At 42.0% G+C, this 72089-nt stretch overlaps 1 protein-coding gene across 2 annotated transcripts; it reads left to right on the forward strand.

The window, feature by feature from the left end:
• The first annotated feature begins 11927 nt into the window (after positions 1–11927).
• LOC308294550 (ATP-dependent clpX-like chaperone, mitochondrial) lies at positions 11928–58408 on the forward strand. 2 transcript variants are annotated; one of them, XM_080737282.1, is made up of 16 exons: positions 11928–12102; positions 16756–16843; positions 20200–20354; positions 24667–24784; positions 25924–26078; positions 27212–27371; positions 28927–28968; positions 34301–34480; positions 38285–38449; positions 41249–41337; positions 43715–43879; positions 44558–44839; positions 45428–45448; positions 47514–47606; positions 54418–54524; positions 56843–58408. In XM_080737282.1, the coding sequence occupies exons 2-16, from the start codon at positions 16786–16788 to the stop codon at positions 56931–56933; spliced, it is 1881 nt and encodes a 626-aa protein (XP_080593408.1). In that variant the 5' UTR covers positions 11928–12102; positions 16756–16785; the 3' UTR covers positions 56934–58408. The 2 variants fall into 2 exon arrangements, with proteins under 2 accessions (XP_080593408.1, XP_080593407.1); XM_080737281.1 differs by lacking the exon at positions 45428–45448 and having other exon boundaries at positions 44558–44860.
• Positions 58409–72089: the final 13681 nt, after the last annotated feature.

Here is a 72089-nt window from a genome sequence, read left to right on the forward strand (position 1 = left end):
ATGGTATTATTAAAGGGGAGATATAATGGTATTATTAAAGGGGAGATATAATGGTATTATTAAAGGGGAGATATAATGGTATTATTAAAGGGGAGATATAATGGTATTATTAAAGGGGAGATATAATGGTATTATTAAAGGGGAGATATAATGGTATTATTAAAGGGGAGATATAATGGTATTATTAAAGGGGAGATATAATGGTATTATTAAAGGGGAGATATAATGTATTATTAAAGGGGAGATATAATGGTATTATTAAAGGGGAGATATAATGGTATTATTAAAGGGGAGATATAATGGTATTATTAAAGGGGAGATATAATGGTATTATTAAAGGGGAGATATAATGGTATTATTAAAGGGGAGATATAATGGTATTATTAAAGGGGAGATATAATGGTATTATTAAAGGGGAGATATAATGTATTATTAAAGGGGAGATATAATGGTATTATTAAAGGGGAGATATAATGGTATTATTAAAGGGGAGATATAATGGTATTATTAAAGGGGAGATATAATGGTATTATTAAAGGGGAGATATAATGGTATTATTAAAGGGGAGATATAATGGTATTATTAAAGGGGAGATATAATGGTATTATTAAAGGGGAGATATAATGGTATTATTAAAGGGGAGATATAATGGTATTATTAAAGGGGAGATATAATGGTATTATTAAAGGGGAGATATAATGGTATTATTAAAGGGGAGATATAATGGTATTATTAAAGGGGAGATATAATGGTATTATTAAAGGGGAGATATAATGGTATTATTAAAGGGGAGATATAATGGTATTATTAAAGAGGAGATATAATGGTATTATTAAAGGGGAGATATAATGGTATTATTAAAGGGGAGATATAATGGTATTATTAAAGGGGAGATATAATGGTATTATTAAAGGGGAGATATAATGGTATTATTAAAGGGGAGATATAATGGTATTATTAAAGGGGAGATATAATGGTATTATTAAAGGGGAGATATAATGGTATTATTAAAGGGGAGATATAATGGTATTATTAAAGGGGAGATATAATGGTATTATTAAAGGGGAGATATAATGGTATTATTAAAGGGGAGATATAATGGTATTATTAAAGGGGAGATATAATGGTATTATTAAAGGGGAGATATAATGGTATTATTAAAGGGGAGATATAATGGTATTATTAAAGGGGAGATATAATGGTATTATTAAAGGGGAGATATAATGGTATTATTAAAGGGGAGATATAATGGTATTATTAAAGGGGAGATATAATGGTATTATTAAAGGGGAGATTATAATGGAGAGAAGTTAAGTATCCTAACTTTGTGTGTGGACTAGGGCATTCACCAAATATTCGAATATTCGAATATCAAAGTCACTATTCGACGTTGTTCACCAAAGTCTTCTTTTTTTTTCTTAAAAAAAAGATATCGTTTATAAAGCTTGGCTAGATAGGAAGTCATAAGAATGAGTTGTCAATGCCCCTGGTGGATGAATTTGTTAATGCTCTATACCAGGGGTTCTCAAACCTTTTTAGGCCGTGACCCCCAAAATGAACATATTTGAACTGGGGTCCCCCATCCTGACAAGCACTTGGAATTGTAGGTATTACATTTGATGTGACTCTGTTCCGCAGATACATATTGTGAAAATAGCAGATCTACATGCTCACAACGCCTCGTTGTGAGCATGTAGATCTGCTATTTTCACAATGTTTGCCTCTTGCTTATTTAATATTTGACAGTTTGGCCAGTCCTGTAGAATATTCGACTATTCGAATACTTTGAGGTTGAATAATTAGAATACTAAAAATCACTATTCGTGAATGCCCTAGTGTGTACTGTAGTTGTAAGTCATTGATGTCAGTGGTTCTTGTGGTAGTTTCAGATCAGAGCTGGAACCCTCTGTGTGAACCTCCACGCTCTGAGCAGAGAGACCTCAGCCTGTCTGGAGGGGGAGGTCACCAAGGTCACCAAGGTCACCAAGGTCACCAGGGTCACCAGGGTCACCAAGGTCACCACCACCTGGCTGAACTCCACTGTCTTCCATCTCAGCTCCTGCAGCTCTACCACTACAGCCCCCCGGACCCCCCCACGCCCCCCCCACCGGGAGGCTCACAGGTTAGGACCCCCTTTTTGGTTTCCATCCGTCCTCCATAATGGCGTCTCCCAGGGACGTGCTGGCCATTGGGGAAAAAAAATTAAATAAATGTCGGCCTTCGTTCCATTTTGGGGGCTTACAAAGTAAATCGTCACTGTCGGGCAGAAACCTTGTATCTCCAAGTTTCGAATTTGTAAATTTTTTCGCAAAGCAAATCCCTGCTTCATCATACAAGGCCGTCACACAGACCGGGGGTGATTATATGATTATTTTGGGGGTCGCGGCCTGAAAAGGTTGAGAACCACTGGTCTACTAGTACACTATACTCACCATCACCTGCATGCTGCTTAATAAACCACATTATCTATCATTTAGCAGCTGTATATTAATTTACTGTATGTAACTGTACTGTCAATTAACGTTCTGCTGGTTCATCGATGACTAAACAAAATATCCAGGTCTCATTCCCACGATGCACAGGAAATACCCACATTACCCACAAGTCAACACAACGTTTGGTTTGGACTGTTGAGGGTATGTTCTAAGAAATGCCCGGTCATGGTCACTGTGAAAGTCCTCTGTGAACTGTGGGTGTGTACGGGTCGACGTCAGTAGGCTGTGAACTGTGGGTGTGTACGGGTCGACGTCAGTAGGCTGTGCACTGTGGGTGTGTACGGGTCGGCGTCAGTAGGCTGTGCACTGTGGGTGTGTACGGGTCGACGTCAGTAGGCTGTGGGTGTGTACGGGTCGGCGTCAGTAGGCTGTGAACTGTGGGTGTGTACGGGTCGGCGTCAGTAGGCTGTGCACTGTGGGTGTGTACGGGTTGGCGTCAGTAGGCTGTGCACTGTGGGTGTGTACGGGTCGGCGTCAGTAGGCTGTGGGTGTGTATGGGTCGGCGTCAGTAGGCTGTGAACTGTGGGTGTGTACGGGTCGGCGTCAGTAGGCTGTGAACTGTGGGTGTGTACGGGTTGGCGTCAGTAGGCTGTGAACTGTGGGTGTGTACGGGTTGGCGTCAGTACAAGAGGCCCGCTCACAGTCAGCAAAAGCTAGGGTATGGCAAAGATGGGAGTCCTCATGGAAATGAGGCATTACATTTTGGATAACATGGTTCTATTTTGAAAATAGCAGATCACAACGCCCACAACGCCTCGCGCTGTGTGTATTTCACAATGTCAGGTTTCTACAGTTTCTAGGGCTAGATATGGCAGCCTGGAATGGTTTTTCTTTTTCAAGTGCAGCTAAACTTAGCATGTTAGTAAACATACAACAATAATGCATTGCTGTGCAACTGACCTGCAGAACCTGGGAATATACCATTCTGTCAAGATGGGGAGAATACAAGTGTGGAGAATATAATTATAATACATTGTTAAAGTGACCATTATGTTAAATTTTGCATTTGTAGTTATTTTACTGTAATTTAACAACATAATAAGCAGCGCAGATAGACAAAGAGACATTCATGGATTTATATTTAAAAGTAACTTTTATTTTCCCCCCCGGACCCAGGGTATGGCAGCTGCATACCCCTGCCATACCCTGGACCCAGGGTATGGCAGCTGCATACCCCTGGACCCCCCTGGACCCAGGGTATGGCAGCTGCATACCCCTGCCATACCCAATTGACGCCCCTGCTCAGTTAGGATAAGGCTGGGGTTTTTGACTGTGTTTAACGTGAGGCATCGAGGCTACACTTCCTCTTTTAGGACAAAGAAACATAATGCTGTGTCAGTGTCAAACATACAGTAGCCATGACTGTTGTTGTCAGGCCTGTGCACACATACATTAGACATCAGAGGGGGCTTGAGCCCCTGCCCTTTTATCCATGTGTAATAAGTTCCCTCTCCAGACCATGATTGCAGTTTTTACTATCGTGAGAGATGCAAATGCCCCCTCTTTCCATGCCATACCTGAAGGCAGCATTTAAGATAATTGCCTTGTCCAAACTCTTATGTTGAAAGAATTGACTTCTCTGTGTACAAATCCATGATCTATGCCAGTATTGACACTAGTATTGACTTGATTATGCTTTATCAATTTTAAGAGAACAAAAAAAAAAGATGGGTATAATTACTTTTTGTTTTACTAATTCCACTCCATATACAGTAGCTACTCTTGGTCTATCGATGAATGTGTGTAATCTCTGTGTTCATTTCAAGGTGTGGGTTTGTACATGTATTTGTATTGTACAAGTATTTGCTAGAGAATCAAAGTGTTTACTTAATAGATTTTCCCTTAAAAAACCTGCACTATTGACACGTTTCACACATATTTAATTTCTTTGCTAAATAGTTACTATATAGATTTAAAATCATTGAATCAAACCGTATCATAACGCCATGAATGAACCAACCGTGTATCGTGATGCGTATCGTATCGCTATTAAATGTATCGTTCAGGGACGTGCTGGGCCCCTGATTCACCCCGGGAAAAAGAGTTGGAGAGGCTCTGTGCACTATAGAGAGAGATCTCTCTATAGTGCTGCTGCTGCTACTCAAAGATTTGCCATTTCAGATCATGACAAGTGACAAGCCAGTGGGCCAATTACTGTACATGAGTAAAATGTTGTCGTTGTCGGGTGGAAACCTTGTATGTCCAAAACCGTTTGTTTTGTATTTATCATTTAAAAATCACACCCGTGTGAACTGAGCTGTGGTTCCCCCCCCCCCCCTTCCCCCCTGTGTGTGTGTGTGTGTGTGTGCGTGTGTGTGTGTGTGTGTGTGTGTGTGTCTGGTCTGGCCTGAACAACAGCGCCCCTCCCTTAACATGTGTGGTCAAAAAAGGTACTGACAGGCTACAGACAGACAGACAGACAGACAGACAGACAGACAGACAGACACGGAGACATACCCACACACACGGCCACGTATAGGAGCGTTGTGACCACCGCTCAAAAATGATTTAAACTAGTGAAAACAGCTGATCTACAAGCACACAGCCGATCTACAACTACAAGCACACAACGCCTCGCACCGCGAGGCGTTGTGTGCTTGTAGATCTGCTGTTTTAACAACTTTTGTGCAACAGTCTTGTATGATGAAGCAGGGCTTCGCTTTGCAAAAAAATGTACAAATTTGAAACTTGGAGATATGAGGTTTTTGCCCTACAGTGACGATTTACTTTTTTGGCCGCCCAGCCCCCAAAATGGAACGAAGGCCATTTTATCCTAATGGCCGGCCTGGACCGGCCGGGAATGAACCGGCCGTTCGGGCGTTGTCCCGCTTTTCCCAATGGCCAGCACGTCCCTGGTATCGTTACACCCCTAACTTACCAGTGTTGTTGTTGTTGTTGTTAGATCCCATTCTACAGCCACAGTTACCATGGTTACCAGTGTTGTTGTTGTTGTTGTTAGATCCCATTCTACAGCCACAGTTACCACGGTTACCAGTGTTGTTGTTGTTGTTGTTGTTAGGTCCCATTCTACAGCCACAGTTACCACGGTTACCAGTGTTGTTGTTGTTAGGTCCCATTCTACAGCCACAGTTACCATGGTTACCAGTGTTGTTGTTGTTGTTAGGTCCCATTCTACAGCCACAGTTACCACGGTTACGCGCCCCCCCAGCAGCGATCTGAGTCCCCCGGTCAGTACAGCTCAGAGGAGGAGGAGCAGCAGAGGCCCCCCGTCCGGACCACCATCCTCCGGGGCCTCCACCGGGGGGGCCCCCACCGGGGGGGCCTCAGCCCCCCTCTGGAGGGGGGCCACAGGGACCCCGGCCCCCCCCTGGAGGTGTCAGAGGGCGAGGAGGAGGAGGAGGACGGAGACCGCCCCCCCGCCGCGCGTGGTGAGAAAACACATGGCTATTCACCTTATTCCTGCATGGCCCTCTCTATGGAGGCTGACATTTTCTTTTACAGAGGGCAAAACATATTTTCACTTCCTCCCAAGTAAGGAAGTGACAGGGAATTGTCTGTTGCCAGATTTTGCCAAAGAAACAAGCCCAACAGAAGCAACTAGGGCTAGGCTATACTACTTTACATTTACATTTGAAAATATCACATCAGCAAGCTCACAATTTGTCACATTGCGACACATTGTGAGCTTGAATATTTGCTATTTAAAAACTATTGAGGGGGGCAAAAAATATTTTGAATATTTTTGAAAGATTTTAACAATATAAATCTGTGTGGCGGTCCATGGCACCACATATTTTCAGATGGGGGTCTGCGACTGTGGACAAATATGTTAATCTGGGGTCCTTGATATGATAAGATTTGGGAACCACTGGTTTAAAAAAATATTAGAAAGTAAGCCCAATAAGCAACTATACTATTTTTTTTTAAATACACTAATTGCTTATTATAAGCAGACATGGCAAACCAGGTACATTCAGAGCCCAGAACGCCAACTACTGACACTTTAATGCAAGGACAACAAGAAACCAAATGATGTTTTTCAGACCAGCTTTTTCAGCCTCCGCCTCTTTCAGGATATGAACAGGAAGCCGGGGGCGAGGCCAGGAATAACGTGAATAGCGTTGTTGTTGTTATTGGGATCAAATGAGGAAGTAAGCCTTGCTGAGCCATATATGGTCAACTGGATACCACCTCCGCCAATACAGTCCTTTACATCAGCGGTTCTCGACCTGTGGGTCGGGACCCCTAGAGGGGTCCCCAAATGATTTTGGGGGGCCCCCAGATGATTAGTATGAAGTTTAAGTGTAAAGAGGGTATCTGCACATTTCTAAAGTGACAATTTGAGGACTTTTTAATAGCTCTAAAATGAGTGACAAATTAAACATTGGCCAATTCGTCAAACATTAGAGGCAGAAATTGGGTAAAAAAAATGGGTTACAAAATTGTGGGATAAAAAAAAATAAAAAAAAATAAATAAAAAAATAGCCGATCTACATGCTCACAACAACATGTAGATCTGCTAAAATGGTGCATTTATATAGCGCTTTTATCCAAAGCGCTTTACATAGATTGTGCATTACATTCACCCATTCACACACACATTCATACACCGGTGGCGGAGGAAACCATGCAAGGCACCAACCTGCTCACCGGGAGCAAATAGGGGTTCAGAGTCTTGCTCAAGGACTCTTCGACATTAACTCTGGGGGAGCCCGGATTCGAACTGGGAACTCTTCAGGAACACTTTGTGCTCTAATAACGGTTTCTCTACCCCTGAGCCAATGCCGCCCCACAATTCTCACAATAGAACTGTTCAAATGTAATGCCTCAACTCTTAGTGCTCGTCAGAATGGGGGGTCCCCAGTTCCAATATGATTATTTTGGGGGTCCACGGCCTGAAAAGGTGGATAACCACTGCTTTACATATCCTAACGTTGTTCTCCATTACAATGCAGGCTCCATCATAACGTCTCCTCCTCTGCTGCCTCCATCTTCATCATCATCATCATCATCAGGTGGTCCCACCAGCGTCAACAACAACAGGAAGCTGCGTCTCTACCAGTTCCTGCTGGACCTGCTGTGGAGCGGAGACATGCAGGACAGCATCTGGTGGTTGGACCGAGACCAGGGAGTCTTCCAGTTCTCTACCAAGGTAAAGACCAGGGAGTCTTCCAGTTCTCCACCAAGTTTAGATCTTGCTCAGTGGCCTTGTGGTTAGAGTGTCCACCTTAAGACCAGGCGGTCGGGGTTTGATGCCCGGACCGGGTCATACAAAGACTGTAAGAATGGGACCCAGTGCCTCCCTGGGGGATTAGATCACCACTATGTGGAGAACACACACATACATTAATCTCTTCAGCTGTGTGACGCACTGTGAGCTTGTAGATCTGCTATTTTCAAAGGATTGTTATACATGTGAATACACTTGTGAATCGCATAATTTCAACTTTTGGTACAACTTTTTACTCTTGTACTTTTACTCAAGTTAAATGTTGTATTCCAGCCTTTTACTTGTACGGCTGCAGTCACACCAAAGTACCTATGAGAGTGGATTCCCCATTCCGCCAAAGTATTTAAATGAGAATAGAGCGGTTTCATGCCTGTAGAGGATTTCTGCTCGCAGACTTTGTGTTTATGCTGGAGCAGATAAATTCCCCCCTCTGTCCAATTGGTTGAGTCGAAGACAGAACGGGGAGGGTCCTGGAAGTGAGTGACAAGTACGCCACAGGCTTTGGGACAGAATCGACAGAACGCTCTCTCTGCGTTTTTAGTCAAATAGTTTATCTGCTGACGACCATACTTTGGTGTGGCAGCAGCTTAACAGAGTATTTCTACATTGCAGTGTTGTTAACTATTAATCAAGTAAAAAATGTGAATTGTTCTTTCCAGCGTTGTGGTCAACTATAACAAGCGTGTTTCTCCGCCCCTCCAGCACAAGGAGCAGCTGGCCAGCCGCTGGGGTCAGCAGAAGGGCAACCGCCTGCAGATGACCTACCAGAAGATGGCGCGCGCCCTGCGCAACTACGGCAAGACGGGCGAGGTGGTGAAGATCAAGAAGAAGCTGACGTACCGCTTCAGCGCCGTGGTGCTGGACCGGGCCGCACGCAACGCTGCCAGAGACACCGGCGGCCATGATGTTAACACCAGCATTCAGTCTGATAGGATGAATGGAGACACCGTTTATGTCCATTCTGACTGACTGAATGTTGTTGACTCCAGCATGCATTCTGAACAGGGATGGGACCATATGAAAGATTTCACATCACGATTGTTGTGACAAAAGAAATCGCGATTTACGACATCTTATCGCGATAATCAAAATCCATTGTCCTGGGGCGGAACATTTGCCAAAAAATAGCAGATCCACGACACGTTGTGAGCTTGTAGATCGGCTATTGTTTGGCAAAGACATTTGATAGAGAGTGAAAAACAGACAATCAAGTACGTATATATTATAAGTACCTTTTACCAATTGCTCTTCAAATAAAAGGTGTTGCATGACGGAGGACGATATCACGATAAATTAAATCTCCACGATACGATTATCGTGAGTGTTTTTTTATCATAAACAATAAACGAGAATAGCGTTTATCGTCACATCCCTAATTCTGACATCAGCATTCATTCTGACTGGATGTTCTGTCTTCATGGTGATCCTTCAAAGTCATCCTCGGCATTGATTCTGAAGGTTTTTCACTTACCTTTGAAACATCACTAAATATTCTGCATCGCTTCGTTGTAAGAGAATTTATTAAACAAAGTTTTGATACAAATATTTTTTCAGTCATTTGCTACTGTATTGAAAAGAGGACGAGAGAAAACAGTATTGTAAAAAAAAAGAAAAAAGGGAATAAAATACTGGATTTGTGTAAGAGGTTTTTTGGTCTATTGTCTGGAAAATACATTTGTTTACAAAATGTTTAAAAATCGGTTGGTCAACTTAGCATTGTGATTCAAATCGCACCGTGTCTACTGAATGGGCTTTATTTATTTATTCACTGGTGTACTTTTCAATACAAACTCCAAAACCCACAGAAGGGGGGAACTTTTTTTTTGTATTTCCAAACTCCTCTAAGGTATATTAATGAATATTGAAAATGGGTGGTTTCCCCTTTAATATCAGACCAATCTTGCAATGGGCCTGGTTGTAAATGTTCACAATTACAACACCAGAGGCAGCTCCACAAATCCCGTTCAACCCACATTTGACTCTAAAAAAGGCTCTGATTCATTCTCCTGCAATACCACCAACATGTGGAACGCCCTACCGCAAGCTAAGCCCTAAAGGATTGGCCCTAAATTGGTCTGAAAAGTCACCTAGATGGCTGCTCCTCGAAACCTATAATTGACCATCGTTTCCACTGTAAATATATATTTTTATTCACTATTAACTGCTTCTTTATTTGCTTTTTTTGTTATTGTTGATATGATATCTTATGCATAGTAGTCTACTGTATTCTATCCGTCTGTCTTTCAATGTTATATGAGATACATAAAGTGCATGATTCCTGTGTAAATAAGCCGAAAAGCTTACTAGGATCTCGCCTAGCATTTGTGCTGTCATGAAACTGTACTTCTTCCTATGCAAACTTCTAATAAACTCTTCAATCAATCAATTGTTGATAGCCCCCAATCATTGAATTATTGGCCTAGGAATGCGAGCGAAAAAATCTCTTTGTGAATTCAAGGCCTTTAGTCACACCGCTCTTTTATTCTACCCATGAGGACGGATTCTGCTAATGCATTTCAATGTGAATGAAGCTTTTGTTGTTGTTTTTCCCCACAAAATCCGCAAATGGCAGCAAAGTGCTCCATTCGTGTTGAAATGCATTTTCTCTGTCATTAAAATAATGACATGTGGCCCAGAGGCCGCATGTGGCCCCTGGGCTGCCAGTTGCCCATGTATGCTCTATAGGGGGTCCTCAGAGTAACTACAGGGGGTCCTCTAAATCTTTGTGTGACAGAAGCCTTTTTTCTCCTTTAACCACTTGAACCCTATAGTGTCCATATTCTGAGAACTTTAGCCAAAAATAGCAGATCTACAAGCTCACAACGCATCGCGCTGCGGCTATTTTCGGTAAATAGGTTTGGTGTAGAGGAGAAATGTACAAGTTCAAGTACAGAGTCAAAGGTCAAGTTTATTAAGTATTGACGGTTCAAGTGGTTAAATATCTGAAAACACAAATTGACATGAATCCAAAATACACTGATGATTGTGCTGTCAAACAATGAAACTATATGGAATCTATGAACAGGTTGTGGGGGTCCCTGCTTCATCTCTCTCTCAACTAAGGGGTCCTTGGCCTGAAAACGTTGAAGACCCCTGCCAGCCTCGCAAACCAGACTCCTCCAAGAAGAAGATGGGAGGAGTCAGTTTACTATAGGCCAGTTATACCCTGAATGACACAACGTGACCTAGCTTAGTAGCTCTGTTGTTTACACAATGCTGTACGTACCCCCTCCAACTACTGTAGGCTATAATTATGTTCCAACTTCCCCATTTACAACAGCTTTTATTTTAATTTTGACACTTGCTTTGGCAATGTAGCCTACACAGTATGTTTTCTCATGCCAATAAAGCTCCTTTTAATTGAACTGAACTGAATTGATATGAAAAGGTTCTAAGCACTGTCCACTGATACAGGAAAACATATGTTTATTCTCAGAAAACTGCTAAGAGAAATGTTCTTTTAGTAACTGTTTGTTCCGTCTGTCTTTCAGTGTTATATAAGATACATCAAGTGTGGTTCCTGTGTAAATACCGTAAGCCATATAAGGCTTTCTAGGATCCCCTTTTAGTTGGCCTTGTACCAGTGATTTGTGCCGTCATGAAACTGTACTTTTTTCTATTGCAAACCTTCTAATACAGGGGTCTTCAACAGGGGGTCCGGTACCCCTAGGGGGTCCTGAGAGTTATTACAGGGGGGCCTCCACATGTTAGTGTGATAGAAACTTTTTTTCTCCTTTTTTATATCAACCACTTGAACCCTTGCCATATTCTGAGAACATTAGCCAAAAATAGCAGATCTACAAGCTCACAACGCATCGCGCTGCGAGGCGCTGTGAGCTTGTAGATCGGCTATTTTCGGCAAAGAGGTTTGGTCTAGAGGGAAAAAAGAGCAGACTAAGTACAGAGTGAAAGTATTGACGGTTCAAGTGGTTCAATATCTGAAAACACAAATTGACATGAATCCAAAATACACAACGATTGTGCTGTCAAATGATGAAACTATATGGAATCTACGATAAGGTTGTGGGGGTCCCTGCTTCATCTCTCTCTCAATTAAGGGGTCCTTTCCTTGGCCTGAAAACGTTGAAGACCCCTGTTCTAATAAACTCTTCAATCATTCATTCATCATGACCACTGTACTCCAGTAGGTGGCAGTAGAGCATGTCTAAAGCTGGTGCTCCAACCCCAGAAGAAGAGGTTAGCAGCATTAGCATTTAGCATCGCTCTCCTCTGACAGCACACACACAACAACAACAACACATATAATTCTAACTCCATCTCCTCTAGCAGGCCTGCCAGGCCGCCAGGCTGAACGGAGGGTTCAAACAACAGTTTATCTCCAGGACAGGGTTGTTGAGGAGACCTTTAGATGCGTTCTGTCTGCTGACACCAAGCTGTTTGGAAGGAGAAACTAAGGTAGAGCTGATAGATGACACACACACACACACACACACACACACACACACACACACACACACACACACACACACACACACACACACACACACACACACACACACACACACACACACACACACACACACAGGCCCTGCTAGCAGCTATAGCAGCTAGCCGCATGCCAACCAGTGCTGTGTACTGTAACTACATTAAGTACATTTACTCAAGTAAAAGTATCAGTGCTGCACGGTAGAAATATACTCTGTTACAGGTACAAGTCTGGAATTCACAATGTACTTATGAGTAAAAGTGTGAAAGTATCTGTTTAAAAATATACAGTATGAAAGTATAAAGTACTCATGCAGAATGTCCCATTTCACAAGTTTTAGAATGTATACCAATAGGTAAAAATAGCAGATCTACAAGCTCACAACGTGTCACATCGCGAGCGTGTAGATCTGCTGTTTTCAAATAGCCTTAAGTTATAACATTAGCCTATAATGTGGTTAATGTAGGGTGACCAGACGTCCCGTTTTACCCGGGACAGTCCCGTTTTCAAGCTACGTGTCCCGGTGTCCCGACAAATATCTCTAAAACACTAATATGTCCCGGTTTTCAACATTCACTACAAAATTGTCCCGGTTTTCGCCAGAATTAAAATAATAGTAGCTGTTTTCAGTGGTTGCATAGACATTTATCATGTTCTTTTCGTGAAAACATGCTCACCTAACCAATCAGAAAAAAGGAAGAAATTCATTGCGTGTCTGAATTCAACACTGAGCCTGTTTGTCAATCACTCACTGCCTGTTTGCAACCCTGTGGTGCGTGCGCGCGCGTGCACGAACGTTAGAGAATGGGCACGCGCGTGCGCGGTAACGTGCGCATTGCTTTTAGGGTCCCAGTTTTAGGCAACAGTGTTTTGCGTCCCGGTTTGAGTGGCTGAAAATATGGTCACCCTAGGTTAATGTAATATTGCAATTTACATATGCAAAGTAACTATAGTAAGTTTTCAAATAAATGTAGTGGAGTAAAAGTACAATATTCGGACCTGCAGATGTAGTGGAGTAGAAGTAAAAAAGTATTGAAAGTTGGAAACACTCAGGTAAAGTACAAACACCTCAAAATTGTACTTATAAGTAAAGTACTTGAGTAAATGTACTTAGTTACTTTACACCAGTGACTCTGGTCCATAGTGTTATAATGAGTTCTCTTTAACACTATGTCACTGATGATCCGCTGGTCCGCAGGAAACTCTGCTAACCCTGTCTTCTGTAGTAAAAATAACAAATACAGTTCATTGTAAAACCTCCCTAAAGACGTTTTTATGGAGTTTAAAGCCTACTTTCTTTAGTGGCAACACTCTGAACCCCCACCTCACCTCTAAAATACACTTTATGGACAGAAAAGACAATATTTCACCTGAAGGTGAAAGTCTGCTCAATGGACATTTCTATGGACAGGACCTGTAGAGGGCGCTGTAGAATAGCTAAACTTTCCGGTGAAATATTGTATTTTCTGTCCATAAAGTGTATTTTAGACGTTAGATGGGGGTTTCAGAGTGTTGCCACTCAGGAAAGTAGGCTTTAAACTCCATAAAACCGTCTTTGTTTTGGTGAGTAGATAAAGTGTGTTATTTATTTTCACTACAGAAGAGGTGAGCAGAGTTTCCTAACGGCGCACAGCATCATTAGTGACATAGCGTGCATGCTAACTGCTAGCTGGCTGCCTTGTTTATGTATGTTTGTTTGTTTCACGCTTGTAACAGTCTGTCAAATACAAGCTGATTGATGGCCTGTGAAGGAGAGTATTAAATTAATGATGCCTTCCTGATGATGTTGACATCAACACTATAAGTTGTCATGTTATTGTCCAGCCAGCATATTGTGTTACACTGTTAGAATGTTGTGCAATGTGACACTCACTGTGTGTGTGTGTGTGTGTGTGTGTGTGTGTGTGTGTGTGAGAGAGACTGTAACTGTAAGTGTGCGTGTGCTTGTGTCACATGTGGTGACAGGGAGAAAGACTGGCTATTTGGTCCAACATGTTACAAAATAAGATTATTTGGAAAAGGGTTTTATTTAATGTTAATCATAGATGTTTAGAACACTAAGCAGAGTCATCATCATGCTGGGCTTGTGGACATTTGTTGTCAATGGACACTAATATTGTCCATTAAACAAAGAGTTATAGCCTTAAATGACCCTTTTCAGTTATGTAACTGAGAGTGTACACATGGATTGTAAACAAACGGACCCATACAGTTCTGTAACTCTGAGTTAGCCGCCACTTGATTTCTTTATAATCGGATGAATCTAGGGTTGCAATACCTCCCATAGGCAGCCAATGCATCAAAACAGTTTTTTGCTATCTGATTGTATTAAACAACGTCAAACTATTGCGGCTCTATGGAAAGCTTGGAGTATCCTCTTTCTATCTGCAAAGAGTTTCTTTCAGAAAAATCCACCGTAAACATGTTATGATTTATTTTCGGCCAATAAATCCGAGCAGACATGGTTTATTTTCTAAGTGTTGAACTTCGGAAGCGCTCGTCTTCTATAACACAACATCCCGCTGCCTCCTGCATTATGTGACATTTAGAACCAGCTGGTACACAGGACCGCTGAGTGATTTCCCACAAGCGCTTCCAAACTCCAGGACTTAGAAAAAATAATCACCTGAACCAAATTTCTTGACAGAAAGTATCTCATAACATGTCTACGGTGGATTTTTATGAAACAAACACTTTGCAGATAGAAAGAGTAAATTCCAAGCTTTCAATAGAGTCGCAATATTGGTGAGTTTGACGTTGTTTAATACAATCAGATAGCAAAATAACGTTTTGATGCATTGGCTGCCTATGAGAGGTATTGCAACCCTAGATTCATCCGATTATAAATAAATCTAGTGTTGCAATTTGCGGCTAACTCAATGTGTACAAATGGACACAGAGATAGAAATGCCATTTAATGTGGGTCCGTAGAGTGCGTAGACTAATGCATGTCAAACTGGGGGGTGCTTGCCATGAAAACGTTTGAGAACCACTGGTCTAGTCAGCATACATACTGTTACTGTAGCACACATGGTGCAGGGTTCCCACGGTCATGACATTCCTGGAAATATTTTGAAATTAGAAAAATATTTTTTCCAGTACTGGAAAAGGTATGGAATTGATCAAGGGTCCTGGAAGGTCCTGGAAAAAATAGCTATGCATTGTCTTTGGTTATTGATTTTATTAATACCTCTGAAATGACAAATTAAACATTGGCCAAATTGTCAAATTTGAAAAAAAATCTGCTATTTTCACAATAGAAACGTGTTATACAAAATTCCTCAACTCTCAGTGCTCGTCGAGTCGTCAGGGTGGGGGGGTCCACAGTTAAAATATGATTATTTCAAGGGTCACTGCCTGAAAAGGTTGAGAACCACTGGCATACACTACCTGTCTTTGGACATTGCACATTAGGAGTAAGCGACTTGTTATTCAGCTGAATTATTGTTATATAGTCCTGGAAATTGGGTTAAATATTCTGGAAAAGTTTTGGAAACTAATTGGTAAAAATGTGTGGGAACCCTGATGGTGACAGGGAGAGAGTTATGCTAGTTCTGGTCCAAAATGTCATACAATAAGATATTATTTGGAAAACTGTTTTAAGTGATGTAAAGCATACATGATTAGAACATGATATAAATAACATCTAGGCACATTTTCCTACTTATATAATTGATCCCAAATGACTACATGCTAATTGGTAAAATATGGAGGCTTATTGTTTTGTTTCATTTATAATATTGTTCAGTGTACCAGTATTTGTTATTCTTCTCGCCTGCTTACTTTTCATTTTCTATTGTTATCCCCCTGGGGTATTCTTTATTTTCACAGCTGTTCTGTGAAGCACATTGAACTACACTCAGGGTTCCCACGGTCATGAAATTCCTGGAAATATTTTGAAATTAGAAAAGTATTTTTCCAATACTGGAAAAGTTTTGGAATTGATCAAGGGTCCTGGAAAGTCCTGGAAAAAATAGCTATGCATTCTCTTTGGTTTTTGATTTTGTTAATACCTCTGAAATGACAAATTAAACATTGGCCAAATTGTCAAATATTAGAGGCAGAATGAGCATGTAGATCTGCTATTTTCACAATAGAACAGTGTTATACAAAATTCCTCAACTTTTAGTGCTCGCCAGGGTGCCGGGGTCCCCAGTTCAAATATGATTTTGGGGGTCACGGCCTGAAAAGGTTGAGAACCACTGTCATACACTACCTGTCTTAGGGCATTGTGCATAGGAGTAAGCGACTCGTTATTGAGCTGAATTATTGTTATATAGTCCTGGAAATTTGGTTAAACATTCTGGAAAAGTTTTGGAAATTAATTGGTAAAAATGTGTGGGAACCCTGTACACTAGTTGTATGAAGTGTGTTCTATAAATAAACATTGATGTATTAATTTGTGTCTCCTCCTGTGTGTGCAGGACATCGAGGGGAGGAGCTACAGCAGTGTGATGTCGTGTTTTATAGATAAACATTGATTGATTGATTGATTGATTGATTGCTTCTCCTCCTGTGTGTGCAGGACATCGAGGGGAGGAGCTACAGCAGTGTGATGTTGTGTTTTATAGATAAACATTGATTGATTGATTGATTGATTGCTTCTCCTCCTGTGTGTGCAGGACATCGAGGGGAGGAGCTACAGCAGTGTGATGTCGTGTCCCTGCACTCTCACGTCTGTCAGGATCTTCCTAAACGCTGCTCATAGAGGTACGTCTTCTCTGTTGGATGTGTCATGACTTGGTGTCTGTAAGGCCAGCACTGCAGTCAGACTGGGCAATATTATCATTAAATATCATTAAAACAATCATTCATTAGTGTGCAATAAGTGTTAAATGGCTTTATATTATGGATAGTACTGTAATCATTTCTTGATGATTGTTTAAACATGACATCATGGGCCACTATGACCGATAACAGGCTTGATAAGCCCAAAGCTTATTGATATCGGGTACTCAATAAATCTGTTATCAGGTTTGTAGCGGACCCTTCTTACAACCCTTCTACAAGCTCATAACGCTGTGCACAACAATGCACTGTGAGCTTGTAGATCTGCTGTTTGCACATGCATGCATAGAGACGGTGTAGTGCCTCAGTAAGGTTTTCATATAATTGTTGTAGTGGAGTAAAAAAAAAAATAGTACAATTGCCTCTGAGATGTTGGTGGAGTTGTCTGGCCCTGTTACAGATTTTGTCCAAAATCATGCAGATCGGTACACAGTATCTCTGTAGCCATTAAACAAAACGGGTATTTCTTACATTGATGCTCCTACATATTATCATGCAAGCACCAGTTAAAGTTACTTTCCATCCCTCATATACTGTGTGCACAGTGCACATCCCATAACCCACACACTGCACATCATTTCAGAGCTCATATCTTTGAACGGGTAAGGGCTAGTTTGAAATAGTCCAGTTAAGTAAAAAATATACCTCAGAATTGTAGTTAAGTACAGTACACAAGTAAATGTACTTAGTTACTTTACACCACCTTGAGTAGGCTTGTCTGATAAAGGCTGCTCTTCCCAGCATGGCCTTTCAGTGCAGTGCTTTATGTGTCCAGTGTTCTTTAGATCAGCTTCCCTGGTGCTTCAAGCTGAAAACACTTGTTTTTTGGTGCTTCAAGTTGAAAAGGTGTAGCGATGCCAAACCTCCTTGAGGAGACCAAGTAGCGTTCCTGGGGTGACAGAGCTTTTTCTTTAGCTGCCCCAACCCTGTGGAATGCACTCCCCAAAACTCTCAAAACTCTCAAAACCCACCTCTTCAATATTGCTTTCCAAAGATAACTACACCTCCCCTTCTCTTTTCATTCCATTATTGTCTCCACCAGCCGAAGGCATGGGGGAGAGTATGTTTTCCCCTCCGTCCGTCCGTCCGTGCGTCCTTGCGTCCGTGCGTCCGTGCGTGCGTCCGTCCGTCCGTCCGTGCGTGCGTGCGTGCGTCCTCGCAGTTTGTTACCACCTAATCTCAGTCGCCGTTGGCTCGGTCGCTGCCAAAATGAGCACACACACTCCCTGGATGCCAATCCACTCTTTGTCAAATCCCGCCCCATTTTGCTCTTGTTACTAGGTGGTACAAAACAACCAGGGCAGATTCTTTTATAGTGGAAGTGGATGGGGAAAAACCCTAACCCTCATTATAGCTATTTAAAGTACCAAAAGAAACACATCTACGTGATATTAATACAAAGGGAAGACAAAAGTACAGTAGTTACATTGCAAAACAGGAGTTTTCCCCCGAAAATATATGTTTTAATTAGTTTAATCCCAGTGGGACAGAAACACCAGGGCAGGTTGTTTTTATATTGGAAATGAATGGAGAAAAAATATTTTTCATAGCCTCATTATAGCTATTTAAAGTACCAAAAGAAACACATCTACGTGATATTAATAAAAAGGGAAGAAAAAAGTACAGTAGTTACATTGCAAAACAGGAGTTTCCCCCCCGAAAATATATGTTTTAATTAGTTTAATCTTCTGGAACTGGCAGAGGACAGAAATGGAGACAGAAAGCGCAGTGCATCTTGGGTAGGAAGCTGGCAGCCACCCTATAATTCCACTACATAATAGGCTGGCTGTCGTAATTCTGCCCATTTAAAATATATGTACCCAATCGAAACTCACATTGATAAGGTTCATGTGAACTAGTCTGTTGAAAATTATTCATTATAATGATCGAAATCGCTATGGCCGCGCGGCGCCGTACTGCACGCTGGCCGTGCTCCGCAATGCGCACCGCGGTGAAAGACTGAAGCCACTTTCTCCCACTGCATAACTTCACCCCCGGTAGCGAAGAGTGAATGTTTTTTTTCTGGTTGGCCAGTCAGGGAATCTCAGGGACCAATCAGAAGGCTGACAAACGGTGAATTCAGAACCTCTGCCCCACATTTTTCAAATGGGCCTGTTCCTGTGATGTTTGCAAAACACATTTCTGTACACTACTCTTAGAGATTTTGTCCAAAAATCCTACAAATTGGTAGGCAGTATCTCGACAGTCATGTGATCGACACGGATCTGTCTGATTTTGCATATTCCATCCTGATTGGCTAAGATTGGCTTCCAAAGATTGTAGGATTGAGCCGTTTTGAACAAAATGCCTCAAATCCCAAACGCAAAGTGCAATTATCATGAAATCACGCACACATGTTCCCACTAGGCCGAGGAGGAAATGCCACTGAAATCAGCCTCATGGTGGCGCTATAACAGGCCGATTTGTGGTTTTACCTATAACTCCACCGATCAGTTTCAAACTTTGTAAGCACATTCCCTAGAGGCCAAGGAAAAACCCTTTCCTTGCATTTTTCACATCAGCCTTTTATAGCGCCACCAGGAGGCCGACTTATGTAAGACACATTTTTGGATCCTTCATAATTTACCCAAAATTAACAAAAATCAGTACACAGTATCTTTACAGTCATATGATCAAGACGGGTCTGTCCCATATTAAATATTCCATCCTGATTGGCTAAGATTGGCCTCCAAATTTTGCAGGATTGATCCGTTATGAACAAAATGCCTCAAATCATGAACACAGCGTGCACTTGTAATGAAATTGGCAGTATCTCAACAGTCATGTGATCGTCACCGTTAAAGGCCAAAGAAGACATGGCACCCTTTTCACATGTAGCGCCACCAGGAGGCCACAATAATTAATACCTGACCTGGTGGAGACCTGTGCTCGGAAGAGCACTGCTTCTAGTTTTTATTGATTTTATTCCTTAGTCTTTTTTGAGTTTTTCCCTCTAATGAAGTTGTTTTTATTTGTTGTTTTCTCATGCCCCCCATGTAAAGTGTCTTTGGGTTCTCTGAAAAGTGTACATTGTAGTTATTAGTAGTAGTAGAAACGTAAAACAGTTCAGCTTTTGGAGTGGAATGTCGCTCATCAATGTGACACATTCTCCTAGCATACATAATATAATACATCATAATATCGTAAAGTTATAACTATAATTCTTCCAGGACCATGCTCCAGGCAGCTCTACTCTCTCAGAAGACATAGTATAATAGTAATAATAATATTATTAATGTGCTATTATTATTTATCCACATAATAATGTATAATTTCAGGTCCCTCATGCTCCAGGCAGCTCTACTCTCTGAGCAGACAGGTGCAGGTGCATCATGAAGCCCCTCCCCCCAGGGTGAGGGTCCGCTCCTTCTCCCAGAGCCCCGTCTGCTTCGCCTCCAAGGACGGATCGGCCAAGGACGGAGACGGTGGGAAGGTACCTTTTTATAATGGCGTTATACTGCTAAGTCTCAACGTGTTTAACCCATTTAGGCCTAACCTATAGTTAGGCCCAAATCAGAAATTAGCCTACAAAAACAAATATGTTGATACATACTGTACATGTACTGTAAGCCCCTCCCATACACTAAAATGTGTACCTGGCCTGAATGGGTTAAGCAACGTGATTAAAACACAGTGCACAGACACTTTAAACAGCCATAACTCCAGTTCGCAGCATGGTACCATCTCGAAACTTGGTATCTGGACTTCCCTCTTAGGGTCGATTCAGACTCTTATAAGGAACCTAACCTATTTCGGTTGGGCAATGTCCAGACCCAAATATGAGTTCATATTTTCGCCTGTGAAGGCAAGGAAACAGCGGTCGTTTGGGAGGGAGACATGCCGACTTCCAAATGCTTGTGTTGCCGTGTGTTGAGCGTTGCAGAGCGGATACATTGTCAACTGACTGTCGCTCAGGCTGGAGACACACACACACACACACACACACACTAAACTAGCATTGAAAGTGATTTAATAATAGCTGAAAAAAACTAGAACAACCTTGGTGGAGACTGTTGTCATCAATTCCTGTTGGTAGTCATGGTTGCCAGTTCCCACCTGAGGTCATGGGGAAGTTCTGTCTGTTCCAAGCCATACTTAATGACTTCTAGCTTGCATAACGTCTTCAGGCTAGGACTTAAATCTAAGATATATAGCTCATCAGAGCGTTCGTCATTACAGTGCTTCTGGTCTTGTCTGTTGAATCCTCCAAAGGAGATGATACGATCTCCCACCATGCAATAGTGCATGTCAAAAAGAGATGAACCTGGGCCTTTCCCCTTTAGCGCAACCCTCTTCCAGGAGAAGGTCTCTGGGTTAAATTTCAACAGGCAATTTTTCGAGTTTTGGACGGCAAATATGCACAGCTCTCCATCGTAGGCAAAAGAATAATAAATCCCATGTTTTTTTGGAGGCTGTGCAGTGTCCAGCCAGCAGTTGGTCTCTGTGTCAAACACTCTGACGTTGCACCAGGGCATTCTGGTGCCATCCAATACAAACATCTTTGTCCCGACGAAGGTGGCAGAGTGCGATATCGCATAAGATGGCCGAGTGCCTGTGGCATTAATTGAAGACCAGACCATTGTGGTTGTGTCAAGCTTGTACAATAAGTCACTGGAGGGTTTGTAATCATACGTATTCCCTGACCCGGTCCGCACTGGTCTATCATCTTTATATAGAGTTCCTCCATAGATGTACATGACCTTTCCCAAGACACAGGCTGAGTGATCAATCCTGGGTTCTGGAGCAGTTCCTGATACTGTGGGTTTGAACCATCTGTGGGTGTCAACATCAAATGCATAAACCCCATCGCGGTAGTTTTCCATTTGCGCATCAGACCCCCCCCAGATGTAGGCGACACCCTCTATCAGCACAGCTGTGTGCTCGAAGCACCGTGGGGGGACCTCAGGCAGACGCTCTCCACTTAAAGTTCTCACCACAGGCAACGTACTCCAGCGCAAAGACACTGTGTTGAAGACACACACAGCAATCTGATCCTGGTTGGTGACATACTCCTTTCCCAAACGGCTAAATCCAAAGCAGTACACTTTGTTCCCCACTGCAATAGAAGCACTAGAGTTGGAATGTACCCCTGCATTCAGATACACTGTGAAGCGTGACATCTCATGAAGGAGAAAGAAATGGAGGAAAAGAAAGAGTTGAGACCCACCACGCTTGCTGCCACTTATATCAAATGGCACAAAAGACACGCAAAATCTGGCCAATCCACAAAACATATGAAAAACACAGAACAACCGGGTGCTCAAGGGAGATAAAATGAGTTCAAACCGTGTGTCGGGTCGAGGCCGGCCACTGAAGGTTTTATCACTAGTTTTCAGAAGTGATTTAAAGGATATCCATGCTGTCTGTCAGAAACCTCATATCTCCATTATGTTAACTGTTTGTGTTTTTGAAGCGATGAAAGCCGCTTCCAAGGAGTGGCTTCGTGTGTCCCGTACATGTCCCGTACATGCAGAATTGAGGATTGGTCAAGCTTCACGTGACAATTTGGCCCTCCAGATAAAATCATTCATTCATTCAGAATTCATAAAAATATAGAACTAAAGCACATAGAAAGTATAGATCTAGATGACAGAATGTATACATTATAGAATAATATATAGATTTATTCTCAGCCAGACAACGCCTGTGTGCTTGTAGATCGGCTGTTTTCACTAGTTTTGTGCGACAGTCTTGTATGATGAAGCAGGGCTTTGCTTTACCAAAAGACGTACACATTTGAAACTTGGAGATACAAGGTTTCTGCCCGACAGTGACGATATTTTAGTGATTATGTTGCGGGGAAAACGTTGAGATAATAGCCATTTTTGTTTGGAACTGACTGAAAATAACTTTGTACTTCAAGTTTAAAATGATACTAAACAAATTGTCAAGTGTCCAGATAAATTCCAAATACTGTCAAATGATCTCACGGCACCCCAGGGTGCCCCGTCACCCACTTTGAAAACCCCTGTACTAGAGGTTTGTGCATTTTATAGTAACATATTGTGATGTCAGGTGAAACTTGACCAATCATGGAGATTGGCCCATTTATAGTCTGTTTGACCGAAATGTCATTTGAAGCTCACCAATCCACCAATCCTCTTAAGCTTATCAGACATGCCCGTTTATGCCAAGAGAAGTGACATTATGACATGAGAAGTGAGCACTTCACAGGTTCCTTTTTTGTGTCTAACTAGAGCTCAATGAATGCGACTGAATCAGTGAAATTACCATCGGACAATGAAAATTATGGAGCGGACAGACACTGTCCACAGACACATGGCATTCAATATCTTCTACAAGACCAGTGGATTGTCAGTGAAGCATCTGCAATGAATGACCTTCAAGTGACCGTCTGGAGCAGCATTCATTTAGAGTGGGACGAACCCATCATCCTGCAGATGCCATCCCTAAGGGTCCATTCAGACTCTTATAAGGAGCCTAACTTATTTTGGTTCGACACTGTCCAGACCCAAATACGGGTCGCCTCTCCCGTTTCGGGGCTGCGTCAACCGACTAAACTCGGCTCCTTGGTGCTGCCGAAATGTTGTGACCTCCTGACTTAATTTGGGTGCTCAGTGGTGTCTTCTCATTCATTCAGCCCGGCTTCAAGTTCATATTCTCGGCTGTGAAGCCAAGGAAACAGTGGTCGGTTGGGAGGGAGACACGCCGACTTCCAAATGCTTGTGTGGCCGTGTATTGAGCGTTGCATAGCGGATACACTGCTGCTGGCTCTCGCTTTGGCTGGGGGGCGCGTTGTTTATAAACAACGCGTAAATGTTGCAGAACAATAACTCCTCTAATATGTAAAATCAACACTTATACAACTTATATTATCCCCCTATATTATGCTTAAATATAAATAAGAAATGTTTTCTTTTCTGGCCATACATTTCATTTTAGACGTGAGGTGGGGCTCTGTAAGGCTGCCATGGCAGCATGTGTGTTCGTGGCAGAAAATAACCGATCTACAAGCTCGTCCGCGACGCGTTGTGAGCTTGTAGCTCGGCTTCAATGACAACTCCGTAAGGCAGAGCTCCGTGGGGCAGCAGACTTTACATTAGCATCCATGCTACCGCAGAGGCTAGCGTTCCATTACCTCTCTGCTAACATTAGACAGCCTCCCCAAACCGTGCTTTTGTCCACCCTTCCATTGGAATGCTTTGTGTAAAACTGTGTGTTCATACTGTATGCATCTACAGCGCCTGCAGCATGGTCACGTCGCCATGGGAACCAAAGCATTCAGCGAAAGGGGTGGGACCTCGTCGCTGACGGCTGGTTGCTTAACGCTTTTGACCGCTACGGCGATTACGTCATAACAGCCGTAGTCCCGCCTCACGTCGCCGTAGTAAAAACGCGCCCCGTAAATGTCCTATTATCGGTCCGGGTGAAACGTGTCCGGTGAAAAAGGTTCTGCGGGACTATGGCCCAGGCTCAGACCGGATACGGAAACGTGATCCTGTCGAAAAACCAGAAATGCGGCCGGATACAGTTAGGAGGCGGGCCGATAGAGTCTGGATAAACGAGCATACTTTTAATTGTTTCATAATGATTAAAGCAAATGAAATCTTCGGTTTCCTCGGGCATGGCAGAGCCGTACAGTGGGAAATCTTCGGTTTCGACGGGGATAGCGATCAATGAGTTAATAAGAGTCTGAATCGACCCTTACAAGTCTGTTGTTTCCACCAGGACTGAAGGTCGCATCATCATGCTTACATTTTAAATTGTTTTTTTCCTGTCCACAGAAAAGCCTCGGTGAGGGGAAGAGACAGTCTGCCTCTGGAGGGTCCGGCAAGGGAGGAGGAAACCAGCTGCGCTGCCCCAAGTGTGGGGACCCCTGTACCCATGTGGAGACCTTTGTATGTAAGTTAATGTGGGGACCCCTGTACCCATGTGGAGACCTTTGTATGTAAGTTAATGTAGGGACCCCTGTACCCATGTGGAGACCTTTTGTATGTAAGTTAATGTAGGGACCCCTGTACCCATGTGGAGACCTTTTGTATGTAAGTTAATGTAGGGACCCCTGTACCCATGTGGAGACCTTTGTATGTAAGTTAATGTAGGGACCCCTATACCCATGTGGAGACCTTTGTATGTAAGTTAATGTAGGTACCCCTGTACCCATGTGGAGACCTTTGTATGTAAGTTAATGTGGGGACCCCTGTACCCATGTGGAGACCTTTGTATGTAAGTTAATATGGGGACCCCTGTACCCACATATAGACCTTTGTATGTAAGTTAATGTAGGGACCCCTGTACCCACATAGAGACCTTTGTATGTAAGTTAATGTGGGGACCCCTGTACCCATGTGGAGACCTTTGTATGTAAGTTAATGTGGGGACCCCTGTACCCACATAGAGACCTTTGTATGTAAGTTAATGTGGGGACCCCTGTACTATGTAAGTTAATGTGGGGACCCCTGCACCCACATAGAGACCTTTGTATGTAAGTTAATGTGGGGGGACCCCTGTACTATGTAAGTTAATGTGGGGACTCCTGCACCCACATAGAGACCTTTGTATGTAAGTTAATGTAGAGACCTCATGATAACTGGATTTACATCTGGGAGTAAATGGTGCAAATCATTTTCATGGATTTTCATGTTATTATGGGGGCGGCATTGGCTCAGGGGTAAAGAAATCATCATTAGAATATGGAGGGTTCCTGAAGGGTTCCCAGTTGGATCCCGGGCTCCCCCAGAGTTAGTGTTGAAGAGTCCTTGAGCAAGACTCTGAACCCCTAACTGCTCCTGTGAATGTGTGTGTGAATGGGTGAATGTAATGAATGTGTGTGTGAATGGGTGAATGTAATGAATGTGTTTGTGAATGGGTGATATATAAATGCACCATTTATTTACCATTATAATTTTTGAGCGGTGCACTGCTAACAGCTCCTACATTTCACTCTGTGTGTGTTAGTCATACACATAAAGAAGCTGACGTCAGGCCCATACAAGGAGATATGCATGTGTGTAATGTTTTTTATCACCCTCTGCTTCCAGCGTCGACGCGCTTCGTGAAGTGTGAGAAATGCCACCATTTCTTCGTGGTTCTGTCGGAGACGGACAGCAAGAAGAGTCTGAACAAAGAGGTGGACCAGGCGGCCGAGGCCGTCAAGATGGCCTTCGCTCAAAAACCTCCCCCTCCACCCAAGAAGGTAGGAAACCTTTTTCTGGTAGAATTAACTATTTTTTTTTTCTTTCTGGGGGGCACGGTGGTGCAGTGGTTAGCGCTTCGCCTCACAGCTAGAAGGTCCTGGGTTTGATTCCCGCCGGGGGACGCTGTGGGTGCTGGGGGCGTGTTTCTCCCTCCGCATCATCAGCGCCCACACCCTAGCTGGGGTCGGCGATAGGGCCTTTCTGTGTGGAGTTTGCATGTTCTCCCCGTGTCTCCTAGGGTTGATACCCTCACAAAAACATGCAGTAATCCTGGTCTCAATAATGCCTCCCCCTGGCCAGCCGGGGCGCTTGATGGAGGGGAAAGGAACTGGTTGGAATAACGTGTTCCTTCCACGCGCTACGTCCATCCTGGGGAAATTCCCCCCTGTCAGGTGAAAAGAAACAACTTGGACTACTCGGCGGTAGATCGGCGCGGCAGAGGGAGAGCAGAGCCCAGGATTACATAGGCAATTGGCACTGGGTGAAAAGGGGTTGCAAAATCGTGGGATAAAAAAGGAGAGAAGAATTAACTATTTTCCGCAGAAACACCAAACATGAATGAATATCATAAATGATGCTGAATGATAACATTCCCCTATAACAATGTGAACCCCTGGGTGATACTGCCATCTAGTGGCAATGACGTCAGACTTCAGAGCTCTATTTGGGGATTCTTGAAATGAAAACAACAGCTGTAACAACTGAATAATGAATGACTTGATCTGAGTTCTATGTGTTAAAGGTGTATTCAGTGATAATGAAAGTGGCCGGGGGTCATCTTGTCCCTTACTGGCCTTACAATGTGGAAATGTTTAGTTTTTTCTAGATTTTTTACACCATAATAATGTTCTCGTTTGTATCATTAGACCTAATCACTGAATATCGGTAGGCCTACGTCTCCAGCTTCAGGATATGTATGATACTGATTTACTACGAGACTGTGGCATTTTATGAGTTCAGTAGTTTACAATCTAGGCATTTAGCAGACGTTCTTAATTCAGAGCGACTAAACATCATAACATAACTACGGCCATACTCTACCCTGATTGGTCGAGGACTGGCTGGCCACCTCTGAAAAATATTTTTATTATTTGAATGAAATACAATCACTGAGTATACCTTTGATGTCCAGATCTATGCGTACCTGGACAAGTACGTGGTTGGCCAGTCCTACGCTAAGAAGGTCCTGGCCGTGGCCGTCTACAACCACTACAAGAGGATCAACAACAACATGCCTGCTGGGACCAGGACCGTGGTGGAGGTGGACAAACCTGCTGCTCTGACGCCCCGGGGTCTGTAGACGTTTAGCTTCTATCTTTACTTACAAACCTCTGACACCAGGGACGTGCTGGACCCCTGATTCAGCCCGGGAAAAAGAGTTGTAGAGGCCCTCATTGCGCGCTATAGAGAGAGATTTCTCTCTATAGTGCTGCTGCTACTCAAAGATTTGCCATTTCAGATCATGACAAGTGACAAGCCAGTGGGCCAATTACATGAGTTATATTTCGTCGTTGTCGGGTGGAAAACTTGTATGTCCAAAACCGTTTGTTTTGTATTTATCATCTATAAAATGTACTACGCCTCGCGATGCGAGGCGTTGTGTGCTTGTAGATCGGCTGTTTTCACTAGTTTTGTGCGACAGTCTTGTATGATGAAGCAGGGCTTTGCTTTACCAAAAGACGTACACATTTGAAACTTGGAGATACGAGGTTTCTGCCCGACAGTGACGATATTTTAGTGATTATGTTGTTGATGAAAACGTTGAGATAATTGCCGTTTTGGTTAGAACTGACTGAAAATAACTTTGTACTTCAAATTTAAACTTATACAAAATATTTTTTCAATTGTCCAAATATTATCAAATGATCTCACGGCACCCCTGGACTGCCGTCACGGCACCCCAGGGTGCCCCGTCACCCACTTTGAAGACCCCTGGGTTAGAGAGACCGCCTGGGGATCCAGAGAGGTCCTGGTTAGGGTTGCAGGTTCAGTTCCAGGCCGGGCTAGCAACGCGTCTATGAGCAAGACTCTGAACCCCTGAATGCTCCCAATGTGTTCATGATTTGACCCATTTACTGTTATGTTCAAAACAGACCACCCCTGCTAAAACTTAGGAAGCCAATCTTAGCCAGTCGGGATGGAATATAAATTATCGGACAGATCCGTGATTTGCGTGGCATGGGGCAAAACAGAGTCTTGGCCACTCCTTGGCCATGAGACAAAAATGTACTGTACATATTATTTACACAGCATGTTGTTTAGGCCAGGGATGGAACCATATGGACATTTCATGTCACGATTATTGTGACCAAAGACATTGCCATTTAGGATATTATCGTGATAATCCAAATATCTCCTACATCCATTATCCGGGGCGATCTACAAGCTCACAACGCGTCACGTGTAGATCGGCGATATTTTGGCGAAGAGATATGAAAGTGAAACTAGGGATGGAAATCGGAATCGGCAAATATCAAAAATCGTCCGGTATGATATCAAACCGGTGACCGGCAGGTCACTGACATAAATACCGGTTTTATGCCAATTGTGTCTATGGCACTGCACAGCATGATGCTCTGGTCCTGTGACTAAAGTAAACATTAGCAAATAGCAGCCAGTCTACTTAGTTCTTCTAGCTTATTGGTACTCAAATTGAAGTATGTCTTGTAGGCCTACTTGGCCTAAAAAAAAGGGTATTGGAGCAACCCTATTTTCTACATGTTGAGAACCACTGCTCTAGTGAGGTGTTAAGAGTTGTTGTTGTTAAATAGACTTGCTTTTCGTTAAAACGTTTTAAATGTTGATGATCTTCTTTAGAGATGTTAAGCAGTGATTTTCTCTTTACAGAACTAGAGATGAGAAGACGGGAAGATGAATACAGATTCACCAGTAAGTCCTGGTTGTGATTGTTCTGCTTTGAATGTTTGAAAGGAATGATGATGATCATTGGTCAGTGACCTTTTTGACATGAAGTGCCATGTTTTTTTAGTTTTTTTGTTTGTTTTTTCGATCAGTCAGTGTGTCTTTTTGACATTACATTTGATTATGACACCATATATACCGTTTTAACTCTAGCCAGGTATAGAGTTATGTTATTGATTATGACACCATATATACAGTTTTAACTCTAGCCAGGTATAGAGTTATGTTATTGATTATGACACCATATATACAGTTTTAACTCTAGCCAGGTATAGAGTTATGTTATTGATTATGACACCATATATACAGTTTTAACTCTAGCCAGGTATAGAGTTATGTTATTGATTATGACACCATATATACAGTTTTAACTCTAGCCAGGTATAGAGTTATGTTATTGATTATGACACCATATATACAGTTTTAACTCTAGCCAGGTATAGAGTTATGTTATTGATTATGACACCATATATACAGTTTTAACTCTAGCCAGGTATAGAGTTATGTTATTGATTATGACACCATATATACAGTTTTAACTCTAGCCAGGTATAGAGTTATGTTATTGATTATGACACCATATATACAGTTTTAACTCTAGCCAGGTATAGAGTTATGTTATTGATTATGACACCATATATACAGTTTTAACTCTAGCCAGGTATAGAGTTATGTTATTGATTATGACACCATATATACAGTTTTAACTCTAGCCAGGTATAGAGTTATGTTATTGATTATGACACCATATATACAGTTTTAACTCTAGCCAGGTATAGAGTTATGTTATTGATTATGACACCATATATACAGTTTTAACTCTAGCCAGGTATAGGGTTATGTTATTGATTATGACACCATATATACAGTTTTAACTCTAGCCAGGTATAGAGTTATGTTATTGATTATGACACCATATATACAGTTTTAACTCTAGCCAGGTATAGAGTTATGTTATTGATTATGACACCATATATACAGTTTTAACTCTAGCCAGGTATAGAGTTATGTTATTGATTATGACACCATATATACAGTTTTAACTCTAGCCAGGTATAGAGTTATGTTATTGATTATGACACCATATATACAGTTTTAACTCTAGCCAGGTATAGAGTTATGTTATTGATTATGACACCATATATACAGTTTTAACTCTAGCCAGGTATAGAGTTATGTTATTGATTATGACACCATATATACAGTTTTAACTCTAGCCAGGTATAGAGTTATGTTATTGATTATGACACCATATATACAGTTTTAACTCTAGCCAGGTATAGAGTTATGTTATTGATTATGACACCATATATACAGTTTTAACTCTAGCCAGGTATAGAGTTATGTTATTGATTATGACACCATATATACAGTTTTAACTCTAGCCAGGTATAGAGTTATGTTATTGATTATGACACCATATATACAGTTTTAACTCTAGCCAGGTATAGAGTTATGTTATTGATTATGACACCATATATACAGTTTTAACTCTAGCCAGGTATAGAGTTATGTTATTGATTATGACACCATATATACAGTTTTAACTCTAGCCAGGTATAGAGTTATGTTATTGATTATGACACCATATATACAGTTTTAACTCTAGCCAGGTATAGAGTTATGTTATTGATTATGACACCATATATACAGTTTTAACTCTAGCCAGGTATAGAGTTATGTTATTGATTATGACACCATATATACAGTTTTAACTCTAGCCAGGTATAGAGTTATGTTATTGATTATGACACCATATATACAGTTTTAACTCTAGCCAGGTATAGAGTTATGTTATTGATTATGACACCATATATACCGTTTTAACTCTAGCCAGGTATAGAGTTATGTTATTGATTATGACACCATATATACAGTTTTAACTCTAGCCAGGTATAGAGTTATGTTATTGATTATGACACCATATATACAGTTTTAACTCTAGCCAGGTATAGAGTTATGTTATTGATTATGACACCATATATACAGTTTTAACTCTAGCCAGGTATAGAGTTATGTTATTGATTATGACACCATATATACAGTTTTAACTCTAGCCAGGTATAGAGTTATGTTATTGATTATGACACCATATATACAGTTTTAACTCTAGCCAGGTATAGAGTTATGTTATTGATTATGACACCATATATACAGTTTTAACTCTAGCCAGGTATAGAGTTATGTTATTGATTATGACACCATATATACAGTTTTAACTCTAGCCAGGTATAGAGTTATGTTATTGATTATGACACCATATATACAGTTTTAACTCTAGCCAGGTATAGAGTTATGTTATTGATTATGACACCATATATACAGTTTTAACTCTAGCCAGGTATAGAGTTATGTTATTGATTATGACACCATATATACAGTTTTAACTCTAGCCAGGTATAGAGTTATGTTATTGATTATGACACCATATATACAGTTTTAACTCTAGCCAGGTATAGAGTTATGTTATTGATTATGACACCATATATACAGTTTTAACTCTAGCCAGGTATAGAGTTATGTTATTGATTATGACACCATATATACAGTTTTAACTCTAGCCAGGTATAGAGTTATGTTATTGATTATGACACCATATATACAGTTTTAACTCTAGCCAGGTATAGAGTTATGTTATTGATTATGACACCATATATACAGTTTTAACTCTAGCCAGGTATAGAGTTATGTTATTGATTATGACACCATATATACAGTTTTAACTCTAGCCAGGTATAGAGTTATGTTATTGATTATGACACCATATATACAGTTTTAACTCTAGCCAGGTATAGAGTTATGTTATTGATTATGACACCATATATACAGTTTTAACTCTAGCCAGGTATAGAGTTATGTTATTGATTATGACACCATATATACAGTTTTAACTCTAGCCAGGTATAGAGTTATGTTATTGATTATGACACCATATATACAGTTTTAACTCTAGCCAGGTATAGAGTTATGTTATTGATTATGACACCATATATACAGTTTTAACTCTAGCCAGGTATAGAGTTATGTTATTGATTATGACACCATATATACAGTTTTAACTCTAGCCAGGTATAGAGTTATGTTATTGATTATGACACCATATATACAGTTTTAACTCTAGCCAGGTATAGAGTTATGTTATTGATTATGACACCATATATACAGTTTTAACTCTAGCCAGGTATAGAGTTATGTTATTGATTATGACACCATATATACAGTTTTAACTCTAGCCAGGTATAGAGTTATGTTATTGATTATGACACCATATATACAGTTTTAACTCTAGCCAGGTATAGAGTTATGTTATTGATTATGACACCATATATACAGTTTTAACTCTAGCCAGGTATAGAGTTATGTTATTGATTATGACACCATATATACAGTTTTAACTCTAGCCAGGTATAGAGTTATGTTATTGATTATGACACCATATATACAGTTTTAACTCTAGCCAGGTATAGAGTTATGTTATTGATTATGACACCATATATACAGTTTTAACTCTAGCCAGGTATAGAGTTATGTTATTGATTATGACACCATATATACAGTTTTAACTCTAGCCAGGTATAGAGTTATGTTATTGATTATGACACCATATATACAGTTTTAACTCTAGCCAGGTATAGAGTTATGTTATTGATTATGACACCATATATACAGTTTTAACACTAGCCAGGTATAGAGTTATGTTATTGATTATGACACCATATATACAGTTTTAACTCTAGCCAGGTATAGAGTTATGTTATTGATTATGACACCATATATACAGTTTTAACTCTAGCCAGGTATAGAGTTATGTTATTGATTATGACACCATATATACAGTTTTAACTCTAGCCAGGTATAGAGTTATGTTATTGATTATGACACCATATATACAGTTTTAACTCTAGCCAGGTATAGAGTTATGTTATTGATTATGACACCATATATACAGTTTTAACTCTAGCCAGGTATAGAGTTATGTTATTGATTATGACACCATATATACAGTTTTAACTCTAGCCAGGTATAGAGTTATGTTATTGATTATGACACCATATATACAGTTTTAACTCTAGCCAGGTATAGAGTTATGTTATTGATTATGACACCATATATACAGTTTTAACTCTAGCCAGGTATAGAGTTATGTTATTGATTATGACACCATATATACAGTTTTAACTCTAGCCAGGTATAGAGTTATGTTCCGTTGGGAGAAAAAGAGAAAAAAATGTTTTGTCAAACACAACTTGGGAGTAAATGGTAGATGTATCAACAGTATGATGAGTAAATGGTAGATGTATCAACAGTATGATGAGTAAATGGTAGATGTATCAACAGTATGATGAGTAAATGGTAGATGTATCAACAGTATGATGAGTAAATGGTAGATGTATCAACAGTATGATGAGTAAATGGTAGATGTATCAACAGTATGATGAGTAAATGGTAGATGTATCAACAGTATGATGAGTAAATGGTAGATGTATCAACAGTATGATGAGTAAATGGTAGATGTATCAACAGTATGATGAGTAAATGGTAGATGTATCAACAGTATGATGAGTAAATGGTAGATGTATCAACAGTATGATGAGTAAATGGTAGATGTATCAACAGTATGATGAGTAAATGGTAGATGTATCAATCTACAGTATGATGAGTAAATGGTAGATGTATCAATCTACAGTATGATGAGTAAATGGTAGATGTATCAACAGTATGATGAGTAAATGGTAGATGTATCAATCTACAGTATGATGAGTAAATGGTAGATGTATCAATCTACAGTATGATGAGTAAATGGTAGATGTATCAACAGTATGATGAGTAAATGGTAGATGTATCAATCTACAGTATGATGAGTAAATGGTAGATGTATCAACAGTATGATGAGTAAATGGTAGATGTATCAATCTACAGTATGATGAGTAAATGGTAGATGTATCAACAGTATGATGAGTAAATGGTAGATGTATCAATCTACAGTATGATCACATTTGGGAGTAAATGGTAGATGTATCAATCTACAGTATGATCACATTTGGGATTTTGAAACCCACATTTTGAAATCCTGATCTAGAATCTAGGGGTGATCAGTGATCACCATAGGTTCTAAACATACTCATCTCTTTACTTCTCTTGGCAGATAACAGTAGATCACATAACTCTTATAATAATAGAAGCTGCTGCTATGTCAGTCAAATTATTATGACAGTTATTAGTGTAATAGGCTATCAAAATATATGTAATATTATATTAGCTGAAGACTAATTGTTCCATTATTTTCCTCTCATGGCAGAGTTGTTGCAGATCGCAGGCATCAGTCCCCATGGCAACGCCCTGGGGGCGTCGTCCATGCAGCAGCAGGCCAATCAGCAGCCGGCTCAGGAGCCCAGGGGCGGGGAGGTCCTGGACTCCGCCCACGCTGACATCAAGCTGGAGAAGAGCAACATCGTCCTGTTAGGACCTACCGGGTCTGGTGGGTTTAATTATTATAGATCTGTTAGGACCTACCGGGTCAGGTAGGTTTAATTATTATAGATCTGTTAGGACCTACCGGGTCAGGTAGGTTTAATTATTATAGATCTGTTAGGACCTACCGGGTCAGGTAGGTTTAATTATTATAGATCTGTTAGGACCTACCGGGTCAGGTAGGTTTAATTATTATAGATCTGTTAGGACCTACCGGGTCAGGTAGGTTTAATTATTATAGATCTGTTAGGACCTACCGGGTCTGGTGGGTTTAATTATTATAGATCTGTTAGGACCTACCGGGTCTGGTGGGTTTAATTATTATAGATCTGTTAGGACCTACCGGGTCAGGTAGGTTTAATTATTATAGATCTGTTAGGACCTACCGGGTCAGGTAGGTTTAATTATTATAGATCTGTTAGGACCTACCGGGTCAGGTAGGTTTAATTATTATAGATCTGTTAGGACCTACCGGGTCTGGTGGGTTTAATTATTATAGATCTGTTAGGACCTACCGGGTCTGGTGGGTTTAATTATTATAGATCTGTTAGGACCTACCGGGTCAGGTAGGTTTAATTATTATAGATCTGTTAGGACCTACCGGGTCTGGTGGGTTTAATTATTATAGATCTGTTAGGACCTACCGGGTCAGGTAGGTTTAATTATTATAGATCTGTTAGGACCTACCGGGTCTGGTGGGTTTAATTATTATAGATCTGTTAGGACCTACCGGGTCAGGTAGGTTTAATTGTTATAGATCTGTTAGGACCTACCGGGTCTGGTGGGTTTAATTATTATAGATCTGTTAGGACCTACCGGGTCTGGTGGGTTTAATTATTATAGATCTGTTAGGACCTACCGGGTCAGGTAGGTTTAATTATTATAGATCTGTTAGGACCTACCGGGTCTGGTGGGTTTAATTATTATAGATCTGTTAGGACCTACCGGGTCAGGTAGGTTTAATTATTATAGATCTGTTAGGACCTACCGGGTCTGGTGGGTTTAATTATTATAGATCTGTTAGGACCTACCGGGTCAGGTAGGTTTAATTATTATAGATCTGTTAGGACCTACCGGGTCAGGTAGGTTTAATTATTATAGATCTGTTAGGACCTACCGGGTCAGGTAGGTTTAATTATTATGTTCCTGTTAGGACCTACCGGGTCAGGTAGGTTTAAACCCATTTAGGCCTAGAATTATTGAATGCTTTAACCAGTGAAAAATAGCAGATATACAAGCTCACAGCGCGGCACCGAGTGCCGCGCTGTGAGCTTGTAGATCTGCTATTTTTTGGAAAAAGTCTTTGAATATATGTATTTTCAAAGTGAACGTTTGTAACTCAGATTTTGCTTCTGGGTGGTCCCTGGAACTATAATATTTTGAGAGATGAATATTTTTTTACAGGGGTCTTTCACATGAAAAGGTTTGAGAACCACTGACATAGTAGTCTCTCAAGAACAGACTAACTGAGCTCCAAAAAGGACCTTTTCTTTGACGATAGCTGGCCAGATTGCTGACTGATTTTGCAATAGTTAAAGCATAAAATAATGATACACAATAATGTGTACCCGTTCTGAATGGGTTTTCATTATTATGTTCCTGTTAGGACCTACTGGGTCAGGTAGGTTTAATTGTAAAAAAAAAATATCATTAAAATCCCATTAAAAAATATTTTTTCAAAGATTTACACAAATATTCATGATAAAAAAACAGACCTACAAGCTCATAGCACGGCAATGTGCTATCTTATTACTTTTAATTACTTGAGTTACTTGGCATTCAGCCAGAGTCCAGTCTTCCTGAGTTCCATTTCTCCTGTCAGCAGTAGTTTCCCTCCTGCATCTGCTGTCTGTGTCCATAGATATCATACTGTATGTCAGAGGTTAGTTTGATGTGGTCTGTGTCCATAGATATCATACTGTATGTCAGAGGTTAGTTTGATGTGGTCTGTGTCCATAGATATCATACTGTATGTCAGAGGTTAGTTTGATGTGGTCTGTGTCCATAGATATCATACTGTATGTCAGAGGTTAGTTTGATGTGGTCTGTGTCCATAGATATCATACTGTATGTCAGAGGTTAGTTTGATGTGGTCTGTGTCCATAGATATCATACTGTATGTCAGAGGTTAGTTTGATGTGGTCTGTGTCCATAGATATCATACTGTATGTCAGAGGTTAGTTTGATGTGGTCTGTGTCCATAGATATCATACTGTATGTCAGAGGTTAGTTTGATGTGGTCTGTGTCCATAGATATCATACTGTATGTCAGAGGTTAGTTTGATGTGGTCTGTGTCCATAGACATCATACTGTATGTCAGAGGTTAGTTTGATGTGGTCTGTGTCCATAGATATCATACTGTATGTCAGAGGTTAGTTTGATGTGGTCTGTGTCCATAGATATCATACTGTATGTCAGAGGTTAGTTTGATGTGGTCTGTGTCCATAGATATCATACTGTATGTCAGAGGTTAGTTTGATGTGGTCTGTGTCCATAGATATCATACTGTATGTCAGAGGTTAGTTTGATGTGGTCTGTGTCCATAGATATCATACTGTATGTCAGAGGTTAGTTTGATGTGGTCTGTGTCCATAGATATCATACTGTATGTCAGAGGTTAGTTTGATGTGGTCTGTGTCCATAGATATCATACTGTATGTCAGAGGTTAGTTTGATGTGGTCTGTGTCCATAGATATCATACTGTATGTCAGAGGTTAGTTTGATGTGGTCTGTGTCCATAGATATCATACTGTATGTCAGAGGTTAGTTTGATGTGGTCTGTGTCCATAGACATCATACTGTATGTCAGAGGTTAGTTTGATGTGGTCTGTGTCCATAGATATCATACTGTATGTCAGAGGTTAGTTTGATGTGGTCTGTGTCCATAGATATCATACTGTATGTCAGAGGTTAGTTTGATGTGGTCTGTGTCCATAGATATCATACTGTATGTCAGAGGTTAGTTTGATGTGGTCTGTGTCCATAGATATCATACTGTATGTCAGAGGTTAGTTTGATGTGGTCTGTGTCCATAGATATCATACTGTATGTCAGAGGTTAGTTTGATGTGGTCTGTGTCCATAGATATCATACTGTATGTCAGAGGTTAGTTTGATGTGGTCTGTGTCCATAGATATCATACTGTATGTCAGAGGTTAGTTTGATGTGGTCTGTGTCCATAGATATCATACTGTATGTCAGAGGTTAGTTTGATGTGGTCTGTGTCCATAGATATCATACTGTATGTCAGAGGTTAGTTTGATGTGGTCTGTGTTGGTGGTGACGTAGTCTCACGAGGCCAGACTGTTGCCTCTGCGATTTGGGCAAATGCTCCCGGCATACAGTCTGGCAAACGGAAATAGAAACGATGAGTGCGAGATAAAGCGGATGTGACGCAACCGCTCCCTTGGTGCAGTAGCAATAACATGTCCTACTGGAAGCGTTATGTCTCCTTTCAATATTTCTGGGGGATTTATTTAGTCTTTCTCTGGTGTTATTGGTGTTACCTCCATGATGTTTTCAAATGTTTTCTTAAACTATACACCCATAACAAGAATAGGCCGCTCGAATGACTCTGTCTGAGCTATTGTGTTTCTGTTATGTTTCCAGTGGGACTACAGTTCATTAGAATGTGTTAGTGTGTTTCTGTTATGTTTCCAGTGGGACTACAGTTCAGTGCAGCACTGGCTACTTCCGATACTCGCCGTTCGGGAGCTGCCGTTCCAGACTCTATATAGCATTCAGAGATTGTGGAATAGTTGTCTGGCTACGCGAGACTAGTGGTGACGTGACACTGTGTGTTTCTCCAGGTAAGACGCTGCTGGCCCAGACGCTGGCCAAGTGTCTGGACGTCCCCTTCGCCATCTGTGACTGCACCACCCTGACCCAGGCGGGCTACGTAGGAGAGGACATCGAGTCTGTCATCGCCAAGCTGCTGCAAGACGCCAACTACTCTGTGGACAAGGCTCAGCAAGGTGAGCTACACCACCCAACACAACACCACCCAACACAACACCACCCAAAACAACACCACCCAACACCACCCAACACAACACCACCCAACATAACACCACCCAACATAACACCACCCAACATAACTCCACCCAACATAACACCACCCAACATAACTCCACCCAACATAACTCCAACTACTCTGTGGACAAGGCCCAGCAAGGTGAGCTACACCACCCAACAACACCACCCAACATAACACACATAACGCCACCCAACACGATACCACATAACTCCACTCAACATAGGGCTGGGCTTCGCCTCGTGCCACAACCCTGAAACAGTGGTAAATCAGCCAACAACCCACTCCCTCTCATGGTAAATGGCTTACACACCACCCAACACTAGCCATACATTATGACTCTTGTAGATGACTTTTATTTTGAAGACGTTTTCTCTCTACAAGAGTTATAACGAGGAGGGGGGAAGCGCTACTGCACAACCGCTGTTGCGCAGTAGCGCTCATTTGGGGAAACCTAGGAAGAAGAAGAAAGGAATCTGTACGAGCTGAGGGGAGTGTCATAAACTGGGGTATTGCACATGCAGTACAATCTGGCCGTCATCTACACTTTGGCTCAGTAGATGGCGGCGTGTAAACATTAAATGGTAGTGTTTGTTTTGTCCTACTTTAAGTGCCTGCTGGGGACTTGCTCTTTGCTCAAATTAAATGTTCTTTGCCACAAAACAAGTAGGCTTATTTGGTGCCCTAATAGGCACAACTATGTGTTACATATCCTGAATGAATATTAGCTCATAAGTTATAGAAATCCATCGGATTCTCATCTACTGCTGTTTTACTGATATTTTGTGTAAGTGCTTATAAATAAATTAAATTGTTTGGTCTGTTGAATTTTTTTGCACCATACATTAGTCTGACTACAAGTACGGCACACAGTACAAGTTCTAAGACATATAGACTAGAGCCCTGCAGCGGGAGCGCACTCCCGCGGGACCTGCAGGACCCGTCACCATGTATTGCGGCGCGGGCGGTAATTTAATCCCTGCGGGAGGGGAAGGGCGGTCAAAATAAACTTGGCGGCGCCGCAAAATCCCGCACTCTCCCGCACTCTCCCGCAATAAGCTTTTATCTATACTTTTAGCAAGATGTGAATATGTAGAGAATCAATGTAACTTCCCCTGCTGAGTGCCTGAGGAGAACGCATGGACCTACAGCACGTGGAATTTCTCTTTCTCTCACTCTAACCCCCCCTCCCTCTCTCGTCTGTTAACGGCTAACCGGTGGGCAGATATTTGCGGCGGCATTGTCGCTCACTATTTAGCCTAAATAACAACTATTTATTATAATATAGTCCCATCGCCTATGTCCAATCGCAATATAAACACTTTACCTCTGTTAACAACCTCACAAATGCTCCTCTCTCGCGCACGTAGCCTTCACTAGTCCTGTTGGTTTTGGATCTCAATGGATTATACAAACGTCAACGTGCCTTCTTTAGCAAGTCAAGATGTGAATAGAGAAGGCAATTCTCCCTGCTGAGTGAGGACAACGCACCCACATTGATACAGTACGTGGACTGTCTGCGTCTCTCTTTCTCTCCGCCAAGTTCTCTCTCTCTCTCTCGCCTCTTGCTCTCTCACTCCGTGCCGTGGCTCCCTCGGTCGCCCTCTCCCTCTCTCTCTCTCTCTTTCTCTCATTTGTTCTCACCAACTGTCAGTCCGTCACAAATATGCTCCTCGCACGGCGCACACGGCACACTTTTTTGTTTGGTAATGGTTTTGGATCTCATTTCAATGTGCCTTCTTGGGAGGGAGGCTGTTGGACGTTCTGCGGTAATGTGCGCCGCGGGAGTCCGCGGGTCAAAATTCACATAATTTGTTTGTCGCGGGTGGGAGCGGCGGCGAGGAATTGTCTGCGGGCGGTCAAAAATAAAATCATTGCGGCGGCGGGCGGGAGTGGTCAGAAATGATGCGGGAGCGGGCGGGAGCGGGATCAAAAAATCAGTCCCGCGCAGACCTCTAATATAGACTACTTCAAAGTAGTCTACAGGATTATATAAAAGCATCCCTCTGAAGACCAATTATTTCCCACAATTGATTGATTTAAAACTTTATTAGAAGTTTGCATAGGAAAAGGTAGTTTCATAACAGCTGGTACAAGGTCAACTAAAAGGATAAACACCTCCAAAGAACCTTGGGCTTGTTTTAATTGGGTCCTTTAAAAAAAAAAAGAAAAACACAGCACTATGCAGAAAAAAAAAGAAAACCTGCAGCTGTTTAGGTGATGAGTGGAGAGAGAACAAAACAAACAAACACACACCTCGCTCTACTGAGAACGGATCATGATCTTTTTTATCTAGTGCCTCTGCTGGAACACTCCACCATGACAGCTCCACTTACACTGCACATGTGCAATACCCTCTCACATTCTGTGCACGCCCCTTATGCTCTATCCTTCTTTATTCTCGTAGGGGGAAACGAGGAAATGCATTGAGACAAGCTGGAGTAAAACAATTCTTTATTGAAAAATATGGACTGACACATCCAGAGGAGTTTCTGAATAGATAGAGAACACTTGTTCACTTGTAGAAGGGAAGCACCTTATCTTTTAGATTTGTGCATGTTTGGAGCAGTAATGGAATCACACGAGCATCATGTTTATGTTTATAATGTATTTATATTCATGTACAGCATAGTGTTTTTGTGTAATGTATTTATATTCACATACAGGCATAGTGTTTATAATATATTGTATATTCACATAAAGGCATAGTGTTTATAATATATTTAATATTAATTTACAGGCATAGTGTTCCTGGATGAGGTGGATAAGATCGGCAGCGTTCCAGGAATCCATCAGCTGAGAGACGTAGGAGGAGAGGGGGTCCAGCAGGTCAGTCTACTGTGTGTGTGTGTGTGTGTGTGTGTGTGTGTGTGTGTGTGTGTGTGTGTGTGTGTGTGTGTGTGTGTGTGTGTGTGTGTGTGTGTGTGTGTGTGTGTGTGTGTGTGTGTGTGTGTGTGTGTGTGTGTGGAATGGGGGACTGCAAGGATAAAGGGGTGGCAGTGGCTCAGGGGTAGAGCGACCACTTGGGAACCAGAAGGTTCCCAGTTCGATCCCGGGCTTCACCCAGAGTTGGTGTCCAAGAGTCCTTGAGCAAGACTCTGAACTAGAGATGTGCCGATTGATCGGTGAGTGATCGCGATCGGCCGATAATGCCTCTATCGGCTTTGATCGGTATCGGCATTGCCGATCTACCAGCTAGATCAGCTATTTTCACAATATTTTATCTGTGGGACTGAATGTAACCTCAGCTTCAACTATAAAATATATAAATGCTGCTACAGTAACACAATAAATAGAAGAATTTATGGATTTGACGCTGTAATCGGGAATATCGGCAGATACTGATTCCAGTTGATCGGTAATCAGTATCGGCACCAAAAATCGCTGTACTCTGAACCCCTAGTTGTTCCTGATGAGCAGGTTGGTGCCTTGCATGGTTTCCTCTGCCATCGGTGTATGAATGTGTAAATGCTAAATGTTGCATTTATATATTGCTTATTATCCAGAGTGTTTTACGATGGCAGAGGAAACCATGCTTGGCACCAACCTGCTCTTCAGGAGCAGTTAGGGGTTCAGAGTCTTGTTTAAGGACTCTTCCACACTAACTCTGGAGGAGCCTGGGATCGAACTGGGAACCTTCTGGTTCCCTCTACCCCTGAGCCACTGCCCTGTGTATCAGGGTTTCCGCTAGGCATTTTTGGGGCCGGCCACCTTGGCCGGCAGGATTATATTTTACCGGCCAATCAATTAATTTATCGGCCATATTATAATGAACGTCGTCACATACGTGTTTGCAGATGAGATACTGTATGTGCGTGTGCATGGTGCACCCAACTGATAATTACACCATTTTATGTTAGCGCTGGGCTTCCTTAATTCCTCTTTATCACAGATGCAATTGCAATCTGTTCCTGAGTTAACAAAATAATATCCTAACTATCTACTTATGTAGTAGTATAAAGAAGTGAATAGGTTAAAGTGGGCACGCAACACAAGCGAACCGTTTGCGCGCCCTGCCACACAGTACGTGGCCTACAAATTAATACGTTAATTGTATATGATTTTGGCTTCACGTCTCATTAAACCTTAATATGCAAACACACAACATTTGTTTTGTTTTGTTAATGTTATGTTGGCGCAAGGAAGGTTACTAACTTGACTTGCCTCTGTTGCTTTGACCACGATGGGATCACATCCATGCGATCAGAAAGTCATGTGTGTGCTTGTATAATATCCACGATTCCACAGAGTTCGAGTCCCTTTTTCATTATCGTCTACTCTGGGTCCAGCTTGGTCTAGAACCCCAGTTCTGTTCTGATTATAACACTAAAACCACGCTGTATAGCGCTGATTGTTACAAGGTGCTGGAACTGTCAGCTGTGAAACGTGATGTGTGCTTCTGCGTAAGGCCGTGTGCGTGTCTAAAATAGCAGACATACAAGCTCACAGCGCTGCGCGTTTCGACTTGTTGTGAGCTTGAAGCTCTGATATTTCCAATGCGCGTAACATAGAGATGGGATTTATGGCTATTTGAAGTGAGTCGGATCTCTGGGATCCGTTCCTTTCAAAGAGCCGTTCAAAAGACTGGCGTACTTTTCCCACCAATGTTCAGGAACGGCTCCCTACTGTGAACCGTTCATTTCAAAGAGCTGTTCAAAAGACTCGATTCGTTCGCGAAAGTCCCACCTCTAACAGCGCAGCATGAAGCAGCAGCAGCAGCAGTGGCGATGAGCTCCGCTGTCGTCAGACAGACTCACAGAACATGATACAAATTTAAAATTATGATAGGTTTTAATGGTTGTAGCTTTACTACTTTAGACAAATAATTATGTGAATAATAAGATTAAATGATAAAATAGCCTAAGAGGCATTTTCCCAGCCGGCCACGGTGGCCGGTGGACTTTATAATTACCGGCCAATTAAACATTTAACCGGTCAATGGCCGGTAAATACCGGCTAACGGAATCTCTGCTGTGTATGTGTGTTACCATTTACCATTTATTTATAAACGGCTGCACTAAATATCTCCTCCAAATAAAGTCAATCTACAAGCTCTCAGAGCATCACAACGCCACACGCTTTGAGCTTACAGCTCTGGTACCTTTGGCCAAATGTTGGCTACAGAATCAGGACACTAGGATCGATTTGGTCACGTGGTAAATTAATTAACTGGGATGGCATTGTTGTTTTGTTTTGTTTTGTTCAGGGTCTGTTGAAGCTCCTGGAGGGAACCATCGTCAACGTTCCAGAGAAGAACAGCAGGAAGTTGCGAGGGGAGACGGTTCAGGTGGACACCACCAACATCCTGTTTGTAGCGTCAGGAGCCTTCAACGGTCTGGACAGGATCATCAGTAGGAGGAAGAACGAGAAGGTAGGAGTTAAAACCTACAGTATCTACTCTATAGAAGGTAGGAGTTACAGCCTACCTCAGTATCTACTGTATAGAAGGTAGGACTAACAGCCTAGAGTATCTACTGTATAGAAGGTAGGAGTTACAGCCTACATCAGGGGTTCAGGGGGGGGACCCTGAACGAGGCACCCTGGGGTGCCGCGAGATCATTTGATAATATTTGGAATCCATTTGGACACTTGAAAAAATATTTAGTATCATTTTAAACTTGAAGTACAAAGTTATTTTCCGTCAGTTCTAACCAAAATGGCTGTTATCTCAACGTTTTCCTCACAACATAATCACTAAAATATCGTCACTGTCGGGCAGAAACCTCGTATCTCCAAGTTTCAAATGTGTACGTATTTTGGTAAAGCAAAGCCCTGCTTCATCATACTGTACAAGACTGTCGCACAAAACTGGTGTGCTTGTAGATCTGCTGTTTTCCCTAGTTTAGTACATTTTATAGATGATAAATACAAAACGAACGGTTTTGGACATACAAGGTTTCCACCCGACAACGACGATATGCTATAAATATAAGTGCTGGGAGTGAAAATTATAATGTAGGGGTGCCTCAGATTAAAGGTAGGAGTGATACAAAATTATCACTGCTAACCAAGTGGAACGTAACCGGTATCTTACTGTGTACCTCTACAGTACCTGGGTTTCGGAACCCCCTCCAACCTGGGCGTGGGGCGTCGTGCGGCGGCGGCAGCCGACCTGGCCCACAGCGGGGGTCCGGAGGCGGACGCGGTGGCGGAGAGCGAGGAGAAGGACCGCCTGCTGCGTCTGGTGGAGGCCCGGGACCTCATCGAGTTCGGGATGATCCCTGAGTTCGTTGGCCGCCTGCCTGTGGTGGTCCCTCTGCACAGCCTGGACCAGGACACGCTGGTTCGAATCCTCACCGAGCCACGCAACGCCGTGGTGCCCCAGTACCAGGCTCTGTTCAGTATGGATAAGGTAATGACATCACAATACCAGGCTCTGTTCAGCATGGATAAGGTAATGACATCACAGTACCAGGCCCTGTTCAGCATGGATAAGCTAATGACATCACAGTACCAGGCCCTGTTCAGCATGGATAAGGTAATGACATCACAGTACCAGGCCCTGTTCAGCATGGATAAGGTAATGACATCACAGTACCAGGCCCTGTTCAGCATGGATAAGGTAATGACATCACAGTACCAGGCCCTGTTCAGCATGGATAAGGTAATGACATCACAGTACCAGGCTCTGTTCAGCATGGATAAGGTAATGACATCACAGTACCAGGCCCTGTTCAGCATGGATAAGGTAATGACATCACAGTACCAGGCCCTGTTCAGCATGGATAAGGTAATGACATCACAGTACCAGGCCCTGTTCAGCATGGATAAGGTAATGACATCACAGTACCAGGCTCTGTTCAGCATGGATAAGGTAATGACATCACAGTACCAGGCCCTGTTCAGCATGGATAAGGTAATGACATCACAGTACCAGGCTCTGTTCAGCATGGATAAGGTAATGACATCACAGTACCAGGCCCTGTTCAGCATGGATAAGGTAATGACATCACAGTACCATCACAGTACATCACAGTGCCATACTTGTTGAGTATGGCACTTTTCAGTGCTGTTTTAAAGGAAGGTAGATATTTTTACATTGTTTTAAGGCCTTCGGTAGGGCGTTCCACATTTTAGCAGCATGCTGTGCTCTGTCAGCCACCGTGAGCCGTACCACGCTTAGGAAGTGTTCAGCGGGCAGAGATGGAAGGTTAAGCAGTTTGTCTAATTCGTTTGTTTTGGGCTGTTTGGAGTCTTGTTTGCAGGGCCTTTGTTGCGTACCATACGTGGACTCATTGTCAAAGTGGGGATCAATGAGTGTTACTGTTAGAGTCTCCAATGTATATTTTCCAACCGGCGGGATGATCCACTGTAACAAACGAGTTTGAGTTTGTTGGTTGATTTGATTACCTTAGTAGTCATTTTTTCTCTGGAAGGATTAGCCTCTAAGATGCAACCCAAGTAGGTAATGTTGTCTTTTCTTGGTATTACAATGTCAGAATTTGTCTTTGATTGTGAAGTTATGGACTTTGCTGAGGCTAGGAATTGACCCATAAAGATGCATGAGGATTTAAAGAATTAGAGGGACCACCAGGATTGTCCTCGTCCATGACAGTGTCATCCACAATGCAGTTCCATTAAACTGTTAACAGCCCTATAACTCCAGTGCAGTTCCATTAAACTGCAGTTCAATCCTAGGGAACATTTAATACAGATTAAATGTGTTTCAGTGTGAACTCAGATTAAATGTGTTGTCGTTTCAGTGTGAACTCAGATTAAATGTGGTGTCGTTTCAGTGTGAACTCAGATTAAATGTGTTGTCGTTTCAGTGTGAACTCAGATTAAATGTGTTGTCGTTTCAGTGTGAACTCAGATTAAATGTGTTGTCGTTTCAGTGTGAACTCAGATTAAATGTGGTGTCGTTTCAGTGTGAACTCAGATTAAATGTGTTGTCGTTTCAGTGTGAACTCAGATTAAATGTGTTGTCGTTTCAGTGTGAACTCAGATTAAATGTGTTGTCGTTTCAGTGTGAACTCAGATTAAATGTGTTGTCGTTTCAGTGTGAACTCAGATTAAATGTGTTGTCGTTTCAGTGTGAACTCAGATTAAATGTGTTGTCGTTTCAGTGTGAACTCAGATTAAATGTGTTTCAGTGTGAACTCAGATTAAATGTGTTGTCGTTTCAGTGTGAACTCAGATTAAATGTGTTTCAGTGTGAACTCAGATTAAATGTGTTGTCGTTTCAGTGTGAACTCAGATTAAATGTGTTTCAGTGTGAACTCAGATTAAATGTGTTGTCGTTTCAGTGTGAACTCAGATTAAATGTGGTGTAGTTTCAGTGTGAACTCAGATTAAATGTGGTGTCGTTTCAGTGTGAACTCAGATTAAATGTGGTGTCGTTTCAGTGTGAACTCAGATTAAATGTGGTGTCGTTTCAGTGTGAACTCAGATTAAATGTGGTGTCGTTTCAGTGTGAACTCAGATTAAATGTGGTGTCGTTTCAGTGTGAACTCAGATTAAATGTGGTGTCGTTTCAGTGTGAACTCAGATTAAATGTGGTGTCGTTTCAGTGTGAACTCAGATTAAATGTGGTGTCGTTTCAGTGTGAACTCAGATTAAATGTGGTGTCGTTTCAGTGTGAACTCAGATTAAATGTGTTGTCGTTTCAGTGTGAACTCGGATTAAATGTGTTGTCGTTTCAGTGTGAACTCAGATTAAATGTGTTGTCGTTTCAGTGTGAACTCAGATTAAATGTGTTGTCGTTTCAGTGTGAACTCAGATTAAATGTGTTGTCGTTTCAGTGTGAACTCAGATTAAATGTGTTGTCGTTTCAGTGTGAACTCAGATTAAATGTGTTGTCGTTTCAGTGTGAACTCAGATTAAATGTGTTGTCGTTTCAGTGTGAACTCAGATTAAATGTGTTGTCGTTTCAGTGTGAACTCAGATTAAACGTGTTGTCGTTTCAGTGTGAACTCAGATTAAACGTGTTGTCGTTTCAGTGTGAACTCAGATTAAATGTGTTGTCGTTTCAGTGTGAACTCAGATTAAATGTGTTGTCGTTTCAGTGTGAACTCAGCGTGACTCCAGACGCCCTGAGAGCCATCGCCAGGCTGGCACTGGAGAGGAAGACTGGAGCCAGAGGACTCCGATCTATCATGGTAACACAATACTGTGTAACATGTTGTTATGACAGATCTATCATGGTCACAGAATACTGTGTAACATGTTGTTATGACAGATCTATCATGGTAACACAATACTGTGTAACATGTTGTTATGACATATCTATCATGGTAACAGAATACTGTGTAACATGTTGTTATGAGAGATCTATCATGGTAACACAATACTGTGTAACATGTTGTTATGACATATCTATCATGGTAACAGAATACTGTGTAACATGTTGTTATGACAGATCTATCATGGTAACACAATACTGTGTAACATGTTGTTATGACAGATCTATCATGGTCACAGAATACTGTGTAACATGTTATGACAGATCTATCAAAATATGTTGCTCCAGGTAACAACATATTTCGTTCCAGGGAAGCAAATATTTGAGTTACAAATGTTTGCTTTTAAAAAGATATTTTCAAAGATGTGCAAAGAAAATCACGATTAAAAAAAAAAGCAGATCCACAAGATCGCTGTGAACTTATATATCTGCTATTTTTTTAATACTGTAGCATAACGTAATGGCTAGAGGGTTCACCCCCACCAGCGGATCAAGAATAACTATCAAGCAATATATATACTTCAAAAAAGAGCTATAAGGGTTATTCATAAAGCTGGATATAGAGATCATACCAATATATTATTCTTACATTTTAATCTTTTAAAATGTATGGATATCATAGAATATAAAACTGCCCTTATTATGTATCCACCTGTTTCCGCGGGAGTTTACTGGAGATTATTTGGACCTGTTTGGACCACACTTCCAGTTTAACAGCAGACATACAAGCTCACGTCGCGTCGCAGATGCAGCCTGTTGTAAATCACTCTCGGCTGCGGCGCCGGAAGCTCGGTACAACGTCTACGGGGGCGTTGGAAACTCGTGGATAAAGCAAGGATTAATCAACTCCCTGGAAATATCTCTGATAGAGAGGGAGGATACAATTTAAGGGGGAAATTAAAGTTAAAAACTGCATAAGCTCGAACAACATTAAAATCATTCTGTATCTCTGTATGTGGAGTAAAACTACTACGAGGGTGGAGATCATGCAATGTTCAAATGTGATCCAGTTTAAAAATATATCTAATCTAAATATATCTAATCTATCTATCTATCTATATATCTAAAGAATCCATTATTATGAGGTATAGAGAAGAAATGTTACTTTAACAAACTTTTTTTCTTATAAATATTTAAATACTCTGTGAATTACATTATTATATATCATTTGTTTCAATTAAGACATTGTTTATTTTGACTGTGATGAAAGACTTGGTTTATTGAAATGTATACGATGTGGGTATATGTAAAACAGATGTCCCATCTGCCTTGTATTCTTTATAATGGGAACATTTCACAACAAAATCACTAACCTACCGTATACTTTGTATCCTCTATAACGGGAACAGTTCAGTAACTACTGTATTCTGGAGCTAAATCATATTTTAGTTATTGTGGCATTTGATGCACTTCTGCCTCATTTGACGGCAGTCCTGCATTTGGCCACAAGAGGTCACTGGGCACTAGTCAAAGTTTGGAGCAATGAACCTATTCAGTGGTTCTCAAACCTTTTCGTGTCAAGGACCCCTACATTACATGACTGTGTATTTGGCCGTGGACCCCCATCTGAATACATGTATGTGCCAAGGACCCATACAAGATTTGTGGTGTTAACATTTTCAAAAATATTCAAATATTCAATTTCAAAGAATGTCAAGATTTTTGTTTTTGAAAATAGCTTCGGGGTCCCCTTGAGAACCCCTGCATTATTTAGACCACGGACAACCATTCATTCATTCAAACCTTTATTTATACTCGAGAAACATTGAGGTTGCCCTCATTTGCAGTGTCATCGAGATACATCAAAGTACAAGCAATATTCACAAAACATTTACAGAACATTTACAAAACAAGTTTAAAAACAATTGCAGACATTTGCAGGAAGATCTGCAATCAAGGATTTAAAATGACCATATGTTATAGGAGAACCTATCTTGAATGTAAGCTGTAGTTCATTCCAGGTGGTTGGGGCATTAAAGCAAAAGGCTATCTTCCCTAGTTCAGTTTTTACTTTGGGGACCTTTAGTGTGAGCCAGTCACTGGAGCGTGTCCTATACGTCACAGGATTCCATTCCAGCATCGACTTAAGATACAATGGTAAGGTACCATCAATTGCCTTGAAAATAAACAGATACCAATGTTTATTTCGCCTGTTGACCAAAGAAGGCCAACCTACTCTATCGTACAGGGTGCAATGATGAGTCCTGTAATGTTCACCGGATACAAAACGCAGAGCAGAATGATAGACTGTGTCAAGGGGCTTGAGGACAGAAGGAGAAGCCTTTCCATATATGACATCTCCATAGTCCAACACAGAGAGAAATACTGCTTCAATAACCCTTTTCCTACATGCCATTGGAAAACTGGCTCTATTCCTATAGAAGAATCCTATCTTTTGTCTAAGTTTACAGGCAAGATTGTCTATGTGGTATTTAAAAGTAAATTTGTCATCAAGCCATATTCCAAGGTACTTGTATTCAGCAACCCTATCTATAATGCAACCATTTGAGGTGGTAATACGTAAACTATTTAAATCAGTCTCCTTGGCTCTAGAGAATATCATGCATTTTGTTTTACCTGCATTTAGGACAAGCTTCAGCTTTCTAAGTGAATCCTGAAGTGTATTAAATGAAAGCTGCAGGTTCTCATTTGCGAGCTGGGCCGAGTCAGCAATACAATAAATGATGGTGTCATCAGCATAGAAATGAGCTTGGCATCTATTAAGAGACAGAGCAATATTATTAATATATAAAGTAAATAAAACAGGGCCCAGGATCGATCCTTGCGGGACACCTTTGGAAATGGGTAAAAACCCTGACTGGGCTCTCCCAGCCTTCACACACTGAGATCTCCCAGTAAGGTAGCTCTGGAACCAACTGCAAGTATCATCATCAAACCCAGTTCTGTGCAAAATATTTAAGAGCAATGTATAATCAACTGTATCAAAAGCCTTTGATACATCTATAAATAATGCAGCACAGTGTTTTCCATCACCTACAGCAGATACAATGTCATTAACAATTAAGGTAGTGGCTGTGACTGTACTATGCTTGGCTCTGAAGCCAGACTGAAGTGGGGTTAAAATAGAATAAGTAGATAAAAATATTTTTAGCTGATTATTCACCAAGGACTCCAGAGTTTTCCCTAGGCAGGACAGCTTGGAGATTGGTCGATAGTTATTTAAATCATTTGCATCTCCTCCTTTATGTAGAGGTGCAATATGTGCCATTTTCCATACATCTGGAACTATGCATTGTGACACGGAGAGATTAAACATATGTGTTATCTGCTCACAGATTAAAGGAGCTGCTAGTCTAAGAAAAAATGGGTCCAAGCAATCCTCCCCTGTTGATTTTTTAGGATCAATGGAGAGCAAGGCACTAAAAACATCATTTTGAGTAAAAAGTTCCAGGGAAAATTTAGAGTTGTGCCTCTCAGAATAAGAGACATACCTTTCAACGTCAACACGTGTGTTTCCGGACATACCATGTGCCATGTCCTCATTTTCAAAGAGATGACCTGCCACAGCAAAATGGTCATTAAAAACTGTACAAATATTATTTTGATCAGAAACTACACACTGACCAACGTTTACATGCGCAGGTAGTGAGGTCGTTTTTTTATGTCTGACTGAATTTACGGTCTTCCAGAATTTAGCTGGGTTTGACTCACAGCTAAGTATAGCATCCAGATAGTAATTAGATTTAGCTTTTCTTACTGCTGATGTGAATGAGTTTCTCAGCTGCCTAAAAGCAATCCAATGAGAGGGCTCTCCAGATTTTTTAGCTAAGGCCCAGGCCTTGTTTTTTAATTGGACCATAGATGACAGCTCGGTAGTAAACCAAGGACTAGATCTAGCTTTTATTCTTTGTTTTTTAAAGGGGGCATGCACGTTTACTATTTCGTTAAAAGATTGTATAAAATGATCCAAGGCTTGATTTACGTCCATGATTTCTAAAGTGTTATAGATGTTACTATTTGAGAGGTCGGCTAAAAAGGCCACCTCACTAAAATGTTTTAAATTTCTCCTTATAATAACTTCTGGGTGGGACATCTTTATCCGAGTATCTCTGATACAGGCTATAGGACAATGGTCGCTTGCTCCCAGAGCAAAAACACCAGAGGCAATAATTTTGTCATCCCTATTTGACAAGATTAAATCTATCAAAGTTGAACGTGACATATCTCTTGGATTAGGTCTGGTAGGTTCAGTAATTAGTTGGACTAAGTTTAAATTACCACATACTTCCTTCAAGTAGTCAGAAGCATTTGATACCCAGTTACAATTAAAATCTCCAAAAGCTAAAATTTCAGAGCTACTGTATTTAGAAATGAGTTCTGCCAATTTATCGATAGCTCCAGAGTCAGCAGAGGGAGGTCTATAAACCCCAATCACAGTAATAGCATTATTTGGCCCCAGGTTAACCGATAAAGCAATAAATTCAAAATATTTTTTCATCGAAATAGCTTTTAAAACAGTGACTGAAAAACCTGATTTAACATAAATGGCTACTCCGCCAGCTCTAGCATTTCTGTCTATTCTAAATAAATTAAAACCATCTAAGGATATTTCAGAATCAGGAACACCTTTCTTTAGCCATGTTTCACTCAAAACCAATATATCAGGGTTTGTTTGAGATACCAGGATCTTTAAATGATCCAGTCTTTCCTTAACCAAAATACTTCGAATATTTAGATGAATTAAACCCAGGCCTTTTCTATTCTTAAAAACATGGGGAGTTAATGCAGAGGCTGGGATAGATTTTGATTGCAAGGGGACAGTGGTTAAATTTGAGATGCATACATGACGCTTTAAACATTGTTTATGAACTCTAGCAGTTATAAAGACAGGTATGTGTTGAACAGTTTGTCCATCCGGCCACCAGGGGGCAGCTGCAAGGCAGGTACGGGAAACTTTGGTGGAACTAACCACAGAGTGACCGGAGATGGCCTTGTTTTGGCCGGACGAAGTTTTGTGTGGGACCAACAGTCAGGCAGCGTTTGTGTACAGTACGCGCTGCATATGAAATGATAGTGAATTATTGCCTTGCACACTCGGATGCAGACCATCACGGGAGTAAAAATCTGGACGTGCCCAAAACAAGTGGAAGTTGTGAATATAGAATATACCGCAGGAGGAACAAACAGATTGCAGCCAGTAATGCATGTCCAGCAGCCGGCTGAAGTGCACCTCCCCCCCGCGCAGCTGTGGGATTGGACCCGAGATGAAGATTTGTTTACCACAGCCAAGGAGAAGATCGAGGATGTTTTTAAAGTTTTCCCTCGATTTCACAGACTGTCGGTCATTTACTCCTACGTTCAGGACAAGTTGTTTTATAGTGGGTGGGATGGAGGCTAGGATCAATGGGAGTCGGTCAAGGATAGATTGTGTATTTGCACCTGGATAACAGAACTTTATGGCGTTTGGAATATGGATATATCTGACCAAGGAGTCGCCAATAATTAAAACTGTGGGAGGTGGAGGAGATGGAGACGGAGAGGATCGTGCGTACAGAGGACGGGATCCTACCGGGCGCCCACCAGGTCGTGCTCGTGCGTAATTGGAGACTACCACCCTGTCATGTGGCGAGGGGATAACGTCTCCAGCGCGAGCTACCGTTCGTCCGCGGCGGTCAGGGACTACCACCTCGCTGTGTGGCGAGGGGTCAACATCCCCAACATCTCCAGCAACACCTGTGCGTCCGCGGCGGTCAGGGACTACCGCCTCGCTGTGTGGCGAGTGGTCAACATCCCCAACATCTCCATGCAGTGCAGGTGGCGCCATGGCACTACCCCAGGTCTTAGCCCTGACCCTCTTTGCCCTGGGGGTGGACAGACACTCTTCCACGAGTGTACCCAGCAGCTCAAAGCTGTTTCCCAGAGGAATAGGCGGGGAGGCAGCTCTTCTATGGCGCTTTCGTCCGGCGGACGGACGAACTGTAATCCATGGATTTGACTCTGCAGCACCACAGGTACCGGGTCGCTTGGGGTTTGTACCAAGCGCCGGGAATCCCTCCTCCGTGAAGATTCCACCGATGAGTGGCTCCTTGACCCGAGGCTCCTCGGTGTCTTCCCGGATAGCAGAGACGAGGTCTGTAGCTGTAGCAGCCAGGCTATCCAACAGCTCCTCGTCTGCTCGGATCTGATGTAGGAGTGTGATACGGACTTCCAGCTCTTTTATCCTCCGTTCCTGACGGAGACAGCTTTCACAGCCCTGCGTAACGGTGAGTGTCATGATAACACAAGAGCCCACCGCGGGCGTTTACTGAGTCCCGGACGCCGACACCGGTCGTCCACTGGTTACCTCCAGGTAGAAGACAGCGGTGTAGCCGCCGTTTGAATGCAGATAGCAGGCGATCAAAGTGACCGATGATTAAAACATGTCACTATAAGTGTGTCAGAGAGTTAAAATATACGTGACACTAAAACATATGCTTTAAAACAAGCTAAAAATGCTTAAAATTAGGTTGTTAGCAGGGTAACTGACGGAGTCGCTACAAACGCTGACACACCGTGACGCATGCTGGGAGTCGTGGTGTCATCACCAGCCATAACTCTGAGAGTGTACGAATACAGCCACATAAGGGTCCATTTGTACACTAACTATCCATCATTTATCTGGGGACCCCCTGGAACTCCCTCAAGGACCCCTGGGGGTCCCTAGGCTGAGCATTGAAGTTCATTGATTCATAAGTCTTTTCTTTCTTTCTTTCTTTCTTTCTTTGCAGGAGAAGCTGTTGCTGGAGCCCATGTTTGAGGTTCCTCACTCTGACATCATGGCTGTAGAGCTCAACAAAGACGTTGTCCAGGGGTCAGCAGAGCCTACTTATATCAGGTGAGTAAATACACCCTTAAACCAGGGGTTCCCAAACTGTTTTGTCTCAGGTCATCCCATAAATATTGTTTTAATCCGAGGCACCCCTACATTATAATTTTCACTCCCAGCACCTTATATTTATAGCATATCGTCGTTGTCGGGTGGAAACCTTGTATGTCCAAAACCGTTCTTTTTGTATTTATCATCTATAAAATGTACTAAACTAGTGAAAACAAGCCGTTCTTGTAGATCGGCTTGTAGATCGTCTGTTTTTGTGCGACGGTCTTGTATGATGAAGCAGGGCAAAAGGCGTACACATTTGAAACTTGGAGATACAAGGTTTCTGCCCTACAGTGACGATATTTTAGTGATTGGAAAACATTGAGATAACAGCCATTTTGGTTGGAACTGGTTAGTTACTTCCAAGTTTAAAATTATGCTATATAATATTTTTTCAAGTGTCCAAATAAATTACAAATATTATCAAATAATCTTGCGACACCCCTGGACTGCTGTCACGGCACCCCAGGGTGCCCCGTCACCCACTTTGAAAACCCCTGCTTTAAAGGACCGGAATGCGGTATTACTTTGACCAATATTTTCTGCTTTAACCATTCAAAAATAGCAGATCTATAAGCGGTGCCGCTCTGCCAGCTTGTAGAGCGTCATTGTGGCCGCGTTGCATCATGGTATATGGATATTCTTAGCTCACCAGCGGCCGCGGGAGCAGGTGTTTACCTGGACCATTCCATGTTTTATTTTAGCTACACAGCCTGTCTTTAGGCATTGCACCTGGGGGTAAGGGACTCGTTAATGATTGTGATATAGGCCTAGACTTTGGGTTAAATATTCTGGAAAAGTTTTGGAAATTCATTGGTAAAAATGTGTGGGATTTCAGAATGTATTCAGTCCTGAGTGACAGCCCTACTTGTTGGTAGTCTGGGATCCCTTCACTTTTTTGGGATTTGACCCGGTCTGGAGAGGAAACCACTTTACGTCATGTTGTAGTCCTTAGAGGAAACCACTTTACGTCATGTTGTAGTCCTTAGAGGAAACCACTTTACGTCATGTTGTAGTCCTTAGAGGAAACCACTTTACGTCATGTTGTAGTCCTTAGAGGAAACCACTTTACGTCATGTTGTAGTCCTTAGAGGAAACCACTTTACGTCATGTTGTAGTCCTTAGAGGAAACCACTTTACGTCATGTTGTAGTCCTTAGAGGAAACCACTTTACGTCATGTTGTAGTCCTTAGAGGAAACCACTTTACGTCATGTTGTAGTCCTTAGAGGAAACCACTTTACGTCATGTTGTAGTCCTTAGAGGAAACCACTCTACGTCATGCTGTAGTCCTTAGAGGAAACCACTTTACGTCATGTTGTAGTCCTTAGAGGAAACCACTTTACGTCATGTTGTAGTCCTTAGAGGAAACCACTTTACGTCATGTTGTAGTCCTTAGAGGAAACCACTTTACGTCATGTTGTAGTCCTTAGAGGAAACCACTTTACGTCATGTTGTAGTCCTTAGAGGAAACCACTTTACGTCATGTTGTAGTCCTTAGAGGAAACCACTCTACGTCATGTTGTAGTCCTTAGAGGAAACCACTTTACGTCATGTTGTAGTCCTTTGAGGAAACCACTCTACGTCATGTTGTAGTCCTTAGAGGAAACCACTTTACGTCATGTTGTAGTCCTTAGAGGAAACCACTTTACGTCATGTTGTAGTCCTTAGAGGAAACCACTTTACGTCATGTTGTAGTCCTTAGAGGAAACCACTTTACGTCATGTTGTAGTCCTTAGAGGAAACCACTTTACGTCATGTTGTAGTCCTTAGAGGAAACCACTTTACGTCATGTTGTAGTCCTTAGAGGAAACCACTTTACGTCATGTTGTAGTCCTTAGAGGAAACCACTTTACGTCATGTTGTAGTCCTTAGAGGAAACCACTTTACGTCATGTTGTAGTACTCAAAGGACTACACTTTGGCCTGAACTATCAAACCGGATTCAGTTTTAACCCAAAATATTCCCCTGCGCTCAAGGACATACTTTTAGGGCCTACCTAATAAACCCCTTGATGCGGCGTAGTTTTGCTTTTGAAAAGCTTGTTTGGTAAATGCATCTTTTAGTCCAACTGTTAGCGACTGGTAAGACTACACTAGGCTACTGGAGCATTTTAATAGGGATTGGGGAAACAAACTGGGGGGAACCAAAACAAAGCAACGCCAATTGTTCTGCTTGTGGTTTCCTAGACCGGATCAAACGGCTCGTTGTAAATTAATACTAGGCTTTCCACCGAGAAAGTCTGGTGACCTGACGTTAACTTGTTGGTGTTCCCCAGGGCTCCTCCCAAGGTGACCTCAGAGGAGGAGGAAGACTCCGGTCTGGATGAAGAACACTGGCCTCAGCAAGCTGACGCCGCCAACAACTGACCCCTCCCACAGCCCCGCAGACAACCAATCGGCAGCCAGCGTGTCATACCTTCAATCTTTTGGAGATTGTTTAACATTTGTATCTTTTATCTCAGAGATAATGACGTTTTACTCTGACAGGGCGCGAGCGTGTACGTTGTTTCTGTTTTGTTCTTATTTCTCGTTAAAGTTAAGTGTTGAATAGCTCTGGGTTCTGTTAGTAAATCGTTGCTACGGAGCGTTTGTTCAGTAACAGGAAAACACTGAGGTATCACTGCCAGTCAAAGTGACGACTGGCCAATCACAGTGCGACTTCTCCGGGAAAAAAAAACTCACGTTATGTCAGTCACGTTTGCACACTACCGCCTGTTTCGCGCACCACTCGGTCCCTTACTCTATCTCTCTCTCTCCTCTGTCTCTCTCCAACGAAAAACGCTGCAGTGTGCAAAGACCTTTAGGCCCTGTGGATCGGCCATCTGATTTTGGATTGTTTTAAATGAAATCTTAAATTGATTAATAGCTTGGGCAGTAAATTAGTTAAAGGGATATTTCACTTAAAAAAAAAAAAAAAAAACTTTTGTCATTTCAAAGTGAAATATCCCTTTAACATACAAACAAACAGAACAAAAAAATAAATAAACGTTAGCACTTACTGTACCTTTTAACTAACAGAATCAGAAGGATTCCTATCAGACTGTAGAGCTATTAAACATTATGTAACAACATGTATGTCTAACTTATGTCACCTTCAAAAGGACTGGTAAGACAAGTAGCCTATTGTTTTTCTCTCCCTGTGTACTTACCAGTCGACACGGGATCACGCGATTGGCCGTCGGGCTGGCGGTCGACATCATGGGATCGCGCGATTGGTCGACACTATAGCAGCTGACGGTATTTCGCTCGTGCGATTGGTGGAACTAGCGCTTGACGTTATGGGATCGGGACGTTATTTATCACCTGGTAGACATTCATTGGTAATGTTTCCATAGGTGATGTAGCATCAATGTTCTTGGTGTTTTAATTATGATTTAAATTATTACATGACAAACGTTTTGTTATCACATGACTGTATAATTGGAGCATAATGGGTCTCTATGCACAGCTGCCATGTTGGAAAGACATTGGGTCCTCTTCTTTGCTTCCTGAAGGCTCTGTGTAGGGTGTTGGGCATTCAGCAAATATTTGAATATTCGAATATCAAAGTCACTATTCGACGTTGTTCACCAAAGTCGAATATTCGCTTTTTTTTATATTTTATTGTTTTCTCTTTAAAAAAGATAAAGCTTGGCTAGATAGGTAGTCATAAGAATGAGTTGTCAATGCCCCTGGTGGATGAATTTGTTAATGCTCTATACCAGGGGTTCTCAAACCTTTTTAGGCCGTGACCCCCAAAATAAACATATTTGAACTGGGGACCCCCACCCTGACAAGCACTTGGAATTGTAGGTATTACATTTAATGTGACTCGGTTCCACAGATAAATATTGTGAAAATAGCAGATCTACATGCTCACAACGCCTCGCAACGCGAGGCTTTGTGAGCATGTAGATCTGCTATTTTCACAATGTTCGCCTCTTGCTTACTTAATATTTGACAGTTTGTCCAGTCCTGTCCAATATTCCACTATTCCAATACTTTGAGGTTGAATAATTCGAATACTAAAAATCACTATTCGTGAACGCCCTAGTAGGGTGCTGATGATATTGTGCATGTTGGCTCACTGAAACACTCTGCTACGCCAGCAGGTCTCAAAGTGTGGTCCAGGGACCCTGATGGTTTCTTGAGCGGGTTCCAAATGGACCCTTACAGGTCTGTAACTCTTGAGTGTACAAATGGAACCAATTTATTTCCAGATTTATTTCCAACATGGCCGCTGTGCACAGGGTATGATTTTGGTACCGTGTAAACATTATGATCAAATACTTTCTTGAACAGTGCACACCTTTTAAAGATGGAGCCAACCTGCACATCCGGATAAGGTTCAGACATCTTCATTAAACTACACCAACCATTCTGGCCATCATCAGGGCATAACAGGCCAACGTTCACTGACAATGGCAGACGCCACGGCACTCTGAGAGCTTGTAGATCGTCTATTTGTTGTTTTTTCTAAATATATTTGGTTGGGGTTGCTGAGTTTTCCTGAGGTCTTATTTAAAGGGATAGTTGACCATGGATTACTCATCCCATGGAGGATTCACAGTTCCCTATAGACACACAGACAGGCTGTTGTCATCACATGATTGGCTGAGGAATGTGGCATCCATGAATTCAAGTCTCCATGGGGAGAGTTAATCCGTAGAAAATGTGTTTTTTTTTTAAGGACAACTTTGTTTTTTTACAACATGGATTCATATTTTAGATTGTAATTAGAGAAAAGAAAAAGTGAGTGTTAAAATGTTTTCATTTACTGCTTTCTATTGTTTTATTGCGTTTACCGTGCTAAAATGTGGGGCATGCGCACGCATGGGCGCATGCGTACAAGTGGCTAAATATGTCTTTTTAGACACAATAAGCCAGCAGTTTCTTTATTGCTATTTACAGTAACACTTCTAGCCCCCATAATTCACATCCAACCATGAAAGGTTGCATTGTATCTTGGGAATGGTCTTAAGCCCTTTGCACACAGGCGCGTTTAAACGCACGGATAAAACGGACAATATAATTTTTTGAAAAGAAAACAATGATTCTCTATGACCTCATGCACACCGGCTCCGATTTAAGCCGTGCGACGAGTGGCTGCCGCCGTGCGTTTTTTTCTCGATCGAAACCAGTTCGATTCGTGCGTCTTGTCGCATGCGGTAAAAAACTCATCACTCCTTTTATGACTCCTTTTTGGATCCGCAGCGCCGATTCCGCACAGCCTTGCACACCAAATCCAATGCGTTTTATTCATGCCGCAAACGAAAGAAAACGCAACTGTCCTGTGTGCAAAGGGCTTTATTCAGTGTAAAATGACATATTTAGCCACTTGTACGCATGCCCCCAACCACTGAAATAAGAATCTCTAAAACAATGGAAAGAATTAGATGCAATCATTTTAACACATCTTTTATATTCTTTAATTACAATCTTAAGATTAACAACAAGATCTATCTCTTTTTTTGTTGTTAAAACAAAACAATACCATAGAGTATGTGTTCAGTAACGGGGCAAAAATAGGCGAACCACAAGCTCACAATGCGTCGCCCTCCGACACAATTATTTTTAAACTTGTGTGAAAGGAATATATAATTATATATAAGATCAAATACATTTAAGTTTTGTATACAGTATAATGTCAAACGAGGACGAGAAGTTTAACATGGTTAAAGTTATAATTATATATTATATATTTAGGGTGTAGAATTTGCCTCAGTATTTGGAAATGAGTTTGCGCAAAAATACAATTTAGTCAAAAGCAAACCTTTAGTATAGTCGTTGTACATTATGCTGCTAAGATAAGGTTGTCAATAGAATCCCAAGGCGCTCGCGTCATTTATGAACAACATCACAATTCAGATCAAATAGCAGATCTACAAGCTCACGCTGTTTGAGAACCTGTGGTGTATGAACTTGCCCCTATGACCCCAGCCCAACACACCCTCAGACTTCTAGGTGTAAATCAGTACTTTTTCCCACCCCGCGCTGCTCTGTGGTCCACGTACAACACCTGCTTCTCAACCTACGGCCCGGGGACCATCGGGGGGTCCAAACAGACCCTTTAAACAGGGTTAAATTAACTCTGGGGATTTTTAACAGTGGAGATCTAATATTATTATTTAATCACTTGTAAACACACATTGCTTCACCGTTTTATAAAAACCCACACACGCACTTAAACCACGCCCATTTTCACTTTAAAGCAAACTGGCACAAATAGTAGATCTATAAGCTTCGTAGTGAGCTTGTAGAGCTATAAGCTATTGTTGCTACCTTGTGTGTGACACTATTATGACAAAGTAAGGCATTCGTTTACGGGAATAAATAAAGAGAATAAAAGTTGAAATATGCAGATGTACATGGTTTCTACCCGATGTTTTTTTTTTTTTTTGTTTAAGAATCTCTAACTAAACCATTACTGGAATCGGCCTACACCAAGGGTCTTCAACAGGGGGTCCGGGACCCCTAGGGGGTCCTCCAAATCTTTGTGTGATAGAAAATGTTTTAATATTAACCACTTGAACCCCAGCATCCATATTCTGAGAACTTTAGCCAAAAATAGCAGATCTACACGCTCTGCGTGGCGTTGTGAGCTTATAAATCTGCTATTTTCAGCAGAGAGCTTTGGTGTAGAGGGGGAAAGAGCAGAGAACATAGAGAAAGGACAAGTTTAATTTGGTTAAATATCTGAAAACACACATTGACATAAAAATATAAAATGATGATTTTACTGTCAAACAATGAAACTATATGGAATCTATGAACAGGTTGTGGGGGTCCCTGCTTCATCTCTCTCTCAACTTAGGGGTCCTGTAAAATCCTCTGTGCTTGTGTAACTCTGAGAGAGTAACCAAATGGACCCATTCAGGTCCATCTGGTTACATTTAGTACTCTCTGAGTTACAGACCCTTCAAGGGTCCATTTGGATCCCCGGTGGTCCCTCGAGCCGGATGTTGAGAAGCGGTGTCCTATACGGTAGAATGGAGCGTCCTGATTGGTCCCTCTGCTCAAATCTACCTTTTATTTTCTTTCTCTCCAGTTCCAACAGCTGTATTCCTCCAAAGGTTGTGAATCTTTACATTTATTGATATGATTGTTAAAATAATATAAATAAAATGTATATCTCTGTACAGATTCCTGGTGTATGGCTGAATGTGTATGTACAGGATTATGTATGCTATTATAACGCGTATGTGCAGTATGCAAACATCTTGTGGTGATAGACTGTAATAGTAGTCTCTGTCAGGTTTTTCTTTTCATAATCCGCCTGCCCCGTAACCCGCAAGGAACCTAACCCGGGTTGGCAGAGGGAGAGCAGAGCCAAGGATTACAGTTTATATGCTATTGGTACTGGCTGAAAGATGGGTTAAAAAATCGTGGGGAAAAAAAAACTTTAGAGTAAAAAAAAATATATATATAATAATTAAAGACGACCTGGGATAACGGAATGACTCGGCAGCTGTACTGTGAATGTAGAAGGTAGTGAGTGGTTCCCTGCTCAGTTGAAGAGCCTTTGATTCTCAATCACAAAACTAATTGGATTTCTTTTATTTTCTCTCAAGATGTCCCGTTGGATTATAACGACCAGCTAGAATGAAAGAATGACTCAGCATCTACTCGGCAGAGCTGAACCCCTCTAACACGCACGCACTCACACACACACACACACACACACACACACACACACGCGCACCAGTCGTGGAAGACGTCATATTTTCTTCCTTAAGTAAAACTATCAATATACTGCCATTAAAAAAATACTCTGTTTGGCCGAAGCCACACCAAAGTACCTGAGGGTGTATTCTCCATTCCGCCAATGCATTTCAATGGGAATGGAGCGGTTTCATGCCAGTAGAGGATTTCTGCAAAAACTAAACACGTTTTATTTAGATAAGTTGTGAACTTAGATTGGGATGATGAGGTTAATGTAAGTTTTGTTATGATCAAAATCTACACAGTAAACCACAAGTCAAGTTTTCAAATAATTGTAATGGAGTAAAACGTTTTGGGGAAATACTCCAGTAAAGTAAAAGTTGCTCAAAATTTAACTCAAGTACAGTACTTAATTATAAAGTAAATATACTTTCTTACCTTCCAACACTGACACACACGCTTGAACACTTGCACACGCACATGCGCGCGCACATTCATACGCATGCACATAGGCCTGCATACAAAAGTGAGACAAAGTATTTCCTTTTCAAATGTTTGAATCCATGTTGTAATGAATTGTATGCTGTGTAATTGAACTGCCCAGTGCAGTGCGCAGCCAGGACAGAGTGACCCAGCAACATTGTGGGGAGAACAGCCTCTTCAAAGCCACCAGGAACACTAGGATTCAATCACAAAACTAATTGGATTTCTCTTTATTATGTTCGTTACAATGTGCTCCCCTTATGTGAAAGCCCCTGGGGTTACCAAAGTAACCAGGATGAAATAACAAGAAGCTCGACAAGAGACATATAAACCTCTGAATGGCTGTGATGGACTCAGTCAAAGAACATCATCTTCATCAGAGTGGCAGCAACATCTCTGAGAAACTGCATCTTCATCAGTGAGTGCTGAGGCAACTGTGGTCATTTAGGACAGGACGGGTCCAGAGCTACAACGTAAGTATCTTTATTTCATCCTTTGCTAGTGAGACACTGGAATGAAGGAAGGAAGCATTTTGTGTAGATCAGCTATTTATCATCTATCTATCTGGATAGATATCTTGTTTCAGACATCTATAACTACTTTAATCTCTCAAGAACAGATTATCCAAGGAACAAAACAGGTGTATTTTTTGTAATTATATTTATTTTCTGTGTAGTAAAGTTAATGGGATTTTGAGCAGCTTTTTTCAATATGTTCCACCACTGGGATTTCTTAGGACTTTTGATATGTTTTTACCAACATATTTATGAAACAAAAAAAGTTGAAAGAGTTTGTTGCAATAGGTTATATGCCTATACTAATTAGTCTGCTCTTTTTGCCCTCTCTTTGCAGAAAATAGATTTCCTGGGAAAAAAAGGCCAGAAAGTAGTTTTGTGCCAATCAGTTGGCGTTCCTGTATAACTTCCAGGTAAGATGATGTCACACGCATAACTTGAATTAACCAGCTACAGGGACGGCTCCAGCCCCCCTCTCCATTATGTGAAAGACAACTGACTGACTTCTATTTAAACCATACTAAATGGACAGTTTGTTCTGCATGTCACTATGCTGGAAAGTGTTGTCAGCCTCACAAAAACCCTATTTGATCACCTACAGTCCACAGATTTGGAGCTGGAATCTGCCAATGATTTGGTCTGTTCAGCTATCAATACCCTAAGCAAAATAATCTTGTTTGTTGTATTATTGTTATTCATTATTGTTTGTTGCCAAAAAGCCCCTGCTCCAAAAAAGCCAGTCCCCATAGCCCCCCCAGTCACAATTCTCTGTAGCCGTCGCTAGCTAGTTGCTGCTCCCTCTCAATAATGGCTCCTGCAGATACGGACGCCCAAGAGTCAGAAGAGGTGTCTATAGCTCTTTATGTTGTGTGATTTTGTCCTGAACCTGGACCGCATCTGTGTTGCCTTACCTTACATTTTAACCATTATTTGATATACCTCAGCTATACAAGCTCATTAATACAGTATCTGGCTTAAAGTCCTGTTCGCAATTTGGTGTTAGGGGAGTTTCTCACCTGAACTGAGTCAGTGGGTCCCTAGACATGAAAAATCACAGAGGTGCTCGTCCGCCATAGTGCCAGGAATGGCGCAATGGCCAAATCAAATATGGCTGCCATCGGCTATGATGAAAATCCAACTTTTCTGTTTCTGGGTGTATATGCACATGTAATACCTCTATTTGGGCTAATTGTGGTGTGGGGAATTCATTTCTGATATTGTTTTGACCATTTTGGGCGATTTGGACCTCAAAAGGTCATGGTCAAGGTCATTTTGCTATTCCGAAGACCGTGGGCCATAACTTGGCCATTGTTAGGAGTAAAAACAGGTGCAGTAGGTCTAAATCAACTAATGCTGACATGTATAATTCATTTCTGACATTGTTTTGACCATTAAGGATCATCTTGTCTTTGAAATATCAATGTCAATGCCATTTTTCAAAAACGATTTTGTTCATTACTTGCACTTTTATTGTATTTTGTGTAAGTTTGTTACTATTTTATAGTAAGTTTGTTTTGTTTATAACAAAAGACATACTAGTGAGAAATACAACAAGTAAGCATCCACATTTAACTTTAAATTGGGGTTTAAAATGAGTGTTTAAATGAGCAAATAAGACTATTTACGAATAAAAGTGACAAATAAAATTACACAACAAAATCACACACACAATTAAATAACAATTTCCCTCAAAGTGCACCATTTTGGGATTGTGTGCATGCAAGTTAGTATGAGGCGTTTTTACAGGATTGATTTGGCATTGTTCCATGGCAAAATATGATGCACAGAACTCCATCAGTGTCGAGTGTCTTGCTTCAGACATGGCAGGAGTGTACTAAAGTCAAAGTGCTCCTTCCATCCATCAGAGCTTGACATTGACTTTTTGAGGCAGTTGTCCTTTGGACAAGTATATTTCCCATTCACTTGTCCGGAGACAAAAGTCACTTGTCCGGATAAAAATTTCATACATTGAAATAATAACAAAAGGACGGCTAATGACCCCCCTTGCTCCCTCCACTCCATAGTATGGGCACTTGTCCCGGACAACAGGACAAGCCTTTATGTCATGCCCTGTTCCATGTTCCATTGGTTCTAGTCTTTCCTCAGGTTCCTTGGCTGTTCAAGCAGGTGGCAAGAAATGCGTTAGAAAGGTGCCTTGTTGGTCTCAGCAGTTGTACTTCTCTGCTACCAATACTGTGTCTTGTTCTGTCAAGGTCTTTGCCTCTCCAAAGTTTGTTAGACATTGTACTCGGTCAGAAGCCATAACTACATGTTTAATCCTCACCTGGCCCATGCAGTCATCTCCTGTCTCCAAGGCATATGTGCCTTGATCACTGTCTTGGCTAGTGGTGCTCCAAGATGAGACTGCTTGATGCAGTGCAAGTGAGTCTCACTCTCACCAGTGCCATACTGCTGCCAGATCTCCTTCATCCCCAGTGCTTGGAAATATGGGGTGTAGTATAGCAGTAATGTGAAGGAGACAACAACTCTCTGGGGTCCGCTCATATTTCCGACATCCCATTATTCTGACCATTAGGTTAGTGAAGGTTAGGGATAGGCTTAGTTATAATGGAGGCTGTACATGCACCAGGTGTCAGCCTCCTTAATCCTATTCAAGATGTCTGGGATCTCTTCTCCACTAGCGACATCATCAACAGAGACAACAGAGCTGATAATGGTAAATGGACTGCATTTACAGTATATAGCGCTCTTCTCCAAAGCGCTGTACAATGTATTTCACATTCACCCATTAACACACACATTCACACATACATTCACACCAAGAAACCATGCAAGGTGCTCATCGGGAGCAGTTAGGGGTTCGGTGTCTTGCTTAAGCACACTTCGACAAATAAGCAGGAGGAGACATAAATCGACCCTGGAACCTTCAGATTCCAAGGCAGCCGTTCTACCTACATCGCCACAAGCTTGAATGGCCACCATATTCCGAACACACAGCTGGAGAGCTGTTTGTTCACCTCAGACACCCAGAATGTGTAAAGTTGATGAGGGATGGGTGCGTCTATCGACTCTGTTATCTCTGATGATGATGAGTGGCTCCCTGCAAAAGGGGCTGGAGGTGAAGAGATCCCAAAGATTGAACTAGATTGAGGAGGCTGTCACCAAGCTGCTGGTACATGTGGAGTCAACTGGCCCTATTATAACTAAACCTACCCATAACCCTAACCTAATGGAGGGAATAATGGGTCGCCAGGATTATGAGTGGACCCCAGAGAGTTGTCGTAGTGATACTTCCAAGCACTGGGGATTAAGTAGATCTGGTAGCAGTATGGCACTAGGTGTGCAGCGGCACATGCTTCTACAGCATCAAGCAGTCTCTCATCTTGGAGCACCACTAGCCAAGACAGTGATCAGGGGACATATGCCTTGGAAACTGGAGATGACTGCATGGGCCAGGTGGGGACTAAGCATGCAGCTATGGCTTCTGACCGAATACAATATCTAACAAACTTTGGAGAGGCAAAGACCTTGACAGAACAAGACAGCATTGGTAGCAGAGAAGTACAACTGCTGCCTGAGACCAACAAGGCACCTTTCTAGTGCATGTCTTGCCACCTGCTTGCAACAGCCAAGGAACCTGAGGAAAGACTAGAACCAATGGAACATGGACGGATGCAAGGAACACTTCGACTCTCAAGGATATGGCTGCCTTGCTGAATACATCCTGTAAAAACACATCATACTAACTTGGATGCACACAATCCCAATATGGTGCACTTTGGAAATTGTTATTTAATTTTGTGTGTGCTTTTGTTGTGTGATTTTATTTGTCACTTTTATTCGTAAATAGTCTTATTTGCTCATTTAAACACCCATTTAAAACCCCCCTTTAAAGTTAAATGTGGATGTTTACTTGTTGTATTTCCCACTAGTATGTATTTTGTTATAAACAAAACAAACTTACTATAAAATACTAACAAACTTACAAAAAATACTATAAAAGTGCAAGTAATGAACAAAATCGTTTTTAGAAAATGGCATTGACATTGATATTTCAAAGACAAGATGATCCTTAATGGTCAAAACAATGTCAGAAATGAATTATAAATGTCAGCATTAGTTGATTTAGACCTACTGCACCTGTTTTTACTCCTAACAATGGCCAAGTTATGGCCCACGGTCTTCGGAATAGCAAAATGACCTTGACCATGACCTTTTGAGGTCCAAATCGCCCAAAATGGTCAAAACAATATCAGAAATGAATTCCCCACACCACAATTAGTCCAAATAGAGGTATTACATGTGCATATACACCCAGAAACAGAAAAGTTGGATTTTCATCATAGCCGATGGCAGCCATATTTGATTTGGCCATTGCGCCATTCCTGGCACTATGGCGGACGAGCACCTCTGTGATTTTTCATGTCTAGGGACCCACTGACTCAGTTCAGGTGAGAAACTCCCCTAACACCAAATTGCGAACAGGACTTTAAGCCAGATACTGTATTACATAGTGCAGATCTTTAAATATGCCGTATATATAATTAATAGGGGTGTAACTGAATCGAAAAATTGATTTTAATTTGCAATGATCTACAATATCGTTTGCAAAAGCAAAATATCGTACCGTTTTGGCTTTGTATCGTATCGTTTTAAAATGTGGTAATCGGTATCGAATCGTTTTGCAATGCAAATAATTGATTGTATGGAAACTAAGTATTTGTGCCTTGTATTTGGCAATTAAGGTAAAATGAAAAAAGGGTCTAATTACCTTTCCATTCCAAATAGCTACTCTTGTGTGTAATGTATGTAATCTCTGTGTTCATGTTAAGGTGGGTTTGTCCATATGTGTTGAAAAATAATGTCCATGTATTTGATTATTGATTTTTTACACGTTTTACTCAGATTTCATTTATTTGCTAAATAGTTACTATATCAATTTTAAATCATTGAATCGAATCGTATCGTATCGCCATGAATGAACCAATATCGTCCATGTATCGTATTGTCAACCATGTATCGTGATGCGTATCGTATCGTTATCGTATCGTTACACCCCTATTATTTAAAGTGAACATTTCTCAAAATCTTAATTACCGCTCAATATAACATATTTCTTTACTTTCTGGGGCTGTGTGATAAAAAAAATTACATCCCTCCAAATCCAAATACCACATTAGCTATGATTGAATATGTCTGTAGTTTCACATTTGTTATTTTATATTTTCAAGTGTAGCAACAGTAAAAACGGCACAGTGAGCAGTGCTCTTATTTTACATTCCACTGACCAGACAGAGCTCGCTGGCCATGGCCGGTATCTCGTGTGGTCGGTTGCGTCCCTTCTCAAATGAGCACTTGCCCGGTCGGGGCATCCTGAAAGCAAACTTATCCTGCCTGAAAGGTTTATTTACCTGCCGGGTGCAGGTGGGCAAGTCTTAGTGTCAATGCCTGTATTCTGCTGGTTCTATAGGTGTGGTTCTATAGGTGTGGTTCTATAGGCCTGTAATCATGGAGGATGGAACTCATGGATCTTCATCATTCACTCTGCTGTTGCTGCTGAGTCTGATGTTTTTCATCGTCCTCTACATCACCCGCTGCCGCCGCACACACAGACGCACACTGGCCACAGGTACACAAACACACACACACACACACACACACACACACACACACACACACACACACACACACACACACACACTCATAAAGGACAAATGTATATTATATATGTATATTTTAGAAAGTCATTAGAGAAAAGAAAATATGAATGTTAAAATGTTTTCATTTACTGCTTTCTATCATTTTAGCGATATAAACAAGTTTGATTACAGTGAGTGGGGGCATGCATACAATCGGCTAAATGTCTTTTTAATAATAATTCCCAAGATGCACCTCAATCTTTCATGGGCAGATGGGACTTATGTATTTACCTGATGTATTTACTATACAGTAAATAGTAAAGAAATCTCCGGCTTTATTGTGTCTAAAAATACATATTTAGCCACTTGTACGCATGCCCCCCACTCACTGAAAATATGTTGTTACAGGGAGCCTCAGAGCAAAGACTTGAGTTACAGTGTTTCACTTTCAGATATTTGCTAAAATATTTCACAATGTTTGAAAACATGTGTTCCTCCATGTTGCCTCCTCTCCAGGCCCAGGGTTCTACGGCGGTGTGGGCCCCCCCCTGTCCTAATGTGTTCCTCCTCCATGTTGCCCCCTCCCCAGGCCCAGGGTTCTACGGCGGTGTGGGCCCCCCCCTGTCCTAATGTGTTCCTCCTCCATGTTGCCCCCTCCCCAGGCCCAGGGTTCTACGGTGGTGTGGGCCCCCCCCTGTCCTAATGTGTTCCTCCTCCATGTTGCCCCCTCCCCAGGTCCAGGGTTCTACGGTGGTGTGGGCCCCCCCCTGTCCTAATGTGTTCCTCCTCCATGTTGCCCCCTCCCCAGGCCCAGGGTTCTACGGCGGTGTGGGCCCCCCCTGTCCTAATGTGTTCCTCCATGTTGCCCCCTCCCCAGGCCCAGGGTTCTACGGCGGTGTGGGCCCCCCCCTGTCCTAATGTGTTCCTCCTCCATGTTGCCCCCTCCCCAGGCCCAGGGTTCTACGGCGGTGTGGGCCCCCCCCTGTCCTAATGTGTTCCTCCTCCATGTTGCCTCCTCTCCAGGCCCAGGGTTCTACGGCGGTGTGGGCCCCCCCCTGTCCTAATGTGTTCCTCCTCCATGTTGCCCCCTCCCCAGGCCCAGGGTTCTACGGCGGTGTGGGCCCCCCCTGTCCTAATGTGTTCCTCCTCCATGTTGCCCCCTCCCCAGGCCCAGGGTTCTACGGTGGTGTGGGCCCCCTCCTGTCCTAATGTGTTCCTCCTCCATGTTGCCCCCTCCCCAGGCCCAGGGTTCTACGGCGGTGTGGGCCCCCCCCTGTCCTAATGTGTTCCTCCATGTTGCCCCCTCCCCAGGGCCAGGGTTCTACGGTGGTGTGGGCCCCCCCCTGTCCTAATGTGTTCCTCCTCCATGTTGCCCCCTCCCCAGGCCCAGGGTTCTACGGCGGTGTGGGCCCCCCCCTGTCCTAATGTGTTCCTCCATGTTGCCCCCTCCCCAGGCCCAGGGTTCTACGGCGGTGTGGGCCCCCCCCTGTCCTAATGTGTTCCTCCTCCATGTTGCCCCCTCCCCAGGCCCAGGGTTCTACGGCGGTGTGGGCCCCCCCCTGTCCTAATGTGTTCCTCCATGTTGCCCCCTCCCCAGGCCCAGGGTTCTACGGTGGTGTGGGCCCCTTCCTGTCCTAATGTGTTCCTCCTCCATGTTGCCCCCTCCCCAGGCCCAGGGTTCTACGGTGGTGTGGGCCCCCTCCTGTCCTAATGTGTTCCTCCTCCATGTTGCCCCCTCCCCAGGCCCAGGGTTCTACGGTGGTGTGGGCCCCCCCCTGTCCTAATATGTTCCTCCATGTTGCCCCCTCCCCAGGCCCAGGGTTCTACGGTGGTGTGGGCCCCCTCCTGTCCTAATGTGTTCCTCCTCCATGTTGCCCCCTCCCCAGGCCCAGGGTTCTACGGTGGTGTGGGCCCCCTCCTGTCCTAATGTGTTCCTCCTCCATGTTGCCCCCTCCCCAGGCCCAGGGTTCTACGGCGGTGTGGGCCCCCTCCTGTCCTAATGTGTTCCTCCATGTTGCCCCCTCCCCAGGCCCAGGGTTCTACGGTGGTGTGGGCCCCCTCCTGTCCTAATGTGTTCCTCCATGTTGCCCCCTCCCCAGGCCCAGGGTTCTACGGCGGTGTGGGCCCCCTCCTGTCCTAATGTGTTCCTCCATGTTGCCCCCTCCCCAGGCCCAGGGTTCTACGGTGGTGTGGGCCCCCTCCTGTCCTAATGTGTTCCTCCATGTTGCCCCCTCCCCAGGCCCAGGGTTCTACGGTGGTGTGGGCCCCCTCCTGTCCTAATGTGTTCCTCCTCCATGTTGCCCCCTCCCCAGGCCCAGGGTTCTACGGTGGTGTGGGCCCCTTCCTGTCCTAATGTGTTCCTCCATGTTGCCCCCTCCCCAGGCCCAGGGTTCTACGGTGGTGTGGGCCCCCTCCTGTCCTAATGTGTTCCTCCTCCATGTTGCCCCCTCCCCAGGCCCAGGGTTCTACGGTGGTGTATAAATGATTTCAATAAATTTACCAAGAAAAGGGTTTAAATTAGCTCACATAAATATCTGCAGCCTTAGAAATAAAATCACGGAAATATCAGAATTCTTATCCCTGGGGATTCATTTATTAGCAGTATCAGAAACTCACCTGGATGAGGATTTTAATGATGAGATGCTGGGTATTAATGGGTACAACATTTTTAGAAGGGATAGGAATAGATTTGGAGGTGGGGTTGCAGTATATGTAGAGAATCATATTCCAGTAAAGGTAAGATATGATTTGATGGCTGCAGATATTGAAGTGATCTGGTTGCAAGTTCATTTACCACATGTAAAACCCCTGCTTATAGGTTGTGTCTATAGACCACCAAGTGCAAATGTGGATTATCTTAATCGAATGTGTCTAATGCTAGATGAAGTGTGCGATCTTGGGCATGAAATATATTTTTTGGGTGACACAAATATCGACTGGAGTTCGTCTAACTGCCCACTTAAAGAAAAACTTCACTTAACTGCTAGAGCATGTAATCTAACTCAGATGGTTGAGAGACCAACAAGAGTTGGCGAAAGGATAGATGGTAGAAAAAGTGAAACATGCATTGATCATATATTTACAAATAGTAGTTATTTATGTTCTAAAGCATTATCTGTACCAGTGGGGTGTTCTGATCACAATTTAGTAGTAACGGTAAGAAAAGCAAAGGTTCCTAAATCTGGTCCAAAAATAGTTTACAGTAGATCAATGAAAACATTTAATGAAGATATATTTAGAGACGATGTTAAAAAGATTTGCTGGAGGCAAGTATTAGACATGAA

Source organism: Nannobrachium achirus (assembly GCF_963921795.1).
Source record: "Nannobrachium achirus genome assembly, chromosome: 11".
Lineage (NCBI taxonomy): Eukaryota > Metazoa > Chordata > Actinopteri > Myctophiformes > Myctophidae > Nannobrachium > Nannobrachium achirus.

Bases quoted from the DNA above. Each gene is read 5' to 3' on its own strand.
- LOC308294550 (XM_080737281.1), top strand. From the start codon at position 16,786: ATGTCGTGTCCCTGCACTCTCACGTCTGTCAGGATCTTCCTAAACGCT. The intron at 28,969-34,300 runs GTAAGTCCTGGT...CTCTCATGGCAG, and splicing joins AGATGAATACAGATTCACCA to AGTTGTTGCAGATCGCAGGC. The intron at 34,481-38,284 runs GTGGGTTTAATT...GTGTTTCTCCAG, and splicing joins GTTAGGACCTACCGGGTCTG to GTAAGACGCTGCTGGCCCAG.